At 45.6% G+C, this 72,089-nt stretch overlaps 1 long non-coding RNA gene across 1 annotated transcript; it reads right to left on the bottom strand.

The window, feature by feature from the left end:
- Positions 1-19,181: 19,181 nt before the first annotated feature.
- On the bottom strand, positions 19,182-61,826 carry LOC137570527 (uncharacterized). The gene is made up of 3 exons (XR_011031074.1): positions 61,781-61,826; positions 42,040-42,101; positions 19,182-19,279 (listed from the first exon to the last, which is right to left on the bottom strand). It is a non-coding gene; the product is annotated as an uncharacterized lncRNA (long non-coding RNA).
- Between the last annotated feature and the right edge of the window lie 10,263 nt (positions 61,827-72,089).

The raw sequence follows: 72,089 nt of genomic DNA, 5'->3' as shown, positions 1-72,089 counted from the left end.
TAATAATATTTTGTCAAAATGTTCAAGATGTATACCTGTGAATCCAGATGTTAAGACTCTTTAAACCTGTAAACTAAATAATTACTTTCAAGATGAAGATAAACCATTAAAGATAAATAAAAAAGATACAGCAGTCATTAAAGTGTACACAAAGCGACATGTGACATGATGAGATAAACGTGTATGTACAGTACAAAACATATTAATAACCAGGCTGTTTTACTTGTTTTGTTTTGCTACCTGAATTAGTTCATTTCTAGACTGGAAGTGACAGCTTATGTCTTGTCGATACCTTGTCGGGAACATAGTAAACATCACTGATAAGTAAATTATAGCCATAAAGGCTTTCCTGGAAGAATACAATTTCCGAGGAGCAGGCAAAGGAGAGATAGAAAAAGGTCAATAGCTTATGTATTTTAACTCTGGGACACTTACTAGACTGCTATTCATCAGAGACAATAAAACATGTTTTTTCCTGGCAGAATGAAACTTCTGAGTGCAGAGGGAGATAGGAAAAGGTTAATAGTTCAACATTTTCATGTAGGGACACTTAATAGGCTGCCACTGAGCAGAGACAACAAAACGTTCAATCTACTTCATAACTGTTTAAATATAAAATAAAACCACGAGATATCTAAAAAAAAATGTAATTTTTAGGAGTAGGAGCATAAATACAATTGCTTATCTCATCAGTTAATTTTCACCTCGGGTTCACTTTAAGCATCACACAGAAAACCTGGTTCCTGTGGTATCTATCGTATGTGTAGTTATGATACTGTGTGATAATTAATCCTCCTGATATTTCATCCTTTACAGTTTTAATACATTAACTCCATTACTATTTTACAATGTTCTCATCCACTTCAAAAATAAAGCATTTTGCTTTAATTTCACAAGAAATCATTGCATTTACATAAAGACATTGCTGTTTAAGGAAAATGGGCCAATTTTGATCAACACTACAGAAGACCTTAATTACAGTTTTATACAACAGCAGCATAGCATTTCCTTAGAAACTAACACGTTTCCAGGGTAATATTAAATTGAATATGTTACATTACATATCTGGTTTCTTTGAAAATGCTGCCTCCTTTTTAATTTAGCTCACTTTTATAGATGGAATTGTCATTAAACAGCATTTCCCAGGCATCAGTGTATATATAAGGCCAACTATGTTGAGTCAACTGATCTTAAAAAGCCTATTGCATGTGTTAAATGTATTATTATTCAGTAATTATATAGCACTGACATCTTCTGCAGCACAGTACAGAGTATAAAGTCATGTCACTAAACTGTTCCTCAGAGCAGCTCACAATCTTATCCCTTCCATGTCCATCAGACTCTAGGAACAATTTTTTAAGGGGAAGACAACTAACTTAAATCTGTACGTTTTTGGGGTGTGGGAGAAATCCAGAGTGCCCAGAGGAAACCCACACAAAAACAGGGTGAACCAATTTTAAAGGGATACTTAAAGGGGACCTTAACTGTGGGGGAAAAAAGAAACTCACTTACCTGGGGCTTTGCCAAGCCTCCTTCAGCCGTCCTGTTCCCGCGCCGGTCCTTCGGTGCCCTCCGGTCTCCCTCCGCGGCTAAGTTTAGTTTTCGGCTGACTGGCAGTCGTCCTCTGGCAAAGCGTCCTCTTCTTCCGCATTCCCTGACGTAAAGCGCCGTAAAGCGCGTCCATGGCTTTACGGCGCTTTACGTCAGGGAATGCGGAAGAAGAGGACGCTTTCCCGGAGGACGACTGGCAGTCGGCCGAAAACGAAACTTAGCCGCGGAGGGAGACCGGGGGGCACCGAAGGACCGGCACGGGCACAGGACGGCTGCAGGAGGCTTGGCAAAGCCCCAGGTAAGTGAGTTTTTGTTTTCCCCACAGTTAAGGTTCCCTTTAAGTGTACCAAAAAAAGGCCTGTTTTACTTACCTGGGGCTTCTACCAGCTTCCTGCAGACGCTCTGTGCCCGCACCAATACTCTACGATCCTCTGGTCTCCCGCAGTGGTTCAGTTTTGGCGAGTCTGTCGCCGGCCACAGCGCCTACGTGGCACTGGCCATGCACGTACTTGTTTGCATCCTGCGCAGGCGCAGTACAGAAAAATATCTACTGCCCCTGCACAGGACACTCCCGGTGCCGCAAGCGCAAACGAGGACGTGCGTCGCCAGGGCCAGACAGGCTCAGTCGACAAAACCAAAACTGAGCTGCGGCAGTTCACAGAGGATCGTAGAGTACTGGGGCAGGCACAGGTCGACTACAGGGGGCCAGTAGAAGCCACAGATAAGTAAAACTGTTTTTTTTTTTTGGGGGGGGGGGGGTACACTTAAAGGGAACCTAAACTGAGAAGGATATGGATTTTTCCTTTTTGAATAATACCAGTTGCCTGACTCTCCTGCTTATCCTGTGTCTATAATACTTTTAGCCACAGCCCCTGAACAAGCATACAGATCAGATGCACTGACTGAAGTCAGTGTGGATTAGCTGCATGCTTGTTTCGGGTGTGTGATTCAGCCACTACTGCAGCCAAAGAGATCAGCAGGACTGCCAGGCAACCGGTATTGTTTAAAAAGAAACATCCATGTCCCTCTCAGTTTAGGTTCCCTTTAAGTATCCCTTTGAGCCAATCCCAAGACTCAAGAAAACTTGGTAGTATCTGAGTCCTGTGATCCTGAGTCTAAAATTACCACCGTAATCCAATTTCTGCATTCTCTGATTGGCCCAATGCTTCTAAGTTCTATGATTGGTCTAACATTACCGAATTGCCACAATGCGGCATTCTGATGAATTTTCTTTTTCCAAAAGGCGATTTTCAATTACTGCTGCGGAAAGCCAATTTCTGATCTCCATGTATAGAGCAGCTCTATGCTACTGTGCAGGCATGGACTGTATTTCGTGCCTGCACAATGCAGCCATCTTCGTACATAGAGGGGAGCACGGCAACAAGCAATCCTTAACTTTACTGTAATTGACTCAAAGATTATTTAGAGGGCCCCAGTGCAATACACGAGGGGCATAGGAACATTGGGAAATATTCTGGACTATCCAGTGGTTTCCCACTATTGAGGTAAATATCTCTCTTTCTAAGCTGGATACAGGTACCCTTTAAAACCAGGAGATGCAAATGACAACAAAGTCTATGTCAGTTACCAGCCTGTCCATCTTTGCATATTATTTTGGCTAGTAATTTACACAGCTGTATGTAGCTCTCACAGCCCGTAGATATTCCTTTAACTTGCAGATGCTCTGCCATGGTGGTCATTTGAAGGTCAAGGTGTAATATATCAGAAAATAACAGAGCGGTAATACAGAAAAGCTCAGCTTCTGAAATGGCTGAATATTCTTTCCTACACACATAGTTATTACCACAGTTTGCTACTATTATCAGCAATCGGAACATGTATATTTATTTTCACTGGTGAATCATGCCCTACAGGCCACCTATTACTAGACTGCTTTCTCATCTGACATTTGCTGGTGTCTGGAGGCAGCAGAAAAATGTAACTTTATAGTTACGTACACTGTTAAAAGTCTAAAATCATATATGTGACGGTTTCACATATAAGAATAAGGATATAAGAACAGAAGCTATTCTAAGAAAATTGCTTTTTGGTGCCGGGTCTTATGAACATCCCTGTGGTACTTTATTCATAATAGATTATTGGAATGAAATCAAGTTACTGTTCATCCTGTTGGAAAATGCACTTTAAATGTTATAGATTATTTTACATGAAGTGACACTTTTCATAAAGGAACAGCATGGAGATGACTACCTGCTGTATATGGGTGGCCTCTGTAATAGACAAAAGACAAGTAAAAGTTTAAAATATCAGGCTTTGGGTGTGGGATATGTAATACCTCATAATTTAAATAGACAAACTTTGGTCATTGTGGTTGTTCAGCCCTGTCTGGGCCAAAAATCTAGCATGTGTAGAGCTACTCTCCAAAGATGAAAGAATGCCAGATTTGTTACTTTTGCCTTACAAGGCCAACTATCCCCAGGTGCCCCTGGACCGACAGCATCCTAAACATCCCCCCAACACGGCAGGGGATTAGATTGTAGACTCCTCTGAGTAAATTTAGTGGCATGAGTGCAGGGATTAGAGTGTATGCACCTTGGCGAGCAGCACATTTGGTGAGTGACAGGCAGCTCAGAGATTACTGTAAGGGCCTGTTCATTACCCCTTCATACCCCGAGTGCCAGATCTGGCTGTTGGTAGCCACTCAACGTTATGTGCAAATTCCATGTAGCAGGAGGAATGTTCGGCAGGTTAACTGCTACTGCCATCCTGCTGCCTACAACACGCCCTTTGCTTTCAGGGTGCCCTAGGCCATGGCCTTTGTGGCCTTTCCTGAAATCCGGCCATGAGGGCATGGTTCTTCTACTTACCCCACCCACCAGCCTGTGTAACCCTATGCATAATTTGTGGGAGAGTAGGCAGGCACTCGGGGACAGCTGCGAATTACTGACAGACAAAAAATATACATCCAGTGGAACTATGTGCTCAGGACAGCAGGTATAAGATATACAAAACTTGAAAAGACAGGAAATGTCCGGCACTATGGTTCATGGTTTATTCATGCAGCAAAACAAAGGAGACGTGCTGTGGCAGTGACAACATAAAGTGCGGTAACATGTGAGATGCTTGACATCACAAGGCATGAACGTCACTAAACCGTCTATGCTGTACCTGGATGTGTTGGAGGTGGCTGGTGTGGGCGCCAGAGGGTGCACGGTCCCTACGACCGTTTCGCAAGGCGGTTGCCGAGCTTCTTCTGAGGTGTGCACTAAGTGTGTGGAACAAAGGCGGAACTAGATATACGTCTGTGCAGGACGTACTTCCGTGCCGCTAAAAGGATCCGCCCTCTCTCATTTGATTGGTCCAATGCTCCAGCTCCAATAGAGATGGAGCTGAGATGCAGCCAGCTGTAAGGGGCTGGCCATGCGCGCACGTCAGAGTGACGCCGCGGGCAGCGGCCAATAGCCGTTCAGCATGGCACTAGGGCCTTACATGTTGGCCACAGTTGCCTAGTAACAAGATCGGCTGCTACGGCGAATCAAGCCAACCCGCCCATGTAAACAAAAAGGCAGGGTAAGCGTGGCGAACCGCAGCTGAACCATATCAAGTGTAGGACAACAGATGGTCAAACCAGCGGCCACAGCCGAGAACGAATGGGCAGCTTTGATGGCCGTAGAGAGTGGGAGTAATTCTCACACTCTGAGGCTTATTAGCTTATTAACAGCGGTATGGCGAAAAGTGAGCATGGAGCAAAAACTGGGGAGGGGGTAGATAGGATGGGGGTGAGGTGTACCAAGAGGGTGGTGAGGGGCAAAGTGGGTGAAAGGAGGATGCCAGTGAAAGAGAGGAAAGAGGGAGAAAAGAGGAGGTGCTTGGTACACTAGAAGGTTGGTAAAAGAGAGGGGTAGGATAATAAGTCCCAGACAGACATGGCACCGATATCGGAGGGGGCAGATTACATCATGGCGTCATGACATTATGTTGAAAAACAAGGGACGCCATGATGCAAACGCTAGGGCAACAAAAGGGTGGCCATGGGGGCCTATATGTACAGGTGGAGGAGAAGAGGAACCTAACGACCCAGGGACCTAAGGATCCAAGAAGCATGCAAGGTCCACATAATCATTTAGACCAAGCGCACCCATTGCATCTGTGCGCAGGATCCAGTGTGCTTCTTGCCTAAGCAGTAATTTCTTTTTGTCGCCACCTCTGCGAGGGGTGTTGCAGACATCAATGCATGCAAACGACAAAAGGTTTGGATTATTTTGGTGAACAGCCGACATGTGTTCGACTATCCTTGGGCAACCTTTGCCCTTCGGTAGTAAACGCACATGCTCCAAGATTCGTTCCTTCACCATCCTGGTTGTCTTGCCGATGTAAAAACGTTGGCATGGACACCAAAGCGCATAGACCACATATTTGGTCCTGCAGGTGGCAAAAAATGGAACATTACAACAGACGGGACCTAGCTGATAAGATCTGCCCGTTTTCATAAAGTGGCAAGCTTTACAGAAGCCACAACGATGGTTACCTGTGGATGTAAAATCATTCAGCCAGGTGCGCTGTGGCTTCTTGTGAAAGTCACTGTGGACCAGAACATCACCGATAGTGGGTGCTCTTTTGAAAGCTAACAGTGGTTGAGGAGGTAAGCTGTTTTTTAGGACCGGGTCCTCAAGTAACAGTGACCAGTTTTTGCTGAATGCCCACTTGATTTGTTTGGCCATAGGGGAAAATTCAAAAGAGAATACTCCAGAATTATTGGCAGGTCTGTTCTGTTTCTTCCTCTTAATGAGCTCTGATCTATCTCTCATGGTGGCTCTTCTGATGGCTCTGTCAAGGGCTACCTCATTGTACCCTCTGACCAAGAGCCTTTGTTTCAGGTCCTCAGCCTGGTCCAGAAAGTCCTCCAAATTGGTGTTATTCCTGCGTAAACGCAGGAATTGGCCAAAGGGGAGACTCTCTGTAACATGCCGTGGGTGATAGCTACTAGCATGTAGGATGGTATTAGAGGCCGTAGGTTTCCGGTAGCCTCTAGTTAGGACGCCTTCAGGTGTAATGGTCAGTTCCAAATCGAGAAAGCAAATGTTTTCATCTGACCATTCCATGGTGAAGTGCATATTAATGTCATTCTGATTTAAGTACTCCAGAAACTGTTTCAGGAGAGGTACATCTCCTGACCAGAAGGTCAGGACATCGTCCACATACCTGGACCACATCCTCAGATTGGGTCTAAAAGGATTGTTGGCGGAGTGGATGTAAATTTCCTCCCAAGCACCCAAGAATAGGTTGGCGTAAGTACATGCGACAGGGGTCCCCATCGCAGTGCCCGAGATCTGCTGGTACCATGACTCACCAAACATGAAGGCGTTATGTGTGAGAACAAACTGCAAGCATTCGCACACAAACGCATTAAAGGAAGCATCCTTTTTGTCTCTATCCAGATACATCCTGACAGCACTGACACCGTCGAGGTGTGGGATCCTGCTATAAAGACTGGTGACATCAATGGTCACCAGCAGATCCCCCGTGCACCACGATGAGGACCCAATGCCACCAAGGACATCAATGGTGTCACCAAGGTGTGAGGGGAGATGCAACAGGAGTGGTCGGAGGATGTGGTCCAGATATCTGGAGAGTCTTTCCGTGACCGATCCCAGGCCCGACACAATGGGTCGTCCCGGGGGATCGGTCATGGATTTGTGGATCTTCGGTAAGCAGTACCACACAGGTTTAACCGGGAAGGAAGGCAGAAGGTTGTTAGCCAAAACAGGGGTGAGGAAACCATTCTCTACCCCTCTGCGAAGGAGTGACCTCAGGGCAGACTGATAGCTCGCCGTGGGGTCTCCTTTGAGGGGTCTGTAGGTTGAGGCATCGGAGAGTTGTCTTAGGGCTTCCGCCTCATAGCTCTCTGTGGAAAGAAGAACAACTGCTCCCCCCTTATCTGCCTTACGGATGGTAAGATCGGGGCGGCTTCTTAGCCAGCAAAGAGCTCTGCTTTCAACAGGGGTCAAGTTCCGTGTTGTAGTGGGATAAACTAATGCTTTGATCTCGCTATCGACTTGTTTTTCAAAAAGGTCAATGCAGGAACCAGCTTGTGTGGGAAAGGGCATTGTTGATCTACATGGCTTGAAGCTAGTGATATCAGACGGTGGTACTTCAACCAGAGCTGAGTCAACCAGAAGTTCATTCAAAGCTGAGATTTCCCCAAGTTCTTTATTATTCCATGATCCCTGCGGGCTAAACCCTAAGGGACCAACGATTGTCTGTTCAATTTTTTGGGGGCCCATCAAGGAAGAAGTTTCCTCCATTTTCATTTTCCCAAAGTGATGCTGGATGTTAAGTTTCCTGACTCCCTTATAAAGGTCCACTTTGAATTGTGCATAATCAAATTGCTGGGTCAAAGAGAAGTTCAGTCCCTTATTAAGGAGGCTTTCTACCCCTTCTGGTAGTTCCACGGTGGTTAGGTTCACTAAACTCGTTTTAGCGTTGGATGGCATCCTAGTTACTGGATTGTTTTCCTCTTCTTGCCTCTCCCTCTCGGTTTGTCTTCCCAGGTGACTTTTCTGTTTCTTCCTGCTCCCTCTTCCCCGCCTGATGCGCCTCCTAAAGGGACGTCTGTGGGGTTAGGGGCTGGTTTTTTAGGTTTTTGTTTCGGATGGGGTTTTGGGGTATCCTCCCCACTAGATTCAGAGTCCGTGGTCCAATATCCCCTTGGTTTAATAGGGGTGTGGGGTGTTCCTCTAGGTTTAGAGCCAGGGACTTGTACCCAGGAAAAGATTCTTCCAAACTTGTAGTCTTCTCTATCCCGGAGGAATTTATGTAGTTTACGAGCCTTAATGTTGTCTTGAACTGATGCTAGTTTTTTATCGATTTTGTCAATGCTCTTCTTGAAATGTTCTTCACTGACCAGTTTTCTATATTCGGCTTTGCTTTCAGAAATGGCAGTTGTTAGAAGGTCCAGTTCTATTTTGCTTCTGTTAAGTACAATATCTTGTAGACGGGCTGAATGCTCCAGGAATTCCTGCTTCCAGGTTTCCACAAACTTTGGGTCTTGTCTGTACTCAGACGGTTCCTGATATCTCCTAAATCCCCTGGCCACCAATTGCTCTCCCTTGTACCTCTCCAGAGCAGTGACTGTCCAGAACACTCCCACTTCTCTCTCACACAACCTCCCCAGGTTCTGTTCCAACACCTTGGCGCCCACAGAGATATTAGAGCTGCTGGATCCACCAGTTATAGTGAAGAAACTGGTTAGATCGGACCTCCCTGCGGTGACGTGGTCACCATGTACATTAGCCAGTTGATCAGCGATGTCTAGGTCCTCAATAGGATTGTCCTCTTCGGAAATAGACATATCCGGTGCTCAATGCCAAAGAAGCAAAAAACTGGTACAAAATTTGTGGGAGAGTAGGCAGGCACTCGGGGACAGCTGCGAATTACTGACAGACAAAAAATATACATCCAGTGGAACTATGTGCTCAGGACAGCAGGTATAAGATATACAAAACTTGAAAAGACAGGAAATGTCCGGCACTATGGTTCATGGTTTATTCATGCAGCAAAACAAAGGAGACGTGCTGTGGCAGTGACAACATAAAGTGCGGTAACATGTGAGATGCTTGACATCACAAGGCATGAACGTCACTAAACCGTCTATGCTGTACCTGGATGTGTTGGAGGTGGCTGGTGTGGGCGCCAGAGGGTGCACGGTCCCTACGACCGTTTCGCAAGGCGGTTGCCGAGCTTCTTCTGAGGTGTGCACTAAGTGTGTGGAACAAAGGCGGAACTAGATATACGTCTGTGCAGGACGTACTTCCGTGCCGCTAAAAGGATCCGCCCTCTCTCATTTGATTGGTCCAATGCTCCAGCTCCAATAGAGATGGAGCTGAGATGCAGCCAGCTGTAAGGGGCTGGCCATGCGCGCACGTCAGAGTGACGCCGCGGGCAGCGGCCAATAGCCGTTCAGCATGGCACTAGGGCCTTACATGTTGGCCACAGTTGCCTAGTAACAAGATCGGCTGCTACGGCGAATCAAGCCAACCCGCCCATGTAAACAAAAAGGCAGGGTAAGCGTGGCGAACCGCAGCTGAACCATATCAAGTGTAGGACAACAGATGGTCAAACCAGCGGCCACAGCCGAGAACGAATGGGCAGCTTTGATGGCCGTAGAGAGTGGGAGTAATTCTCACACTCTGAGGCTTATTAGCTTATTAACAGCGGTATGGCGAAAAGTGAGCATGGAGCAAAAACTGGGGAGGGGGTAGATAGGATGGGGGTGAGGTGTACCAAGAGGGTGGTGAGGGGCAAAGTGGGTGAAAGGAGGATGCCAGTGAAAGAGAGGAAAGAGGGAGAAAAGAGGAGGTGCTTGGTACACTAGAAGGTTGGTAAAAGAGAGGGGTAGGATAATAAGTCCCAGACAGACATGGCACCGATATCGGAGGGGGCAGATTACATCATGGCGTCATGACATTATGTTGAAAAACAAGGGACGCCATGATGCAAACGCTAGGGCAACAAAAGGGTGGCCATGGGGGCCTATATGTACAGGTGGAGGAGAAGAGGAACCTAACGACCCAGGGACCTAAGGATCCAAGAAGCATGCAAGGTCCACATAATCATTTAGACCAAGCGCACCCATTGCATCTGTGCGCAGGATCCAGTGTGCTTCTTGCCTAAGCAGTAATTTCTTTTTGTCGCCACCTCTGCGAGGGGTGTTGCAGACATCAATGCATGCAAACGACAAAAGGTTTGGATTATTTTGGTGAACAGCCGACATGTGTTCGACTATCCTTGGGCAACCTTTGCCCTTCGGTAGTAAACGCACATGCTCCAAGATTCGTTCCTTCACCATCCTGGTTGTCTTGCCGATGTAAAAACGTTGGCATGGACACCAAAGCGCATAGACCACATATTTGGTCCTGCAGGTGGCAAAAAATGGAACATTACAACAGACGGGACCTAGCTGATAAGATCTGCCCGTTTTCATAAAGTGGCAAGCTTTACAGAAGCCACAACGATGGTTACCTGTGGATGTAAAATCATTCAGCCAGGTGCGCTGTGGCTTCTTGTGAAAGTCACTGTGGACCAGAACATCACCGATAGTGGGTGCTCTTTTGAAAGCTAACAGTGGTTGAGGAGGTAAGCTGTTTTTTAGGACCGGGTCCTCAAGTAACAGTGACCAGTTTTTGCTGAATGCCCACTTGATTTGTTTGGCCATAGGGGAAAATTCAAAAGAGAATACTCCAGAATTATTGGCAGGTCTGTTCTGTTTCTTCCTCTTAATGAGCTCTGATCTATCTCTCATGGTGGCTCTTCTGATGGCTCTGTCAAGGGCTACCTCATTGTACCCTCTGACCAAGAGCCTTTGTTTCAGGTCCTCAGCCTGGTCCAGAAAGTCCTCCAAATTGGTGTTATTCCTGCGTAAACGCAGGAATTGGCCAAAGGGGAGACTCTCTGTAACATGCCGTGGGTGATAGCTACTAGCATGTAGGATGGTATTAGAGGCCGTAGGTTTCCGGTAGCCTCTAGTTAGGACGCCTTCAGGTGTAATGGTCAGTTCCAAATCGAGAAAGCAAATGTTTTCATCTGACCATTCCATGGTGAAGTGCATATTAATGTCATTCTGATTTAAGTACTCCAGAAACTGTTTCAGGAGAGGTACATCTCCTGACCAGAAGGTCAGGACATCGTCCACATACCTGGACCACATCCTCAGATTGGGTCTAAAAGGATTGTTGGCGGAGTGGATGTAAATTTCCTCCCAAGCACCCAAGAATAGGTTGGCGTAAGTACATGCGACAGGGGTCCCCATCGCAGTGCCCGAGATCTGCTGGTACCATGACTCACCAAACATGAAGGCGTTATGTGTGAGAACAAACTGCAAGCATTCGCACACAAACGCATTAAAGGAAGCATCCTTTTTGTCTCTATCCAGATACATCCTGACAGCACTGACACCGTCGAGGTGTGGGATCCTGCTATAAAGACTGGTGACATCAATGGTCACCAGCAGATCCCCCGTGCACCACGATGAGGACCCAATGCCACCAAGGACATCAATGGTGTCACCAAGGTGTGAGGGGAGATGCAACAGGAGTGGTCGGAGGATGTGGTCCAGATATCTGGAGAGTCTTTCCGTGACCGATCCCAGGCCCGACACAATGGGTCGTCCCGGGGGATCGGTCATGGATTTGTGGATCTTCGGTAAGCAGTACCACACAGGTTTAACCGGGAAGGAAGGCAGAAGGTTGTTAGCCAAAACAGGGGTGAGGAAACCATTCTCTACCCCTCTGCGAAGGAGTGACCTCAGGGCAGACTGATAGCTCACCGTGGGGTCTCCTTTGAGGGGTCTGTAGGTTGAGGCATCGGAGAGTTGTCTTAGGGCTTCCGCCTCATAGCTCTCTGTGGAAAGAAGAACAACTGCTCCCCCCTTATCTGCCTTACGGATGGTAAGATCGGGGCGGCTTCTTAGCCAGCAAAGAGCTCTGCTTTCAACAGGGGTCAAGTTCCGTGTTGTAGTGGGATAAACTAATGCTTTGATCTCGCTATCGACTTGTTTTTCAAAAAGGTCAATGCAGGAACCAGCTTGTGTGGGAAAGGGCATTGTTGATCTACATGGCTTGAAGCTAGTGATATCAGACGGTGGTACTTCAACCAGAGCTGAGTCAACCAGAAGTTCATTCAAAGCTGAGATTTCCCCAAGTTCTTTATTATTCCATGATCCCTGCGGGCTAAACCCTAAGGGACCAACGATTGTCTGTTCAATTTTTTGGGGGCCCATCAAGGAAGAAGTTTCCTCCATTTTCATTTTCCCAAAGTGATGCTGGATGTTAAGTTTCCTGACTCCCTTATAAAGGTCCACTTTGAATTGTGCATAATCAAATTGCTGGGTCAAAGAGAAGTTCAGTCCCTTATTAAGGAGGCTTTCTACCCCTTCTGGTAGTTCCACGGTGGTTAGGTTCACTAAACTCGTTTTAGCGTTGGATGGCATCCTAGTTACTGGATTGTTTTCCTCTTCTTGCCTCTCCCTCTCGGTTTGTCTTCCCAGGTGACTTTTCTGTTTCTTCCTGCTCCCTCTTCCCCGCCTGATGCGCCTCCTAAAGGGACGTCTGTGGGGTTAGGGGCTGGTTTTTTAGGTTTTTGTTTCGGATGGGGTTTTGGGGTATCCTCCCCACTAGATTCAGAGTCCGTGGTCCAATATCCCCTTGGTTTAATAGGGGTGTGGGGTGTTCCTCTAGGTTTAGAGCCAGGGACTTGTACCCAGGAAAAGATTCTTCCAAACTTGTAGTCTTCTCTATCCCGGAGGAATTTATGTAGTTTACGAGCCTTAATGTTGTCTTGAACTGATGCTAGTTTTTTATCGATTTTGTCAATGCTCTTCTTGAAATGTTCTTCACTGACCAGTTTTCTATATTCGGCTTTGCTTTCAGAAATGGCAGTTGTTAGAAGGTCCAGTTCTATTTTGCTTCTGTTAAGTACAATATCTTGTAGACGGGCTGAATGCTCCAGGAATTCCTGCTTCCAGGTTTCCACAAACTTTGGGTCTTGTCTGTACTCAGACGGTTCCTGATATCTCCTAAATCCCCTGGCCACCAATTGCTCTCCCTTGTACCTCTCCAGAGCAGTGACTGTCCAGAACACTCCCACTTCTCTCTCACACAACCTCCCCAGGTTCTGTTCCAACACCTTGGCGCCCACAGAGATATTAGAGCTGCTGGATCCACCAGTTATAGTGAAGAAACTGGTTAGATCGGACCTCCCTGCGGTGACGTGGTCACCATGTACATTAGCCAGTTGATCAGCGATGTCTAGGTCCTCAATAGGATTGTCCTCTTCGGAAATAGACATATCCGGTGCTCAATGCCAAAGAAGCAAAAAACTGGTACAAAATTTGTGGGAGAGTAGGCAGGCACTCGGGGACAGCTGCGAATTACTGACAGACAAAAAATATACATCCAGTGGAACTATGTGCTCAGGACAGCAGGTATAAGATATACAAAACTTGAAAAGACAGGAAATGTCCGGCACTATGGTTCATGGTTTATTCATGCAGCAAAACAAAGGAGACGTGCTGTGGCAGTGACAACATAAAGTGCGGTAACATGTGAGATGCTTGACATCACAAGGCATGAACGTCACTAAACCGTCTATGCTGTACCTGGATGTGTTGGAGGTGGCTGGTGTGGGCGCCAGAGGGTGCACGGTCCCTACGACCGTTTCGCAAGGCGGTTGCCGAGCTTCTTCTGAGGTGTGCACTAAGTGTGTGGAACAAAGGCGGAACTAGATATACGTCTGTGCAGGACGTACTTCCGTGCCGCTAAAAGGATCCGCCCTCTCTCATTTGATTGGTCCAATGCTCCAGCTCCAATAGAGATGGAGCTGAGATGCAGCCAGCTGTAAGGGGCTGGCCATGCGCGCACGTCAGAGTGACGCCGCGGGCAGCGGCCAATAGCCGTTCAGCATGGCACTAGGGCCTTACATGTTGGCCACAGTTGCCTAGTAACAAGATCGGCTGCTACGGCGAATCAAGCCAACCCGCCCATGTAAACAAAAAGGCAGGGTAAGCGTGGCGAACCGCAGCTGAACCATATCAAGTGTAGGACAACAGATGGTCAAACCAGCGGCCACAGCCGAGAACGAATGGGCAGCTTTGATGGCCGTAGAGAGTGGGAGTAATTCTCACACTCTGAGGCTTATTAGCTTATTAACAGCGGTATGGCGAAAAGTGAGCATGGAGCAAAAACTGGGGAGGGGGTAGATAGGATGGGGGTGAGGTGTACCAAGAGGGTGGTGAGGGGCAAAGTGGGTGAAAGGAGGATGCCAGTGAAAGAGAGGAAAGAGGGAGAAAAGAGGAGGTGCTTGGTACACTAGAAGGTTGGTAAAAGAGAGGGGTAGGATAATAAGTCCCAGACAGACATGGCACCGATATCGGAGGGGGCAGATTACATCATGGCGTCATGACATTATGTTGAAACTGGCTTGACAGAGCCATCAGAAGAGCCACCATGAGAGATAGATCAGAGCTCATTAAGAGGAAGAAACAGAACAGACCTGCCAATAATTCTGGAGTATTCTCTTTTGAATTTTCCCCTATGGCCAAACAAATCAAGTGGGCATTCAGCAAAAACTGGTCACTGTTACTTGAGGACCCGGTCCTAAAAAACAGCTTACCTCCTCAACCACTGTTAGCTTTCAAAAGAGCACCCACTATCGGTGATGTTCTGGTCCACAGTGACTTTCACAAGAAGCCACAGCGCACCTGGCTGAATGATTTTACATCCACAGGTAACCATCGTTGTGGCTTCTGTAAAGCTTGCCACTTTATGAAAACGGGCAGATCTTATCAGCTAGGTCCCGTCTGTTGTAATGTTCCATTTTTTGCCACCTGCAGGACCAAATATGTGGTCTATGCGCTTTGGTGTCCATGCCAACGTTTTTACATCGGCAAGACAACCAGGATGGTGAAGGAACGAATCTTGGAGCATGTGCGTTTACTACCGAAGGGCAAAGGTTGCCCAAGGATAGTCGAACACATGTCGGCTGTTCACCAAAATAATCCAAACCTTTTGTCGTTTGCATGCATTGATGTCTGCAACACCCCTCGCAGAGGTGGCGACAAAAAGAAATTACTGCTTAGGCAAGAAGCACACTGGATCCTGCGCACAGATGCAATGGGTGCGCTTGGTCTAAATGATTATGTGGACCTTGCATGCTTCTTGGATCCTTAGGTCCCTGGGTCGTTAGGTTCCTCTTCTCCTCCACCTGTACATATAGGCCCCCATGGCCACCCTTTTGTTGCCCTAGCGTTTGCATCATGGCGTCCCTTGTTTTTCAACATAATGTCATGACGCCATGATGTAATCTGCCCCCTCCGATATCGGTGCCATGTCTGTCTGGGACTTATTATCCTACCCCTCTCTTTTACCAACCTTCTAGTGTACCAAGCACCTCCTCTTTTCTCCCTCTTTCCTCTCTTTCACTGGCATCCTCCTTTCACCCACTTTGCCCCTCACCACCCTCTTGGTACACCTCACCCCCATCCTATCTACCCCCTCCCCAGTTTTTGCTCCATGCTCACTTTTCGCCATACCGCTGTTAATAAGCTAATAAGCCTCAGAGTGTGAGAATTACTCCCACTCTCTACGGCCATCAAAGCTGCCCATTCGTTCTCGGCTGTGGCCGCTGGTTTGACCATCTGTTGTCCTACACTTGATATGGTTCAGCTGCGGTTCGCCACGCTTACCCTGCCTTTTTGTTTACATGGGCGGGTTGGCTTGATTCGCCGTAGCAGCCGATCTTGTTACTAGGCAACTGTGGCCAACATGTAAGGCCCTAGTGCCATGCTGAACGGCTATTGGCCGCTGCCCGCGGCGTCACTCTGACGTGCGCGCATGGCCAGCCCCTTACAGCTGGCTGCATCTCAGCTCCATCTCTATTGGAGCTGGAGCATTGGACCAATCAAATGAGAGAGGGCGGATCCTTTTAGCGGCACGGAAGTACGTCCTGCACAGACGTATATCTAGTTCCGCCTTTGTTCCACACACTTAGTGCACACCTCAGAAGAAGCTCGGCAACCGCCTTGCGAAACGGTCGTAGGGACCGTGCACCCTCTGGCGCCCACACCAGCCACCTCCAACACATCCAGGTACAGCATAGACGGTTTAGTGACGTTCATGCCTTGTGATGTCAAGCATCTCACATGTTACCGCACTTTATGTTGTCACTGCCACAGCACGTCTCCTTTGTTTTGCTGCATGAATAAACCATGAACCATAGTGCCGGACATTTCCTGTCTTTTCAAGTTTTGTAACCCTATGCATGTCAGCATTTGGCACAGTGAGGTTACCGTGCAGCAAATAACTGCCTCATGCAGGGGTGTTACAAGAAATCACGGGGCCCCCTGCAAAAATTTGGATGGGCCCCCAACCCCCTGAACCCACTCAGGTCTGTTTTTGGGGGAAGAAGGGGTCGCAGCATGAGGGGTGAGCATGGCCACCTACATCGGCGGGGAGGAGGGCCACTCCTCCCCCTCACCTCGGGCTCTCCCCTCAGTGCTCCCCCTCCAGCATAAATTATTGGCAGCAGCGGTGGGCAGGAACACAGGCATACCTCCATGTGTCCCACTGCGGAGGTCCGATTTCTAAGTGCCTAACGCTACTTCCTAATAAACAGGAAGTAGCGTCAGACACTTAGAGAGTGGAACCTTCACCGCATTGTACGCATGGAGGTATGTGTTCCTGCTCGCTGCGGCTGCCAATGATTTATGCTGGAGGGGGAGCACTGAGAGGAGAGCCTGAGGTGAGGGGGAGGAGTGGCCCCCCTCCCCGCCGATGTAAGTGGCCATGCTCTCCCCTCATGCTGCAATCCCTTCTGCCCCCCAAAAGGCCCTGGCGTGTCCCTGAGGGTCCCCAGCCCCCCATGTGTGCAGGGGCTGCAGCCCCCATTGTTATGTCACTGGCCACATGGCATGTCTGAATGTGACTGTAAGTGCTAAGATGTGCTTCCTCTAAACTACCCATTGGCATTGCACCAGAGACCACCTGACAGACAGCGCATTTAGCGCCTTGATAATTCTGATACCCTGCTCTGTGGCCTGCATATTTGGCTCCCTCACTGGCTTTACTATTTGCCTGAAACTTCGTTTTGATGTTCACACACATTAAAGTGTACCTGAGGCGACATGTGACATATTTTGCTGCCTGAAACAGTTTATTTTCAGACCTGCAAGTGACAGCTTCTTTTTTGTTGGTACCTTTTGGGGAGTATAGTAAACCTCACTGATAAGCAAATTACAGCCATAAAAGGCTTCCTAGAAGAATACAATTTCTAAGGGGCGGGCAAGGGAGAGATAGAAAAAGGTTAATAGCTTTTGTATTTTAACTCTGGAACATTTACTAGACTGACATCAGAGACAATAAAACATTCAATCTACTTTGTAGATGTTTAAATATAAAATAATAATAACGGGAAATAATGACTGTTTCCAACTGCCAAGCAAACAGTATCTCCCTCTGTCCATAGAACTCTCAGCAAACGAACATTACACAAAGATCAACTGTCAGCACTAAACATGTGGCCACCTGTAATAAATTTCAGAATGTAAATCGGATTGAGGTAAGTTTTTACAATGGGCAAACAATGAGCAAATTATTTATAACTGATACTGTAAAATATAAGCAATTTTATTCATTATATTATTTTCCCACTACAGTTTCTCTTTAACCTCCGTGGCGGTATGATATTTGCGGCTGCGTGGCCGCGGGAGGGTTTTTTTCTATTTTTTTTTTATCATGTAGCTAGCCTAGCGCTAGCTACATGCTTCCCCCCTCCCTGCGGCGTCCCCCGTACTCGCCGATCGCCGCCGGCGCCGCTTGCCCATAAGGAAATCCCGTTCTGAACGGGATTTCCTTGAGGGCTTCCCCCGTCGCCATGGCGACGAACGGAGTGATGTCATCGACGTCGCCGACGTCGTGACGTCACAGGGAATCCTGATCCACCCCATAGCGCAGCCTGGCGGCGATTGGCCAGGCTGCGCAAGGGGTATGCGGGGGGATGCGGCGCATCGGTGGCGGCGATGAGACCAAACACGCAGCTAGCAAAGTGCTAGCTGCGTGTTTGAAAAAAAAAATTATGTAAATCGGCCAGGCAGGGCCTGAGCGGCACCCTCCGGCGGCTTACCCCGTGTCACACATGGGGTTACCGCCAAGGAGGTTAATGAGTACCTAAATTAAAACTGACAGAGCCTGTCATGACAGGTTCATTCTTAATGATGGTAGATGGGGGGGGGGGGGATTAATTACTTACCTGTTCTAGCGCCCACCTTTCAGGTAGGTCATTGCTCAGCTTCCTTCACAGATTGGGCCCTGGTGATTTCTATTAAATTGCCATGTAGGCTCTGGCCACGACCATCTGCATTGCCACAGCCTGCCCCCAGCTCAGCAGGCACTGTCTAATTGGTGACTGCCAAGCTGGGGAGGGGCCAGAGCGGCACAGGCAAAGGTTTTCGAAGATCTTCAGCTGTCTTCAGAAACATGGCCGCACCTGCACTGCTGAGGGGGACAGAGCGTCGCTTGTGACCTATAGGTGTCAGGACAGGTGAGTATTTAACCCCGCTAGTCCACTCATCCATCCTAATTAAGACAGAGCCTGTTATTGACAGCCTCTGTCATTACCTTAGGTACTCTTTAAGGCAATATAGTTATAACGGAACTAAGACAAACTCTTGCTACATTCATGTCTTCAGTTATTCAAATCCTTTAAGGAAAGTAGAAGATAAAAAGTCAGTGAAACAGTACATTTCTAAAGGTTAAGCTGAAAATAAACACCTTGAAGCAGAGCAAGCACAATGGCTGGAGATTTTACTGGAACAATTGGTTGAAATAAAAATATTCTTTTATTTCTGTGCACCTAAAAAACCCTTTTTACTGTCTCCAAAAGCAATATTCTCAGTTTTATTCACGATAGTCTCATTCAACTTGTACTTTTACCAAAGATTTTGTGACGGCTGCAATATATTATTAAATATTTAACAATGAATTTGAGGAACTTATTTACAGTTTTTTTTACTATTTTTTCACCAGCAGATTAATCTCTTCGCTGAAAGATTTTACTGCAGAGCAAGCCAGAAAATAAAATGATCTTATTTCCCATTGAAAGTAATTACATACCTGAAAAGACTACTCTGGCTCAGATGAGTTTAACATTGCAATGATCGGCTCTTTGAAGTGGCGGCTCAGCCATTGTTAATGAGAGCTGCAGTGAACAGGTTCATCTGAAAAAATGGTTTGCATCATGATTTAGGTTTATACAGTATATATATATATATATATATATATATATATATATATATATATATATATATATAGCCAAAATTGTTGACACTCAACAAATCATTCCAGAAAATCAAGTATTTCTCACAAAAGAAAATATTGCAGTAAGTTAACACATGTTTATTCCTTTTGTGTGTATTGGAACAAAACAAAAAAAAGGAGGAAAAAAAAAAGCAAATTGGACATAACATCACAAAAAAATACTGGCATCCTCATAAATATATATTAATATTTAATATTTGGTTGCACACACTTTGGAAAAAATAAGTGATATCAGTCACTTCCTATAACCATAAATAAGCTCCTTACACCTCTCTCCTGGAATTTTGGACCATATATATATATATATATATATATATATATATATATATATATATATATATATATATATATATATATATATATATATATATATATATATATATATATACAGTGGTGTGAAAAACTATTTGCCCCCTCCCTGGTTTCTTATTCTTTTGCATGTTTGTCACACTTAAATGTTTCTGCTCATCAAAAACCGTTAACTATTACTCACAGATAACATAATTGAACGCCAAATGCAGTTTTAAATGATGGTTTTTATTATTTAGTGAGAAAAAAAACTCCAGATCTACATGACCCTGTGTGAAAAAGTGATTGCCCCGCTTGTTAAAAAATAACTTAACTGGTTTATCACACCTGAGTTCAATTTCTGTAGTCACCCCCAGGCCTGATTACTGCCACACCTGTTTCAATCAAGAAATCACTTAAATAGGAGCTATCTGACACAGAGAAGTAGACCAAAAGCACCTCAAAAGCTAGACATTATACCAAGATCCAAAAAAATTCAGGAACAAATGAGAACAAAAGTACTGTAATTGAGATCTATCAGTCTGGTAAAGGTTATAAAGCCATTTCTAAAGCTTTGGGACTCCAGCGAACCACAGTGAGAGCCATTATCCACAAATGGCAAAAACATGGAACAGTGATGAACCTTCCCAGGAGTGGCCGGCTGACCAAAATTACCCCAAGAGCACAGAGAACACTCATCTGAGAGGCCACAAAAGACCCCAGGACAACATCTAAAGAACTGCAGGCCTCACTTGCCTCAATTAAGGTCAGTGTTTACAACTCCACCATAAGAAAGAGACTGGGCAAAAACGGCCTGCATGGCAGATATCCAAGGCACAAACCACTTTTAAGCAAAAAGAACATTAAGGCTCGTCTCAATTTTGCTAAAAAACATCTCAATGTTTGCCAAGACTTTTGGGAAAATACCTTGTGGACCGACGAGACAAAAGTTGAACTTCTTGGAAGGTGCGTGTCCCGTTACATCTGGCGTAGAAGTAACACAGCATTTCAGCAAAAGAAGACAAAGACAAGACAAATAACATTTATATTGCGCTTTTCTCCTTGCGGACTCAAAGCGCCAGAGCAGAGCAGCAGCCACTAGGGCGCGCTCTATTGGCAGTAGCAGTGTAAGGGAGACTTGCCAAAGGTCTCCTACTGAATTAGTGCTGGCTTACTGAACAGGCAGAGCCGAGATTCGAACCCTGGTCTCCTGTGTAAGAGGCAGAGCCCTTAACCATTACACCATCAGCCAAAAGAACATCATACCAACAGTAAAATATGGTGGTGGTAGTGTGATAGTCTGGGGTTGTTTTGCTGCTTCAGTACCTGGAAGGCTTGCTGTGATAGATGGAACCATGAATTCTACTGTCTACCAAAAAATCCTGAAGGAGAATGTCCGGCCATCTGTTCGTCAACTCAAGCTGAATCGATCTTGGGTGCTGCAGTAGGAAAATGACCCAAAACACAGCAGCAAATCCACCTCTGAATGGCTGAACAAAAAACAAAATGAAGACTTTTGAGTGGCCTAGTCAAAGTCCTAACCTGAATCCTATTGAGATGTTGTGGCATGACCTTAAAAAGGCGGTTCATGCTAGAAAAACCCTCAAATAAAGCTGAATTACAACAATTCTGCAAAGATGAGTGGGCCAAAATTCCTCCAGAGTGCTGTAAAAGACTCGTTGCAAGTTATCGCAAACGCTTAATTGCAGTTATTGCTGCTAAGGGTGGCCAAACCAGTTATTAGGTTCAGGGGGCAATTTCTTTTTCACACAGGGCCATGTAGGTTTTAAGTTTGTTTTCTCACTAAATAATAAAAACCATCATTTAAAACTGCATTTTGTGTTCAATTATGTTATCTTTGACTAATAGTTAATGGTTTTTGATGAGCAGAAACATTTAAGTGTGACAAACATGCAAAAGAATAAGAAATCAGGAAGGGGGCAAATAGTTTTTCACACCAAACTCTTGATTAATGTTCTCTACCCTTGTTTGGTACCTGCTACCATGTTGTTTTTAGCCACTTTTTCTACCATTACCACTTCATCTAAGCCGCAAGGACGTACTGTAGATATACGTCTTGTAACATAAGCACAGCTGGGCACGATTGGGCTTGCTTGAAAGGGAATATACGTTCCCTAAACCAATAAGATTAATTTTTACCATTAAAAATACTTTTATTTTCTCAGTTCATAGTGAAAAATACACACTGTAACATTATTTCAGAATCAAATATGATCACCATAAATTGTGATAGGAACATAATTTAAGTTTTGTGATGAACAATAGCAATAGCCAAACAATGTTTGTGATTTTTATCTACAATAGCGCTCTTTATGTTTAAACTTGAATTGGTAAAACTGAGAAATAATGTGTTTTTTCTATTTTTTCCTCTCTTTCTTATTAAAGTGCATAGAAAACAAAATTGTTTGAGGAAAAAAATGCCAGGTATTGAAAGCCTAGTTAGTCTTGAAAAAAACAATATATATTTCATTTAGGTGTCATAAGTAGGGATAAAGTTATTGACGATTAAATAGGGTTATAGCTAAAATGTCAAAACTGCTCTGGTCCATAAGGGAGAAACAAGGTCTGGAAACGAAGTGGTTAAAGAGCAAGGTCAGAAAAATGCACTTCTGGGAGTTACCCCTTTTCTAAACAACTTCCTCTGCCTCTATCGTGCCCATGATAAGTTTGTATATGTTATTTGCTGTTTAAAAAAAGATAGTCAAAAAGGAAGCAACCTCAGACTCTGCGGAGATCAGGACATTTTTGTTCACCCAAAGAAAAGTAAGAGCAACTTTTTTGCTCTATAGGGAGGGGAATAGAAGCAGTCGTTATATAAGCACCCCAAAAGATGCTGGTGCTATATAAATCCAAAATAACTTAACATGAATGGCGCTTACTTCTGTGTGCTATACTATACTACTAACACATTTTCATCTAAAGAAATAAGGCTGGGTTTCAATGTGGATATTTATTTTTCACATTAGTGTTTCCATTCGTTTTTCTGGATGTGAATTTTCACGCTATTTTATGCAACTTTTTGTCCTTGCAAGCTTACAATCTAAATATAACTAATTTCTTACCTAAAATCAGGTTTCAATAATCTAATACATTTGCAAGAGTCCGTCTCCATAAGAAATTGATTACTTAAAATAAAAATAAAATCTATTCATCTAGTAATTTGAATTGAATGATTATTTGATATTAGGACATTTTCTTTAAAAAGTTATCCAAACAGGTACTGGGAAAAGGTGACTATCACAATAGAGATTTGTTTTAATATAATAAAACTAGTTTTCAGTAATATCTACTTTATAATGTACCATGACTCTGGGAAGTTTGCTTTCAAAAAGCAAAAGCTGAATAGTAATAATATATGTCAGGAAGATATATAGGCACAGGTAACAATCACTAAGGCTGCGTTCACATTACAAACGCGGACAGGCACACATGCGGAACGCAACACGTACGAACGCACCCCATCCGCGTTTGTATGCGTTGCGTGGCTGATCCCATCACTGAAAAGTGAATGGGACAGCCACGCGTTTTGGCAAAAAATACGTGCAGCATGCGTTCCCGGACCGCACAGGTCTGGAACGCATGCAGTGTGAACATCAGACAGTGCACTCTATGCAATGTCTGATGTCGTGCGTGTCGGCCACCTGCACGCGTTTCCAAAACGCGTCTGGAAACGCGTGCAGTGTGAACGGGGCCTTAGATTTATTTTCAGTAATTTATACTGTACTACAAAAGAATGAAACACAAGGACCTTTTCATTCACAAAACATGGAATAGTATGGATATGCATTTGGTAAAATATGTAGGCATATGGATAAAAAAAATTTCATAGAACAGTTTTCAGTTTATAAAATGTGTTACTAAAATAAATTTGCATAGGTGCTAGTAAAAGTATATAATTTCACATAGAATGATTTAATAACAACTTTCTTTAAATTAAAATCACATTAAATATTTACATTTTCAAGCATTTGTGCAGAGAATAATGTATTTATTTTTGTGAAATACTTGTTAGGAAAAATGTTTATCAGTAGCATTTACATATGAATCCTATAGGGCTCGATTCACAAAGCGGTGATAACCCAGTTAAAGACTTTAGGCGTGATAACCATTTTTATCATGCCTAAACTCAGTTTAGGCATGATAAGTTTAGGCATGATAAGTTTAGGCATGATAAGTTTAGATAAGTTTAGATTGCGCGCAAAGTCCCGCACGCAAAGCAGCGCCATTAAACTCTATGCAAAGTGCACCAGACTTTGCTAGCGCAAAACTTTTGATCAGCTGTGCACTGCGGTGCTAGCCCAGTTGGTGCTTAAACTTATCACACCTAAAAACTTATCACACCTAAACTTATCACACCTAAACTTATCATGCCTAAACGGAGTTTAGGCGTGATAAAGGGCTTTTCACCACGGTGCTAACTGTTAGCACCGCTTTGTGAATCAGGCCCTTTAGGCGTGATAACCATTTTATCATGCCTAAACTCAGTTTAGGCATGATAAGTTTAGGCATGATAAGTTTAGGCATGATAAGTTTAGGTGTGATAAGTTTAGGCATGATAAGTTTAGATAAGTTTAGATCGCGCGCAAAGTCCCGCACGCAAAGCAGCGCCATTAAACTCTATGCGAAGTGCACCAGACTTTGCTAGCGCAAAACTTTTGATCAGCTGTGCACTGCAGTGCTAACCCAGTTGGTGCTTAAACTTATCACGCCTAAAAACTTATCACGCCTAAACTTATCATGCCTAAACTTATCACACCTAAACTTATCACACCTAAACGTATCATGCCTAAACAGAGTTTACGCGTGATAAAGGGCTTTTCACTAGCGTGCTAAATGTTAGCACCGCTTTGTGAATCAGGCCCTATATGTTTACATAAAAGAATACCAGTTATGCATGCAGCTAAAATGACTCGTATGGCCTGATCCAATTCACTTTTTTTCCCTAAGTTTTCTCCTAGGAGATAATTTGTTATCTTCTTTTTAAAATAACTTTTTAGCACTCTGCAATTGAAAAAGTACCAAAATGTAGGTGAAAAGGTACTGTCAAAATTATTCTGAGTATTTCCTTGCAGGCATTTTATTGATAATATATGAAAATATCAACTAGGAAAAAAACTTAAGAGAAAAGTGAATTGGAAAAGGCACATAGAGGTTTGCAGAAAATAGTATGGTAATAATATGTTCTGAACCTTCTCAATGAACATTTTCAAATAAATAGTAAGTTTTCATAAATTCTGAAGACGAAATTAGTAAGACCATAGGAAGTGTATTGGAAGAGAGAAGGAAAGGAAACAATAGATAACAGTTTTATAACGATACTAAAGTAAGTTTTCTTTACATTTTCTTTGTTAAGAAATAAGGTGGAAGGTGGAGGCGAGGGGTGGTATTATGGTGTTAAAAGTTGCAGCAGATTTGTGAGTTTGTGCTAATGTAAGTAGGACACTACTGTAGTATCGTCAACAAACACTTTATAGGGCTCGATTCACAAAGCGGTGATAACTCAGTTATCACGCCTAAAAGACTTTAGGCGTGATAAGCCGTGCAAAGCTGAGTTAGCAACGCTTTTGCTCTTTATCGCGCGCAAAGTCCCGCGCGCAATCGCGCAATTCTGCACGCAGCGCCCATAGGCTTTAATAGGCACATCGCACGAACTGCACTGTGCGCCGGGCGATTGCGCGCGCAAAACTTTGCGCGCGGAACTTCACGCGAGTTTCATTTTATCACGCCTAAACTGAGTTTAGGCGTGATACAGGGGTTTTCACAGGCGTGCAAACACTTTGCACCGCTTTGTGAATCAGGCCCTTAGTATTAGTCTCTAGTAAAGAATAAAAATAAAATGGTGTACTTGCCAGTTTGGTATTAAATAGAATCCGATGTGGGCATTTTTGTAAAACAAAATGCTACCTGATCTGGGGGCTAGACAGATCAGGTAGCCTCCATTTCTGTCGCTCTCCTCCAATCCTGTTGCCAGATATCAAGTACTTTCATGTTCAGTGACCGCTACAAGTTCTATTCTGTGTGTCTTATCACAGAGCAGTGAGGCTCGGGGAGGGGGGCAGAGCTCTACTTTCCAGAGAGCGATCACCAGGTCGAACGGGAGCAGGATTCTCGTGTATGCAGAAAAAGTAGTTGTAAAGGGTGAGTACTATCCCTTGCCCTCTATTTATAAGGTGTAGTTTGCACTATTGGCTCATGGTATTTTGGCTTTTGTATGTTTTTAGTTTCCTGGATTTCCAGGGTCTATCCCTCAATCCAATTTGACCACACTACTTGCTAGACCGGGATCAAAATAACTGAATTAAATTTATACAGCATTCCTATCTCTTTCAATATAACTTCAGTATTGATACACAAACATTTCCTGCATGTGGGTTAAAAAGCCTTGGTCAACTTATGGTAGAGTAAAAAAAAAGACCTGACTATTGCATTTTAGTACATGGTAAGGTCTCTTTGATTGCATGCGAGTTAAAGAGTACCACCACTTGTCAGACAATACTTGGCGGTTACCAATATGGAAGGAACATGTTTGACCTTCTCATAGAGTCTGATCCAGCAAGTTTCTCCAAGGCTGGATATCATCAGAAAAAAATAGATAATCCTGAAGACTTAGCCCAAATTTACAAAAAATCTTTCGGTTACAAGGTAGAAAAAAAAATCCACCTTTGTCTCAGTCACATTGAATCATTTTTTTCAAAGCTAGTGAATTAACAGTCATGTAAATGCAGTTACCACATAACATGGTCATATGGTGGGTAGAGCAGTAGCTCCACAAATACCTTGGTATAAAGCTGGCCATACACTGTACACATTTTTGCTCAGTTAGACATTTGTTTAGACAAAAATGTCAAATTGGGTAAAAATTGTGTTTCTCCATAGGCATTGTGATCAACCCAAGAACAACATTACGTGATCTACAATAGCTGTTCTTAGTGATGTTGATTATGGGCCAATCATAGTATCAATCACAGGACATTCAGGAATAGATTGTGAGCACCTCTGAGCTTAGTGATATGACTATATACCCGTGGAAAGATGTCAGCTCTATGTATATTATTTTAAATAAATGAATCCACTATAGAATACATTTATTAACAAAGTGTTCTTGTTGCAGTTGCATGCATTTGACTTATACAACCACTAATTCACTAATCATTCAGCAATATTTACTGTGATCCAATATTACCCAGGCTAAGGTTATCTCTTGCAATTACATAACATAACATTTACAATAAATCCAGACTACATTTGCAGAATCTTATACCACATCTTCTTAAATGACCTCAAGCAGTAGACTACCTTAGACTACCTTAGCAAATGACTTTTGTAGAACTTTGAACTTTTTTTTTTATTGCTAAATGCTATAATAAATACAGTCATGGCCGAAATTGTTGGTCAAATGGTAAAAAGAGTAGCACTTCACTTTGACAAGGGGAAAAAGATGGGTGCCTAAGCCTCAACGAGTCCTCACACCTTTGGATCCCAGTAGCAGCAAACACGATGGAGGCTGGCACTTCCAAAAGTATAAAGCTCCTTTATTGAAACATCAATAAAAATCAATAAAAATGGCCAAGCGGCGACAGCCCGCTGTTTCAGTGTTGTAACGGCTTGAGAAAGGGCTAAACACCTGAAACAGCAGGCTGTCGCCGCTTGGCCATTTTTATTGATTTTTATTGATGTTTCAATAAAGGAGCTTTATACTTTTGGAAGTGCCAGCGTCCATCGTGTTTGATGGCCGAAATTGTTGGCACCCCAGACATTTTTCCAGAAAATCAAGTATTTTTCACAGAAACGCATTGCAGTAACACATGTTTTGGTATACACACATATGTTTATTTCCTTTGTGTGTATTGGAACAAAAAGGGAGGAAAAAAAGAAAATTTAACATAATGTCCATAATGAGTCCTTTGTCCTTAAACCTGGTAAAGGGTGCTCTGTGGAGGGGTGCTTCTGCAGGGTACTCCCCAGTCTTATGGACCATGTGGGCTGGTATCACTCAGGTGTGAAGCCTGACACTGGTGGGTTCTGTATTCCCTGAGGAATACCAGGAAACAAATCATTTATATAGTTTACTGTGGCTTTTATTTAAACATTTAAAGCAAATCTGAAGCAAAAAATAAATGTACAATATAATGAATTGTATGTGTAGCACAGCTAAGAAATAGAACATTAGTAGCAAAGAAAAGAGTCTCATATTGTTTTCCAGTTCAGAAAGAGTAGAAAAAAATTCAGTTGTTATCGATGCAAAAGAGTTTCTCTGAGTTCTTTAACCCACTGAGTCGAATACAGTCCTGTTTTCTGAAGCACTTCAACAGCAGAAACATTGAGAGACAGTTTAAGATAAGGTTTTACTGATGGAAAGTTTAAAAGGACATTATTCTTGCTTTGCCGTATTCTTTTAAAGACAGATGCAACTGTGACAGTATGATGCAATGTTATATATATATATATACAGTATATAAAAAAAAGCTAGACAGCTTAAAATCAAAATTTGAGACTCTTTTCTTTGTTACTAATGTTCGATTCCTTATCCATACTAAACATACAATTCATTACATCATGTTTTTTTGCTTCAGGTTTGCTTTAACAAAGAACAGAATGCCTGATTAAGTTTTTCTTTGTTTTGTTTTGTTTTGTTTTGTTGTGGGATCTGTTGTCTATCTATGCTATCTATGTTATGTGGAGGACATGTAGCTTGCTGATTTCTAGTCATGGTTGTGGGGAGACAGACACTGCTGTTGGGAAGATTGTTTACCTACAAAAACAAAATGCTGTAGGTTGTTTTAAGTGTTAGATGATGTTTTAAAATGTTAAATGGAGTTTCAAAAGTCATTACTATACCGTAAAAAGTGGAAACAGTAATGGTTGGTCAATTCACTCTGGGTAATATCTACTCATTTACTTTCATTTGAGTTAACTCAGTTGTGTCTGAATCTGTCAGTCAAGCAATATGTTTCTGCAGATAGCTCTCTAGACTAATTCCTAGCTCAGTGGACAGAAAGAAAATAGTGAAAAAGTTTTAGGAATATTGAAAACATTTCAGGTCATAAGTCTAAAGATAAAAGTGAATTAGGAATATGTATTGTAATCAGTACCTAGTCCAATGAAACTTGATAAAAAAATATGTCACCTCTGCAGATGACTAGCCCTGTGAGAGTTGAGGTGAGTGAGAGTAATATGGAAGATACCATATTTATTTCCCTTTGCCTGGGTTTACTTTAAACTGACTGACCTTTTTTATATATCCCATGATTTTCCTTTAAATTTAAACATTTACAAAGTAGATTGAATGTTTTGTTGCCTCTGCTCAGTGCCAGCCTATAAAGTGTCCCAGGGTTAGAAAAGGTCAATAGTTCATGTATTTTATCTCCCTCTGCTCTCAGAAGCAAGATGGCGCCGTAAGAGGCTGCTGCGGACACATGGCTCCCAGTAACTTTTTAGTTTTTAGCTCGAAATAGCTACTTTTGGCAACTTTCTTTTTACTTTTGTACTTGACTTAGGTACACAGGTAGTGTGTGTACTCACAGACAGCTGTAATTAGCTGTAGTCGTAGAGTCTGAAGACTGCTAACTGCACGGCATAACTCCAGAGACCCGACTCTGCTGCCCTCCCAGCCGGCTCCGGGCCGGACACAGATGACTCCTGCCGCCGCCAGCATCACCGCCACACCGAGCGGGTCCCCCGCCGCCAGCATCACCGCCACACCGAGCGGGTCCCCCGCCGCTGCTGCGGAGACCACAGCCGGAGCCGCTCCACAACCGAGGCTGGCTTGATCTCATCACATCCGGGCGACCTTGTTCCGAGCCTCTGCCCATGCTCCTCGGAAGCGGCGTAACTAGGAACGCCGGGACAGCCGACAGCGGAGTTCTGGCCGACCCAGCCCACCGGGCCATTACTGCTGATCTTCTGCCACCTGGATCTTCCGTGGCAGACCATCCGCTGCTGCATACTGCCGGCGCACAGTAGACGGCGGAGCTCCGGCCACCCAGCCTCAGCTGAGCCGCCACCCCAGACCTTCGCTGCAGAATCCCTAGACGCGGCAGATCTTCAGTCTGCGACAGCGAGCTCCGGCCGCCCAGCCTCAGCCGGGTTGACACTGCGGATCTCCCGCAGCTGGCTCCCACCTGTCAGCCAGCATCAGCCCCCACGGAATCCCACGGAATCCCGCCACATCTCCGGAGACCCGACTCTGCTGCCCTCCCAGCCAGCTCCGGGCCAACACAGCAGGCTCCTGACGCCGACAGTATCACCGCCACTTCGAACGTGACCCTTGCCGCTGCCTGCAGAGACCAGCGCAGCAGCACCCGCGGCTCTGTCCTCTAAGGCGTATATTCCACGCAGCCGCCACGAACTATCCAGGGACGAGCACCTCCATTCCTGCTGGCTGCTTCATCCACGTGGTGTGCGGCCTACCAACACAAGCTGAACCTCTGCCCTGCTCCAGCTAGTGTTGGGCGAACATCTAGATGTTCGGGTTCGGGCCGAACAGGCCGAACATGGCCGCGATGTTCGGGTGTTCGACCCGAACTCCGAACATAATGGAAGTCAATGGGGACCCGAACTTTTGTGCTTTGTAAAGCCTCCTTACATGCTACATACCCCAAATTTACAGGGTATGTGCACCTTGGGAGTGGGTACAAGAGGAAAAAAAAATTTAGCAAAAAGAGCTTATAGTTTTTGAGAAAATCGATTTTAAAGTTTCAAAGGGAAAACTGTCTTTTAAATGCGGGAAATGTCTGTTTTCTTTGCACAGGTAACATGCTTTTTGTCGGCATGCAGTCATAAATGTAATACATATAAGAGGTTCCAGGAAAAGGGACCGGTAACGCTAACCCAGCAGCAGCACACGTGATGGAACAGGAGGAGGGTGGCGCAGGAGGAGAAGAAGGCCACGCTTTGTGAGACACAACAACCCCGGCCTTGCATGAGGGCAAGAAGCGTGCGGATAGCAGGCTTTGTACCGCCATGCAGTCATAAATGTAATAAAGATAAGTGGTTCAATAAACAGGGACCACGCGGCAACGCTAACCCAGCAGCAGCAGACGTGATGGAACAGGAGGAGGCGCAGGAGGAGAAGGCCACGCTTTGTGAGACACAACAACCCAGGCCTTGCATGAGGGCAAGAAGCGTGCGGATAGCATGCTTTGTACCGCCATGCAGTCATAAATGTAATAAAGATAAGTGGTTCAATAAACAGGGACCACGCGGCAACGCTAACCCAGCAGCAGCACACGTGATGGAACAGGAGGAGGGTGGCGCAGGAGGAGAAGAAGGCCACGCTTTGTGAGACACAACAACCCCGGCCTTGCATGAGGGCAAGAAGCGTGCGGATAGCAGGCTTTGTACCGCCATGCAGTCATAAATGTAATAAAGATAAGTGGTTCAATAAACAGGGACCACGCGGCAACGCTAACCCAGCAGCAGCAGACGTGATGGAACAGGAGGAGGCGCAGGAGGAGAAGGCCACGCTTTGTGAGACACAACAACCCAGGCCTTGCATGAGGGCAAGAAGCGTGCGGATAGCATGCTTTGTACCGCCATGCAGTCATAAATGTAATAAAGATAAGTGGTTCAATAAACAGGGACCACGCGGCAACGCTAACCCAGCAGCAGCAGACGTGATGGAACAGGAGCAGGCGCAGGAGGAGAAGGCCACGCTTTGTGAGACACAACAACCCAGGCCTTGCATGAGGGCAAGAAGCGTGCGGATAGCATGCTTTGTACCGCCATGCAGTCATAAATGTAATAAAGATAAGTGGTTCAATAAACAGGGACCACGCGGCAACGCTAACCCAGCAGCAGCAGACGTGATGGAACAGGAGCAGGCGCAGGAGGAGAAGGCCACGCTTTGTGAGACACAACAACCCAGGCCTTGCATGTGGACAAAAAGCGTGCGGATATAGCAGCAATGCTTTTTGCCGCCATGCAGTCATAAATGTAATACAGATGAGAGGTTCAATAAACAGGGCCCGGAAACGCAACACCATCCCAGATGTTCATTGGTCATGTTACTTGGTTGGGGTCCTGGAGTGTTGCGTAGTCATTTCCAATCCAGGATTGATTCATTTTAATTTGAGTCAGACGGTCTGCATTTTCTGTAGAGAGGCGGATACGCCGATCTGTGACGATGCCTCCGGCAGCACTGAAACAGCGTTCCGACATAACGCTGGCTGCCGGGCAAGCCAGCACCTCTATTGCGTACATTGCCAGTTCGTGCCAGGTGTCTAGCTTCGATACCCAATAGTTGAAGGGTGCAGATGGATGGTTCGACACAGCTACGCCATCTGACATGTAGTCCTTGACCATCTTCTCCAGGCGATCGGTGTTGGAGGTGGATCTGCACGCTTGCTGTTCAGTGGGCTGCGGCTGCATGGGTGTCAGAAAATTTTCCCACTCCAAGGACACTGCCGATACCATTCCCTTTTGGGTACTAGCTGCGGCTTGCGTTGTTTGCTGCCCTCCTGGTCGTCCTGGGTTTGCGGAAGTCAGTCTGTCTGCGTACAACTGGCTAGAGGAGGGGGAGGATGTCAATCTCCTCTCTAAAGTCTCCACAAGGGCCTGCTGGTATTCTTCCATTTTGACCTGTCTGACTCTTTCTTCAAGCAGTTTTGGAACATTGTGTTTGTACCGTGGATCCAGAAGGGTATAAACCCAGTAATTGGTGTTGTCCAGAATGCGCACAATGCGTGGGTCACGTTCAATGCAGTCTAGCATGAATTGAGCCATGTGTGCCAGAGTCCTACCAGAATCCTCATCATCCTCTTGTGAGCGTTGTGATAGTTGTTGTGATGCATCATAGTCGTCACCTTCCTCCTGGTCTGCTTCTGCTGACCATTCGCGTTGAATTGTGGAAGTCCAACGTGCACCGCTCTGGCCCTCGTCAGTGGTGGCATGAAATTCCTGCTCCAACTCCAGCTGTTCCTCCTCCTCTTCTTCGTCATAGCTGCTGGGGCCAGCGTTCCCTGAGGCGGATGGCCTGATGTTGGTACCATCACGCTGATCGTTTTCTCCTTCAGATTCCCCCAGTTGCATCATGACAGCTGTTTCCTTGATTTTTAACATCGACCTCTTCAGTAAACACAGCAGTGGTATGGTAATGCTGACTGAAGAGTTGTCACTGCTCACAAGCAACGTGGATTGCTCAAAATTTTGGAGGACTTGGCAGAGGTCCAACATGTTGGCCCAATCGGATCCACAGAAGCTTGGCAGCTGGCCGGATGCGCCTCGGTACTGCGCCGTCATGTACTGGACCACTGCACTCTTCTGCTCGCAAAAGCGGGCTAGCATGTGCAGCGTAGAATTCCAGCGCGTAGGGACATCACACAGCAAGCGATGGTGGGGGAGATTGAAGCGCTCCTGCATCTTGGCGAGTGCCCCCGAAGCAGTACTGGAATTTCTACAATGTTTGGACACTCGACGCACCTTCAACAGCAGATCGGGCACGCCTGGGTATGTCCTCAGGAACCGCTGAACTACTAGGTTCATCACGTGCGCCAGGCAAGGGATGTGTGTCAGCTTAGCCAACCTTAAAGCGCGAATGAGATTACTCCCATTATCACACACAACCATGCCCGGTTTCAGGTCCAGCGGTGCCAGCCACAAATCCGTCTGTTCCTTTATTCCCCTCCAAATTTCCTCCCCTGTGTGCTGCTTATCCCCAAGGCAGATTAGCTTCAGCAACGCTTGCTGACGCATGCCAACAGCTGTGCTGCACTGCTTCCACGATCCTACTGCTGCTGGGTTAGCGTTTCCGGATGAGGTACAGCTTTGAGATGCGTTGGAGGAGAAGGAGTCAGAGAGGTAGGTGCTGCTGTTGTTATCCAGTGGGAGGGACGGCGGTGCAGCTGTTTGTGGCGTGGGCAACACCCGTGCCGTAGCAGGTGAGGAATCGCTGCCAGGCTCCACAAGGTTCACCCAGTGCGCGGTAAGGGAGATGTATCGACCCTGGCCGAACGCACTCGTCCAGGTGTCAGTGGTGAGGTGAACCTTGCAGGCAACGGCATTCTTCAAGCTTCGGGTTATTTTGCTGACCACGTGCTCATGCAACTCAGGCACTGCAGAGCGTGCAAAGTGGTAGCGGCTGGGAACCACGTAACGTGGGATGGCCACTGACATCATGCCCTTGAAGCTGTTTGTCTCCACCAATCGATATGGCAGCATTTCGCAGGCCAGAAGCTTGGCTATGCTGGCTGTTACTGCCACGGCCCGGGGGTCATTTGCTGGCAATTTCCTCTTGCGCTCAAACATCTCCGACACAGACAACTGAACCGTAGCGCTGCACACGGAAGGGCTGTTGGTTGTTGTGTTTGATGAACACTGGGAGACCTCAAGAGCACTACTCCGGAAAGTGACAGTGTCAGCGTCGTCTGATGTTTGTGAATGTTGTGAACCACGCAATGGCTGGGCTACTGCTGCTGCTGAGGCGGGTCTGGTGAACCCAAGGGAGGCAGTGTTGTTTCTGGTACCCTGTCCTGACGCGTTTGCCCAAAGAGTGGGATGTTTGGATAGCATGTGACGGCTCATGCTGGTGGTGGAGAGGTTGTTAATATTTTTCCCCCTGCTCAGGCGGGTCTTGCACACCTTGCAAATCGCCATGGTAACATCCTCAGTGCAGTCTTCAAAGAAAGCCCAGACTTTGGAGCACCTGCCTCCTTGCTGGCGATTTCTGTTTGCTCCTCTTTTGCCTCTCACTTGAACTTCCACGCTTGTGGTGCCTGAAATTGCGCGCCGCCTACCTTGTGGCACAAGGCGAACTCGTGCAGCAGTGTGTTCTTCAACAGACTCATCTGTGCTGCTGCTACGACGGCGATGTTCTCGTTCACAAACAAAATCTGGGTCTCTGTCCACATTGTCCATACCCTCCTCTTCCATCTCCTCAAACTCGTCATATGTCATTGTGGGCCACCGCCGTGGAGTAGAGCTCCCCACAACAACCTCTGCGCAGCACACTCCAACGTCGTCTTCCAGATCTTGTCGGCCGACCTCCTGCAATTGCAACCCCTCCTGCCCAAATTGCTCTGGGATTTGGGTTTCCGAGTCCTCTTCGGACTCGCCTTGTATTTCAGTGCGCGGTGCATTTCCCACAGTTAACGGTTGTGAATCCAGGCACAACATTTCTGGCTGTTCCTCCATTGACCTTTGAAAGGTGGAAGTTTGTTGGGCTGGGAATAGCTCCTGCGAATACCCCATTGTGTCCTGAGGTAATTCATCGGACTGGTTATCTGGCAGTTGTGTGCGTGGTGTCGCTGCCGGTTGTGTCAGCTTTGTGCCCACTGGCTCCTTGTAACTGGCTGAGGACTCGGACCTCGTGCGTGATGTGCTGGTGCTGCTTAACCCACTGCTGGACGCTTGAGAGGTCATCCAAGTAATTATCTGGTCCTGTTCTTTTGGATTTGTGAGGGTTGTTGTCCTGGACAACATGGGCGGTATTGAGTGGGTTTTCTTGGGTGCTCCCCTGTGGCCTGTACGTGAACCGTCAGGGGAAACACCTCTTCCCTTGCCCCTCCCTCTTTCACCGGATTTCTTCCTCATTTCACTTATCCTTACAGTACACGCTGACTGGCAGCAGTACAGTGGCAGTACAGAAATGCTATACAGTACCACTATTCCCAGCAGCGACACAGAGCACAATGCTATACAGTGACGGGTGAGCGGTGTACCACTATTCCCAGCAGACACAGAACAGTACACAGAATGCTATATAGTGTGGCTGAACGAGCGGTGTACCACTATTCCCAGCAGACACAGAACAGTACACAGAATGCTATATAGTGTGGCTGAACGAGCGGTGTACTACTGTTCCCAGCAGACACAGAACAGTACACAGAATGCTATATAGTGTGGCTGAACGAGCGGTGTACTACTGTTCCCAGCAGACACAGAACAGTACACAGAATGCTATATAGTGTGGCTGAACGAGCGGTGTACCACTATTCCCAGCAGACACAGAACAGTACACAGAATGCTATATAGTGTGGCTGAACGAGCGGTGTACTACTGTTCCCAGCAGACACAGAACAGTACACAGAATGCTATATAGTGTGGCTGAACGAGCGGTGTACTACTGTTCCCAGCAGACACAGAACAGTACACAGAATGCTATATAGTGTGGCTGGACGAGCGGTGTACTACTGTTCCCAGCAGACACAGAACAGTACACAGAATGCTATATAGTGTGGCTGAACGAGCGGTGTACTACTGTTCCCAGCAGACACAGAACAGTACACAGAATGCTATATAGTGTGGCTGAACGAGCGGTGTACCACTATTCCCAGCAGACACAGAACAGTACACAGAATGCTATATAGTGTGGCTGAACGAGCGGTGTACTACTGTTCCCAGCAGACACAGAACAGTACACAGAATGCTATATAGTGTGGCTGAACGAGCGGTGTACCACTATTCCCAGCAGACACAGAACAGTACACAGAATGCTATATAGTGTGGCTGAACGAGCGGTGTACTACTGTTCCCAGCAGACACAGAACAGTACACAGAATGCTATATAGTGTGGCTGAACGAGCGGTGTACCACTGTTCCCAGCAGACACAGAACAGTACACAGAATGCTATATAGTGTGGCTGAACGAGCGGTGTATTACTGTTCCCAGCAGACACAGAACAGTACACAGAATGCTATATAGTGTGGCTGAACGAGCGGTGTACTACTGTTCCCAGCAGACACAGAACAGTACACAGAATGCTATATAGTGTGGCTGAACGAGCGGTGTACTACTGTTCCCAGCAGACACAGAACAGTACACAGAATGCTATATAGTGTGGCTGAACGAGCGGTGTACTACTGTTCCCAGCAGAATCAGAGTGGCAGTAAACAATGGTATATAGTCTGGCTGAGCGGTGTACACAGAGTGTCAGTAAACAATGGTATATAGTCTGGCTGAGCGGTGTACACACAATGCTATATAGTCTGCTATATAGTGTCAGTAAACAATGGTATATAGTCTGGCTGAACGAGCGGTGTACTACTGTTCCCAGCAGACACAGAACAGTACACAGAATGCTATATAGTGTGGCTGAACGAGCGGTGTACCACTGTTCCCAGCAGACACAGAACAGTACACAGAATGCTATATAGTGTGGCTGAACGAGCGGTGTACCACTGTTCCCAGCAGACACAGAACAGTACACAGAATGCTATATAGTGTGGCTGAACGAGCGGTGTACTACTGTTCCCAGCAGACACAGAACAGTACACAGAATGCTATATAGTGTGGCTGAACGAGCGGTGTACTACTGTTCCCAGCAGACACAGAACAGTACACAGAATGCTATATAGTGTGGCTGAACGAGCGGTGTACTACTGTTCCCAGCAGACACAGAACAGTACACAGAATGCTATATAGTGTGGCTGAACGAGCGGTGTACTACTGTTCCCAGCAGACACAGAACAGTACACAGAATGCTATATAGTGTGGCTGAACGAGCGGTGTACTACTGTTCCCAGCAGACACAGAACAGTACACAGAATGCTATATAGTGTGGCTGAACGAGCGGTGTACTACTGTTCCCAGCAGACACAGAACAGTACACAGAATGCTATATAGTGTGGCTGAACGAGCGGTGTACTACTGTTCCCAGCAGCGACACACAATGACTGGGGGGGACCCTGGCTAGCGTGGCTGGAGCGCGAACTACCCTGCCTGCCTACCCAAAGCTAAACCCACAGACAAATGGCGGAGATATGACGTGGTTCGGGTATTTATTTACCCGAACCACGTGACAGTTCGGCCAATCAGAGCGCGTTCGGGTCCGAACCACGTGACCCGTTCGGCCAATCACAGCGCTAGCCGAACGTTCGGGGAACGTTCGGTCATGCGCTCTTAGTTCGGCCATATGGCCGAACGGTTTGGCCGAGCACCGTCAGGTGTTCGGCCGAACTCGAACATCACCCGAACAGGGTGATGTTCTGCAGAACCCGAACAGTGGCGAACACTGTTCGCCCAACACTAGCTCCAGCCACGTGTTGTGTGGCCGATCAATACAAGCTCGGCAACCAGAACACCCCGCAGAACCCTTGCCCGCTCCTCTACCTGCCCATGTGTGAGTATCTTTCCTGCACAAGTCCTGATTGATTGCTGCCATGCATAGACCGCCTCACATGTACCTTTATCTGACTGTGATCTTTAGCTGCTAAGCTTGGACTGCTTCATATAGACTGCAATTAGCCTGTGATACTAGCCGCTTCGCACGGACTGTTTCATATGGACTTCTATTAGCCTGTGATATTGCCTGCCACTGCCCCCCACACGGACTGCTACATTGCGGCGGACCGCCACGAGCCTGCCGCGGCCCCCCCCCCCATATGGACTTTACAGATGAACTGTTATTATAACTGCTGTGCACAATCTCTAATATTCACTTGCACGACAAACCTACTGTCGCTGTCTTTCTGCACTGCTCACACATGCCCCACTCCTGTATGATACCCACTGTAATCTGCTATAACCCATGCAATAGGCACTGTAAATGAGGGGGTTACAATCTTCTCATGAATGCCACTGATACGCTGCGGGCGCAGTGTCGGAACCGCAATATCTCCAATGGACCCCCTCCCATCTCAGCGCACCATCACCTACACCAGAGCTGAGCTCCTGGTATGGGAGTCCAAGGCCCAGGGACTTCCCCTGCGGGATACAGTCCAGGCTCACCTTGACCAGTGGACCCGCAGGCTCAGATACCGGCCTAGGGGGAGGAGAGCGGGCGCACAAGTAAGGCTGAAAAAGAAAGGTCTGAAATCACCGATCCCAGCCATTCTGCTAGCGAACGTCCGCTCTCTCCCGAACAAGCTAGACGAGCTGCTTCTATTGCTTGGCAGCAAACCCACGCTTGGTAGCAACTCCCCGGTACTCTGCTTCACAGAGACCTGGCTGAACGACAACATCCCGGACAACTCCCTTCATCTTCCGGGCTTTGACCTCTTTCGTGCGGATCGCAACCAGGCACTCTCGGGGAAAAAGAAAGGCGGAGGTGTCTGTTTTTACATCAACTCCACCTGGTGCTCCAACACGACCGTCCTGCAGAAAGGCTGCTCCCCAGACATCGAACTCTTACTGATTAACTGCAGGCCTCAGTACTCTCCCAGGGAATTCAACTCCTATGTCCTGGCGGGTGTCTACATCCCCCCGGATGCCGACACCAGTAATGCACTGGGCACACTCAGCGACGCCATCTCAAGGTGGGAGACACACCTCCCAGACTCCCTCTTCATCATTCTGGGGGATTTCAACAGGGCAAACCTACGCCAAGAGCTGCCCCGTTACAAACAACATATCACCTGCCCCACCAGGAACCAGAACACCCTGGACCACTGTTACACGGTCCTCAAAGACGCGTACAAGGCCATTAGCCGAGCTGCCTTGGGCAGCTCTGATCACTACTTAATCCACATGATCCCCACCTACAGAAGACACCTTGAAACCACAAAGCCGCTAGTCAAGCCTGTGAAAAAGTGGACAGACGAGGCGAAGGAGCAACTCCAGGCCTGCTTCGACAGCACCGACTGGTCAGTCCTGGAAGCTCCCTGCCTGGAGGAATGGACAGAGAATGTCACCTCCTACATCAGATTCTGCGAGGAGTCATGCATACCAGCGACAACCATCAAGGTCTTTCCGAACAACAAGCCCTGGTTCAACGGAAGGCTACGCAGGCTCCGGAGGCAAAAAGAGGAAGCCCACAAATCTGGTACACCAGAGGGTTTCAGGGAAGCCAGGAACACCTTGAAAAGAGAGTTGAAGGTGGCAAAGAGAGACTACTCCAACAAGCTGAGTCGCAACCTACAGTCCAACAATGTCCGGGAGGTCTGGAAAGGCCTAAGGGCAGCCACCAACTTCAAACCTCCTTCTCAACACATTTCTCCGAGCACTGCACTAGCTGAGGATCTCAACAAATTCTATTGCAGGTTCGAGGCCCAGCCCACCCTCCCGGCGGATCAAACGTCCACATCCTCACCCGAGAATCCACCACCCCCCTCCTCTCCTCCACACGCTGGTCATTCCCCCTCAACACAGCTAACAGTCCAGGAGACCGATGTGCTGCGGCACCTCCGGAAGCTAAACACTAGGAAGGCCTCAGGCCCAGACGGCATATCCCCATCCTGTCTAAAAACATGTGCGGGACAGTTAGCCCCGGTCCTCACTTCCATCTTCAACAGATCCCTGGAGCTGGGAAAAGTTCCCTCCTGCTTCAAAAAAGCCGACATCATCCCGGTCCCCAAGAAGCCAGGAGTCACGGACCTAAACAACTTCAGACCCGTCGCCCTAACCCCGATTATCATGAAGACCTTCGAGAGACTGGTCCTCTCCTACCTGAAGCTTCACACTGCTACCCTATTGGATCCTCTACAATTTGCATACAGGGCAAACCGGTCTGTGGAAGACGCCATTAACATCTGCCTTGCACATATCACTGAACACCTGGATAAACCAAAGACCTATGCAAGGATCCTCCTCCTGGACTTCAGTTCTGCGTTCAATACCATCTGCCCAAACATTCTGCATGACGATCTGGAACGGCTCGGTGTCGACCCAACCCTTTGCACCTGGATCAAGGACTTCCTTACGAACAGGACACAGCTAGTGAGACTCGGAGACTGCTCCTCCAGTGTAAGAACCACAAACACAGGCGCCCCGCAAGGATGTGTACTGTCTCCGATGCTCTTCTCCCTGTATACAAACAGCTGCACCTCCTCCACGGATACCGTCAAGGTCATTAAGTTTGCGGATGACACCACCATCGTAGGACTCCTGGGCGATAAAGCGGAGCTGGAATATCACAGCGAGATCGAGCGGATTCTCAGATGGTGCTCTGACAACAAACTCGTACTAAACACAGCAAAAACAGTGGAACTGATAGTGAACTTCAGAAGGTACGCGCCACCACCCAGCCCGGTCATCATTGATGGCACCAAAGTCTCCAGGGTACACAGCGCGCGGTTCCTAGGCACCACCATCACGGAGAACTTGAGATGGGACGTAAACACCTCTACCACCCAAAAGAAGGCCCAGCAGAGACTGTTCTTCCTGAGGCAACTAAAGAAGTTTGGCATGCCCAGGGAGCTACTGACCAGTTTTTATACGGCGACCATCGAATCTGTCCTTTGCTCCTCCATCATTGTCTGGTACGCGGGTGCAAATGCGAAGGACAGGCTCAAACTCCAGAGAGTCATCAACGTGGCTGAGAAGATCATTGGGTCGCCCCTGCCACCCCTGGACCTTCTCCACACATCCAGAATGAGGTCCAGGGCAAATAGAATCACACTCGATCCCTCCCACCCGGGCAATCACTTCTTCAGTCCCCTTCGCTCGGGACGTCGCTTCAGGTCCATCTACACCAAGACCACCAGGCGTAGGAACACATTCTTCCCTCAAGCGATCACTCTCCTAAACTCAGACTCTATCCCCAATGCCATCTCCTAATCCCCTTCTGCACCTCGGGGCACTTAGAGGACGAACGCGCGCCCATGGGCGGGCACTCATGTCCATCTCGGCTTAATACAGCGACAACCGCTTTATGTGTCTTTTGCTATGTGAAATGTTTCTTTTTAAATTGTACTGTGTGTAATGTTATTTGCACTGTTTGCACTTGACAATATGCCTTGTGTCCACAAACAATTCCGGGTGCGGCGCCTGTCGCACTTGGCGAATAAAGTGATTCTGATTCTGATTCTGATTCTGCCAGGAAAACTTCTATGGCTGTAATTAGCTTATCAGTGATGTTTACTGTATTCCTGACAAGGTCCTGACAAGACAGAAGCTGTCACTTCCATGCCTAGGAATAAACTATTTCAGGCAGCAATATAAAACAAGTGAAACAGCCTGTTTATTAATGTGTTTTGCACTCTACATACACATGTTTATCTCATCATGTCACATGTCGCCTTTACACTTTAAAGGGACTCCGAGCACCTCTCATGGGCATGCCTTTAAGACAAATGACTTCCAACAAAGTCAAGCTATGACCCCTCTGGAGGAGCCTCTTGTAATAGCCATGCATGTCACTTCCGCTTCCTGCTTTATTCAGTGATGAACTCCTCTAACAGAGAAGACAGGGGTGACCCGGAAGTTATAATATAGCCTAGATGGCAGCCGCGATTTTTAAATTGAAATCGAACTAAAACTATTTGGTGTAGAACGGCAATGCAGGCATCAAATGAAAGAGGAGAGCACAAGCTACAGAAAGGTATGCATCTTATAGTACTTTGCAGTACTGGTCGGAGTCTTAAAGGCATGCCCCTGAGAGGTGCTCGGAGTCCCTTTAAGGACATTGGTTTATCCCTTATTTTTCTGTCCTTTGTCTTTTTCAGTTGCACAGGCAGGAACTCCAGCTGTTTCACTCACCCACTCTAGACAGTTGCCAGGACTGAGCGTGGGCTTCCTCGATATACACTAGTAAAAAAAAACTGAAAAAACAGACAAAACAATTAATAAATGCTGGTGGATCAGATTGCACAGTCTAAGCATCCAGATTGCCAGCTCAAAAGATGTTTGCAAATCAGCTCATCTCTTATATTAATGACAGAAAACATATCCTTGAGTTGTAGGTCAGGCTCAAAAGCAGTTTCTGATAAAACGATGATATGAAAGCCATACACAAGAGACACGGAGGAGGAAATGTAAAACCATGCATGCTATGCTTACTGTAAGGGATTTCATATTCACTTTTTCTTAAATGATTTTGGTGCGATCCCAAAGTCTCTGATAGTGACCAGCAATAGAACATTCCTCCAGCTGTTATGCATCACTGCTATGTCATTCATATCTAATGTGCCCTAAAATCTCCTGTTTTTTCCAGTAAGACACAACACAGATGTTGGATGTGAGCTATTTCCCAATACACAATTCCAATTATGTTATCATAATATTTCTCATGTTGTGCCCCGCAGCGCATTGATCATATATGTATGTGTGTAAAATACTAATACTACATTGACGTCCTTGGCTCTTACTATAAACAATACAATTTTTATGACAATACCACACTATCACACTAGCATGCTTAAATGAGCACAGGGCCTTTTTTTCTACTTAAAGGGATACTGTAGGGGGGTCGGGGGAAAATGAGCTGAACTTACCCGGGGCTTCTAATGGTCCCCCGCAGACATCCTGTGTTGGCGCAGCCACTCCCCAATGCTCCGGCCCCGCCTCCGGTTCACTTCTGGAATTTCTGACTTTAAAGTCAGAAAACCACTGCGCCTGCGTTGCCGTGTCTTCGCTCCCGCTGATGTCACCAGGAGTGTACTGTGCAGACACAGACCATACTGGGCCTGCGCTGTGCGCTCTTGATGACGTCAGCGGGATCGAGGACACGGCAATGCAGGCGCAGTGGTTTTCTGACTTTAAAGTCAGAAATTTAAGAAGTGAACCGGAGGCGGGGCCGGAGCATCGGTGAGCGGCTGCGCGGGCACAGGATGTCTGCAGGGGACCATTAGAAGCCCCGGGTAAGTTCAGCTCATTTTCCCCCGACCCCCCTACAGTATCCCTTTAACCACCGCCGATGGCGGCTCGCAGGCTAAATGTAAACACAAGCGGAAATAATCCGCTTTGTTTACATTGTACGGCGCTGCTGCGCAGCAGCGCCATAAGGCAGATCGGCGATCCCCGGCCAATCAGCGGCCGGGGATCGCCGCCATGTGACAGGGGACGTCCTGTCACTGGCTGCACAGGACGGATAGCGCCCTGTGCAGCCCGGAACACCAGGGGGGCCAGGTAGGAGAGGGAGGGGGGGGGATTTCGCCGCGGAGGGGGGCTTTGAGGTGCCCCCCCCCCCCCCCCGCAACACCGGCAGGCAGGAGCGATCAGACCCCCCCAGCACATCATCCCCATAGTGGGGGAAAAAGGGGGGCGATCTGATCGCTCTGGATGCACCCTGATCTGTGCTGGGGGCTGTAGAGCCCACCCAGCACAGATCACAAATAACAGCGCTGGTCCTTAAGGGGGGGTAAAGGGTGGGTCCTCAAGTGGTTAAAGGGATTGGAATCATTTGCAGGTGAACATATTGCTAGTGCAGAAAAAATATAAATAACATCTTCATCTCTGTCACAGATGTCTTGGAAGCACAAAAGGAGAAAGACTACCTTTCTCTTATGTTCACAGCAAACAGATGTTCTGTATTTAAAGGACCACTATAGTGAAAATGTGTACAATTTAAAATGCATGTTTATGCCTATGTATACAATGTACATTTGTTTCAGATTAAAATGCACTACAACTGTATTTTTCCTATGTCACTGTCACTTACAAAGGTTGTAAAAATCTGAAAGGTTTTGGACTAGTCCATCTCCTCACCTTCTAAGACTTAGTTTTTTTTGTTTTTCTCTTTTGTTTTTAAAAAATTACTAAATGATAGTTGCTCAGTCTGACTGCCAAAATAGTGTTCAAGCAAAAAGGGAGGCTGCCTGATATCGTTGTACAGGTCCTTTCCACTGAGTGCTTTTATAAAGAAGAGAGGAGATTGTCATGATCTCCCCTCCAGTGTGTCCTGTTTGTTGCTGCAGGGCTGCAGCCTGGCAGTTCTGATATCTCTGCATGCATTTGGTTGCATAAGTTTGCTAGCATTTGTGATCCGTGTCATTGCTGTCAGTGATTGCCCTGCAGTTCTGGGCAGCACAGGATACCGTCATGAACCCACCTGTGGGGCAGCTCTGATTTCCCTGCACACATGTAGCTGCATAAGTTTGCTAGCATTTGTGATCCGTGTCATTGCTCTCAGTGATTGCCCTGCAGTTCTGGGCAGCACAGGACACCGTCATGAACCCACCTGTGGGGCAGCTCTGATTTCCCTGCACACATTTGGCTGCATAAGTTTGCTAGCATTTGTGATCCGTGTCATTGCTCTCAGTGATTGCCCTGCAGTTCTGGGCAGCACAGGACACCGTCATGAATCTGGTAACAGTAAAAAAGGGCGCAGGAGGCTAGTGGACAAATCGGGCGCCGCCATTCACTCTCATAATAAATATCGTTTAATGGGCGCCCAATAGGAAAAAAGGGCGCCGGAGAAAAATAACGTTTTAAAAGCGGCGCCCGGAGACTTAATGTTTTATTACTGCTTCTCATGATTACACATTATTTAATGATTTATAATTCTTTTAATATTATTTTTAAACGAAAAACAGTACAATATTTTTTCAAACATTATTTTTAAACCAAAAACAGTACAATTTTTTTTTTACATTATTTTTAAACGAAAAAACCGCACAATATGTTTTTCAAACGTTATTAATGCTTATCACAGGGGGGTCTTAGGTTTAGGCACCACCAGGGGGTCTTAGGTTTAGGCACCAACAGGGGAGTCTTAGGTTTAGGCACCAACAGGGGGGTCTTAGGTTTAGGCACCAACAGGGGGGTCTTAGGTTTAGGCACCAACAGGGGGGTCTTAGGTTTAGGCACCAACAGGGGGGTCTTAGGTTTAGGCACCAACAGGGGGTCTTAGGTTTAGGCACCAACAGGGGGGTCTTAGGTTTAGGCACCAACAGGGGGGTCTTAGGTTTAGGCACCAACAGGGGGTCTTAGGTTTAGGCACCAACAGGGGGGTCTTAGGTTTAGGCACCAACAGGGGGTCTTAGGTTTAGGCACCAACAGGGGGGTCTTAGGTTTAGGCATCAACAGGGGGGTCTAGGGGTTAGGGGTAGGTACAGGGAGGGTTACTTAGTAATTTTTTTTTAAACGTTATTATACGTTTCACTATTTAAACGAAAGATTAACGTTTTTACAATTGCCAATTTAATGCACATTATTTAATGATTTATAACTTTATAAAACATTAATTTTAAACGAAATACAGTACAATACATTTTTAAACGTTATCCATGCTTATCGTTTAAAACCCTGCGCCCTTTTTTCCCAGCGCCCCTTTTTAACGTACGCCATGAATCTACCTGTGGGGCAGATCTGATTTCCCTGCACACATGTAGCTGCATAAGTCTGCTGGCATTTGTGATCAGTGTCATTGCTCTCAGTGATTGCCCTGCAGTTCTGGGCAGTACAGGACACCGTCATGAACCCACCTGTGGGGCAGCTCTGATTTCCCTGCACACATGTAGCTGCATAAGTTTGCTGCAAAAATCTATTAACCCTTCGCACACTCACATGCAAATGTTCACACAATAGCATTCACAGATTCACTCATCCAGGCACAACTGTTATCCCTACAGCTAAATTAAAAGCCAGGGTTTTAGTTCACAGAAGAATGCATTCTTATGCTTAATCACCTATACTGCGCAGAAGTACCCAGGTAAACATAGGTGTCCTAACTCTGGCCCTGTAACATGCATAGTGCAGACATGCAAACACATTCATTGCATCAAACCTATCAATGGATTGGGAGCACACATCCTAACTTCCTCTCCTGGGAAAGACAGTGCATCTTACCAATCGCACAAGGGAGCTAATGTTATGTGTCCATGTGCACAATGCGCATACACCAGCATAAGCTGTCTGCATGCTGACAAACATACAGGGGAAGGGGGAGTGCACCGAATTGGACCCTAGCCACAGGGGTCAATGATAAGAATAAACATACATATATCCAGGCACATCGCCTCTAGTTAGGACATTAAATAAATTATTAGGGAAAGGGAGGTGCTGAAGGGGGTGTGGCTAGAAAACAGCAAAAATCTATTAACCCTTCGCACACTCACATGCAAATGTTGATGAGTGAATCTGTGAATGCAATTGTGTGAACATTTGCATGTGAGTGTGCGAAGGGTTAATAGATTTTTGCTGTTTTCTAGCCACACCCCCTTCAGCACCTCCCTTTCCCTAATAATTTATTTAATGTCCTAACTAGAGGCGATGTGCCTGGATATATGGCTGCATAAGTTTGCTGGCATTTGTGATGCGTGTCATTGCTGTCTGTAATTGCCCTGCAGTTCCAAGCAGCACAGGATGCTGTTTTGAATCCATCTGTGGGTTGCTGTGGCTGAGCTGCAGCATGGCAACTCGGATTTCCCTGCATACATGAAACTGTACAAATTTGCTAGTATTTGCAATGCATGTATTTGCCACTTGCAATTACCCTTCAGTTCTGATCAGCGCTATGGTGAAATTTCTGGCTGGTGGTAGTGTTGGGCGAACAGTGTTCGCCACTGTTCGGGTTCTGCAGAACATCACCCTGTTCGGGTGATGTTCGAGTTCGGCCGAACACCTGACGGTGCTCGGCCAAACCGTTCGGCCATATGGCCGAACTAAGAGCGCATGGCCGAACGTTCCCCGAACGTTCGGCTAGCGCTGTGATTGGCCGAACGGGTCACGTGGTTCGGACCCGAACGCGCTCTGATTGGCCGAACTGTCACGTGGTTCGGGTAAATAAATACCCGAACCACGTCATATCTCCGCCATTTGTCTGTGGGTTTAGCTTTGGGTAGGCAGGCAGGGTAGTTCGCGCTCCAGCCACGCTAGCCAGGGTCCCCCCCAGTCATTGTGTGTCGCTGCTGGGAATAGTAGTACACCGCTCGCTCAGCATTCTGTTTACTGCCACTCTGTGTACCTCGCTCAGCCACACTATATAGCATTCTGTTTACTGCCACTCTGTGTCTGCTGGGAATAGTAGTACACCGCTTGCACAGCCACACTATATAGCATTCTGTTTACTGCCACTCTGTGTACCTCGCTCAGCCACACTATATAGCATTCTGTTTACTGCCACTCTGTGTCTGCTGGGAATAGTGGTACACCGCTCGCTCAGCCACACTATATAGCATTCTGTTCACTGTTCTGTGTCTGCTTGGAATAGTGGTACACCGCTCGTTCAGCCACACTATATAGCATTCTGTGTACTGTTCTGTGTCTGCTGGGAACAGTAGTACACCGCTCGTTCAGCCACACTATATAGCATTCTGTGTACTGTTCTGTGTCTGCTGGGAACAGTAGTACACCGCTCGCTCAGCCACACTATATAGCATTCTGTTCACTGTTCTGTGTCTGCTGGGAATAGTGGTACACCGCTCGCTCAGCCACACTATATAGCATTCTGTTCACTGTTCTGTGTCTGCTGGGAATAGTGGTACACCGCTCGCTCAGCCACACTATATAGCATTCTGTTTACTGTTCTGTGTCTGCTGGGAACAGTAGTACACCGCTCGCTCAGCCAGAGTATATAGCATTGTGTTTACTGCCACTCTGTGTACACCGCTCAGCCAGACTATATACCATTGTTTACTGACACTCTGTGTACACCACTCAGCCACACTATATACCATTGTTTACTGACACTCTGTGTACACCGCTCAGCCAGACTATATACCATTGTTTACTGCCACTCTGATTCTGCTGGGAACAGTAGTACACCGCTCGCTCAGCCAGACTATATACCATTGTTTACTGACACTCTGTGTACACCGCTCAGCCAGACTATATACCATTGTTTACTGACACTCTGTGTACACCACTCAGCCACACTATATACCATTGTTTACTGACACTCTGTGTACACCGCTCAGCCAGACTATATACCATTGTTTACTGCCACTCTGATTCTGCTGGGAACAGTAGTACACCGCTCGCTCAGCCAGACTATATACCATTGTTTACTGACACTCTATGTACACCGCTCAGCCAGACTATATACCATTGTTTACTGCCACTCTGATTCTGCTGGGAACAGTAGTACACCGCTCGCTCAGCCAGACTATATAGCATTGTGTTTACTGCCACTCTGTGTACACCGCTCAGCCACACTATATAGCATTGCGTACTCTGCCAGTCAGTGTGTATATTGCTGGGATCAGTAATACTCCACTCACCGTCAACCACTATATGAGCTCAACATGAGTTCCCCAGAGACCTCCGCTGTGAGCAGCACTCCCAACAACAGCAACAGCCAACGCCCCACGCAAGCTATAACATCCACCCCAGCAGCCAGTGGTCAGCAGCAGCCCTCCCCGGAGGAGAACGTTGTGTCCATCAGTCCGTCGCCAGAGCGATTAATGAGGGCTGCCATTGAGGAGATGATGGGGCCTGATGTGGAGGAGGAGGTCTGGCTCAGGCCAGCATCCCAAGTTAATGTTGAGGACGATGAGGGGTCTGTGTCTGGGGATGTTGGGGTGGCAGAGGTGGTGGGTGGGTCAGACTCAGGAGAAGAGTTGTATGATGAGGATGATGATCGGGACCATCTGTATGTGCCTCAGAGTCCGACCCCGGAAAACATGTTGTATCGTGTGTTTAGGTACTAAAATCTGCGTTCCCTCCCAGTAGTGTTGGGCGAACAGTGTTTGCCACTGTTCGGGTTCTGCAGAACATCACCCTGTTCGGGGTGACTATATAGCAGACTATATAGCATTGTGTTTAATGCCACTCTGTGTACACGGCTCAGCCACACTATATAGCATTGTGTTTACTTCCACTCTGTGTCTGCTGGGAACAGTAGTACACCGCTCACCCGCCACTGTATAGCATTGTGCTCTGTGTCACTGCTGACAATAGTGGTACACCGCTCACCCACCACTGTATAGCATTTCTGTACTGCCACTGTACTGCTGCCAGTCAGCGTGTACTTTAAGGATAAGTGAAATGAGGAAGAAATCCGGTGAAAGAGGGAGGGGCAAGGGAAGAGGTGTTTCCCCTGACGGTTCACGTACAGGCCACAGGGGAGCACCCAAGAAAACCCACTCAATACTGCCCATGTTGTCCAGGACAACAACCCTCACAGATCCAAAAGAACAGGACCAGATAATTACTTGGATGACCTCTCAAGCGTCCAGCAGTGGGTTAAGCAGCACCAGCACATCACGCACGAGGTCCGAGTCCTCAGCCAGTTAAAGTCTGGGCTTTCTTTGAAGACTGCACTGAGGATGTTACCATGGCGATTTGCAAGGTGTGCAAGACCCGCCTGAGCAGGGGGAAAAGTATTAACAACCTCTCCACCACCAGCATGAGCCGCCACATTCTATCCAAACATCCCACTCTGTGGGCAAACGCGGCAGGACAGGGTACCACCAGCAACACTGCCTCCCTTGGGTTCACCAGACTCACCACCAGACCCGCCTCAGCAGCAGCAGTAGCCCAGCCATTGCGTGGTTCACAACATTCACAAACATCAGACGATGCTGACACTGTCACTTTCCGGACTAGTGCTCTTGAGGTCTCCCAGTGTTCATCAAACACAACAACCAACAGCCCTTCGGTGTGCAGCGCTACGGTTGAGTTGTCTGTTTCTGAGATGTTTGAGCACAAGAGGAAATTGCCAGCAAATGACCCCCGGGCCGTGGCAGTAACAGCCAGCCAGCATAGCCAAGCTTCTGGCCTGCGAAATGCTGCCATATCGAGTGGTGGAGACAAACAGCTTCAAGGGCATGATGTCAGTGGCCATCCCACGTTACGTGGTTCCCAGCCGCTACCACTTTGCGCGCTCTGCAGTGCCTGAGTTGCATGAGCACGTGGTCAGCTAAATAACCCGAAGCTTGAAGAATGCCGTTGCCTGCAAGGTTCACCTCACCACTGACACCTGGACGAGTGCGTTCGGCCAGGGTCGATACATCTCCCTTACCGCGCACTGGGTGAACCTTGTGGAGCCTGGCAGCGATTCCTCACCTGCTACGGCGCGGGTGTTGCCCACGCCGCAAACAGCTGGATAACAACAGCAGCACCTACCTCTCTGACTCCTTCTCCTCCAACGCATCTCAAAGCTGTACCTCATCCGGAAATGCTAACCCAGCACCAGCAGCAGTAGGATCGTGGAAGCAGTGCAGCACAGCTGTTGGCATGCGTCAGCAAGCGTTGCTGAAGCTGATCTGCCTTGGGGATAAGCAGCACACAGGGGAGGAAATTTGGAGGGGAATAAAGGAACAGACGGATTTGTGGCTGGCACCGCTGGACCTGAAACCGGGCATGAAGCTAGACACCTGGCACGAACTGGCAATGTACGCAATAGAGGTGCTGGCTTGCCCGGCAGCCAGCGTTATGTCGGAACGCTGTTTCAGTGCTGCCGGAGGCATCATCACAGATCGGCGTATCCGCCTCTCCACAGAAAATGCAGACCGTCTGACTCAAATTAAAATGAATCAATCCTGGATTGGAAACGACTACGCAACACTCCTGGACCCCAACCAAGTAACATGACCGATGAACATCTGGGATGGTTTAGCGTTTCCGGTCCCTGTTTATTGAACCTCTCATCTGTATTACATTTATGACTGCATGGCGGCAAAAAGCATTGCTGCTATATCCGCACGCTTTTTGTCCTCATGCAAGGCCTGGGTTGTTGTGTCTCACAAAGCGTGGCCTTCTCCTCCTGCGCCTCCTCCTGTTCCATCACGTGTGCTGCTGCTGCTGCTGGGTTACCGTTGCCGCGTGGTCCCTGTTTATTGAACCTCTTATCTTTATTACATTTATGACTACATGGCGGTACAAAGCATGCTATCCGCACGCTTTTTGTCCTCAGGCAAGGCCTGGGTTGTTGTGTCTCACAAAGCGTGGCCTTCTCCTCCTGCGCCTCCTCCTGTTCCATCACGTGTGCTGCTGCTGCTGCTGCTGGGTTACCGTTGCCGCGTGGTCCCTGTTTATTGAACCTCTTATCTTTATTACATTTATGACTACATGGCGGTACAAAGCATCCTATCCGCACGCTTTTTGTCCTCATGCAAGGCCTGGGTTGTTGTGTCTCACAAAGCGTGGCCTTCTCCTCCTGCGCCTCCTCCTGTTCCATCACGTGTGCTGCTGCTGCTGCTGCTGCTGGGTTAGCGTTGCCGCGTGGTCCCTGTTTATTGAACCTCTTATCTTTATTACATTTATGACTACATGGCGGTACAAAGCATGCTATCCGCACGCTTTTTGTCCTCATGCAAGGCCTGGGTTGTTGTGTCTCACAAAGCGTGGCCTTCTCCTCCTGCGCCTCCTCCTGTTCCATCACGTGTGCTGCTGCTGCTGCTGCTGCTGGGTTAGCGTTGCCGCGTGGTCCCTGTTTATTGAACCTCTTATCTTTATTACATTTATGACTACATGGCGGTACAAAGCATGCTATCCGCACGCTTTTTGTCCTCATGCAAGGCCTGGGTTGTTGTGTCTCACAAAGCGTGGCCTTCTCCTCCTGCGCCTCCTCCTGTTCCATCACGTGTGCTGCTGCTGGGTTAGCGTTGCCGCGTGGTCCCTGTTTATTGAACCACTTATCTTTATTACATTTATGACTGCATGGTGGTACAAAGCATGCTATCCGCACGCTTCTTGTCCTCATGCAAGGCCTGGGTTGTTGTGTCTCAAAGCGTGGCCTTCTCCTCCTGCGCCACCCTCCTCCTGTTCCATCACGTGTGCTGCTGCTGGGTTAGCATTACCGGTCCCTTTTCCTGGAACCTCTTATATGTATTACATTTATGACTGCATGCCGACAAAAAGCATGTTACCTGTGCAAAGAAAACAGACATTTCCCGCATTTAAAAGACAGTTTTCCCTTTGAAACTTTAAAATCGATTTTCTCAAAAACTATAAGCTCTTTTTGCTAAATTTTTTTTTCCTCTTGTACCCACTCCCAAGGTGCACATACCCTGTAAATTTGGGGTATGTAGCATATAAGGAGGCTTTACAAAGCACAAAAGTTCGGGTCCCCATTGACTTCCATTATGTTCGGAGTTCGGGTCGAACACCCGAACATCGCGGCCATGTTCGGCCTGTTCGGCCCGAACCCGAACATCTAGATGTTCGCCCAACACTAGCTGGTGGCTGCAGCCAATCAGGGCTCCGCTGTCCAGCATGTTGGGGAAAGTTCTGGCTGGACACTATTGTCAATCAGGGCTCATCTGTCTAGCATGTTGGGGAAGGTTCTGGTTGGAGCCTGCAGCCAATCAGGGCTCAAGCTGTCCAGCCAGTCTGTAGCCACACCTCTCCCCTAGCAGTACTTAAAGAGGAACTCCAGTGAAAATAATGTAATAAAAAACTGCTTAATTTTTACAATAATTATGTATAAATGATTCAGTCAGTGTTTTCCCATTGTAAAATCTTTCCTCTCCCTGATATACATTCTGACATTTATCACATGGTGACATTTTACTGCTGGCAGGTGATGTCAGTGGAAGGAGAAGTTGCTTACTTTTTTGGCAGTTGGAAACAGCTGTTCCACAATGCAACAAGGTTCCCATAGTGTGATGTCAGAACCATGGTCCTGACATCACACTGTGGGAGGGGTTTCACCACAATATCAGCCATACAGAGATCCCTGATGATCGTTTGTGAAAAGGAAAAGATTTCTCATGGGAAAGGGAGTGTCAGCTACTGATTGGGATGAAATTCAATTCTTGGTTACGGTTTCTCGTAAAGCCTTGCTCCTGCAGTGTTCCCTTGACTGTTATAGTGTTTAGCTGCCTTGGAGAAGCGCTGGTTGCTTGTACTCTGATTGGATCTGCCGTTTGCGACTCTTGCCTGTGTTTTGGGATTACGCTTGATCGCCGCCTGGACTGACTCTTGCCTCATTACTGGATTACATCTTGCCTAGCTTCTCATTCTCCATGTATGACCTTTGGATTGTTTCTGGACCTGTCTTTGCCTAGCGTTCTGGTACTGTGAAACTTTCTGATACCCGTTGCTGACTCGGACTGTTTTGACCTTGCTTATTCTCTAGTGTTGTTTTGGTGTTTTTTCTTCCTGCATTCCCTTACACACTTAAGGCCTGAGTGTAACTGAAGCCAGTTAGGTGCTGTCTTGGCTCCTCCCATTCAAGCGGGGATGCGCCACATAGGGTAAAGACTGCGGTGATAGATTGGGGCATTGGTGCTCAACCGTAGGTGGGAACTCAACCAAGCCTCACAGAGATACTAAGAATACTCCATATGGAGATGGACTAATGCAAAACCTGTCAGATCTATGCCTACTGCAAGCGATAGCAACATGAGAAAAAAAGTAATTTACGGTGTATTTATAAGTGTGTGTACACATGTATTTTAACTCTCATTACAGCCTATGGCAGCGCCCAAATCAGCTCTGCACAAAAATGTATCTGTCTCAATTTTTATGGTGTAGTATTCTTTTGTTTCATAAATAACTTATTATTTTAAATGCTTTACACAAATGATGTGGGAAACTGCAAACATAAACACTTTTCTACAATTCTTCCTAACGTCTTAAATAATTAGTGCAAGCATTGTAAGATAGCAGCATATTAATCATTTAGTTCTCCGGAGTATAGAGATATCATATATACTGTACTGTATATATACACATTCCATTCTATGTAGAGAGTGAGGAAAGGTATGGCTTGAAAATTATAATACAAATATATATTTGTATTTCACAACAGAGATTGCTTATTTAAATCAAACCGTGTGACTTGTATGTAGTCAACACAAAGAGCAATAATAAGAATAACCTGCCACACCAAATGAGATTCTGGTAATGGCTATAAAAATCTGTGAAAGTGGAATTCTGAGTATTACCGTACCTTTGGTTTATTTTACTGTGATGTTTCCCTTACTAAAGAATAGAGATGGCCATAACCTCAGATTTTCGGTGAATTTCCGCGAAAGGTTCGGTTCGCGCAAACTTTTGCGAACCGCAATAGACTTCAATGGGGAGGCGAACTTTGAAAAATAGAAACACTTATGCTGGCCACAAAAGTGATGGAAAAGATGTTTCAAGGAGTGTAACATCTGAGTTTTTGCATGGATGAGCGGGATAGACGCGAAAAGTCCCGGGGAAAAAAATCTGGATTTGACGCAAAGCAGCATTTTAAGGGCAGAAATCACATTGAATGCTAAATTGCAGGCCTAAAGTGCTTTAAAACATCTTGCATGTGTATGAATCAATCAGGGAGTATAATTAGAGTACTGCTTCACATTGACACACCAAACGCACTGTGTAACGCACCCATATAGTCGCCGAGCTGTGGTAGCTCAATGATAGAACAACAGTGACTGTCCAGCTGATCAAATTTGGTCTGTCCACAATGAAGCAACGACCTTATTATCTTCTTGTATGTAGGTAGGCATAGGTAGGTGTCCCAGTATAGGTAGATAGGCATAGGTAGGTGCCCCAGTAGTTAGCTAGGCATAGGAAGGAGTCCCAGTATAGGTAGGTAGGCATAGGTAGGTGTCCCAATATAGGTAGATAGGCATAGGTAGGTGCCCCAGTAGTTAGCTAGGCATAGGTAGGATACCCAGTATAGGTAGGTAGGCATAGGTAGGTGCCTTAGTATAGGTAGGTAGGTAGACATAGGTAGGTGTCCCCGTATAGGTGAGTAGGTGCCCCAGTAGTTAGGTAGGCATAGGTAGGTGTCCCAGTATAGATAGTTAGGCAGGGCCTGGCTGGCACAGTAATAGCAATTACCAAGGTCCACCTGCAACAGATAGGGCTGTATAATGCAGTGTCAGTGGGCAACACAAAAAAAAAACACATCAGGAGAACATTAGCTCTCAAAAGAGCTGTTGAGGGGTGCTATTTTAGCAATAGCAATCAGCCAGGAGCAAGCTAACAAGCCTACAAGAGCCTAACTAATCTTTCCCTATGAGAGTCTGCCAGCAGCTGTCCCTTCACTAATTAATGCAGGCACACGAGTGAGTGTAAAGGCCAGCGCTTCCTGCCTTTTATAAGGGGGGGGGGGGAGTGGCTCGAGGAAAGAGTGAAGCCTAATTGGCTACAATGTGCCTACTGAATGTGATGTAGAGGGTCAAAGTTGACCCTAATGGCGCACTATGGGGGCGAACCGAACGTCCGGAAAAGTTTGCGTTACATGGCGACCGCGAACCACCGGAAGTTCGCCTGGAACCGTTCGCCAGCGAACCGTTCGGGCCATCTCTACTGAAGAGGTGTTCTCAGCACTTCTTAGTGCACTCAGTGCATCTACAGTGGTCATGCACTTTAGTCCTAATGCTTATCTAGATATGCAAAAAGTATTTTATTCTCATTTCAGTTGCTGAGAGCATATTATAGGTCAGTTCAAAGTGTTAAAATCAGTGGGTTATATGGCAGCCAGCAATTTCAAAATGAAGGCAGCAATAACATACCTTCATGGTACTCTTAAAACCAACCTGAACTTAGAGCTTACTCTCTGCTATAAAAATAAGCAACAGCATAAGGACCTTTAAAGAAAAACATTACAGAACCCTTGCAATAAATGTGCAGTGTGTCAACTTCCTGCTTTCATTGAAGCAGACAAAGGTTTAATATCCTTTGTTTACAAATTAGCTGAGGCTGCCCAGGCTGCTGGGATTCCTGTGCTGACACAGCTGAGAGCTCAACTTACAATTGTGATTACTTGCAGCTGAGTGGGAATTATACAGGCTCTCCGCTCTAAACACAAACATGGTGGATTAATATGTGTTTTCTTGTGTCCCATGCGTGAGTTCAGGTCCACTTTAAGCAGAGATGATTAAGGGAAAATGTAGCCTTAAAGGGAACCTGAAGTGAGTAAGATTATTTAAAATAAACACATGACATAGCTGCAAATGAATATTACATACTAACCTCACCGTCATTTCCTCTCAGAGGCTCACCATTTTCTTCTTACTGTGATCCCTTTCACTTCTGACAATATTTTGTCAGAACTGAAATATACCAGTTGCTGTCAGTTATATATCAGCAGCTGTCAGTTATAACTGAATGTGCAAGGTAATGTCCATGTTTCCCTATGGTTCAAGTGGATGATGTTACAGTTTAACAGTGTGCTGACCAGGAAGCTGCTATGGGGTAATGGCCATTTTTAAAATGGAGGACGGAGAATTCCATTGATCACAGTAGACAAACGGGTCGCAGGAGAGGAGAAAGAGATTGAGAAGTAGACTACACAAGAGGTAAGTATGACCTGTGTATGGTTATTTTGACTTTTTATTTTCAGTTCAGGTTCTCTTTAAGGAAGGTCACATCTTGGGCTCATACTGATTGTCACCTTTTCTTTTTCAAAGGAGATAGCACCATTAGGAAAATATAAAATGAATATGAAATGAGATTGGCCTTGTTGCATATCGTATGTATTGATAATGTGGAAGCAACAATCTCTCTCTCTCTCTCGCTCTCTCTCTCTCTCTCTGTTGTCTATAAAGGTGTTGCTTGTACTATTACCTGTCACCTTCTCTATTGTCTAAACCGGGTGTACCACAAACAGGGTGTAACTTCTGTCGGCCTCTGCGATAAAGTTGATTCTGATTCTGATTTTTGGGAGTTCTGATTATATTAAAACATACTCAAAATGACACTCTCCCTCACTTTTATTATGACTAGTGATGGGCAAACTTTACATAGTGCAGTTTGCCAGGAATAAGCAAACACAGATGGAAGTGATACCAAACCTGAGCAATCACAAATGCTTAAGTCCCCATGCAAATGTACGTTCGTGAACATGGCCACTTGGATAAACGCTATCGCTATTGGTCATTCCAACCCAGCTGACTTTAAATTTAAAGGTCATGCTGATGATTATTAGACACTATTTCACCACTGGTAAGTACAAGCAATAGTTTGTGAAAACCAGCAATCGTGAACACGCAAATATCAATGCAAACACATGTCTGCAAATGTGTTCGACGGGACAAAACCCATCCCTAATTACCTCTAATTATGCCCCACTTTCCAGAAAAATGCATGCTGCAGGATTCATTTCCAGCAGACAAAAACAGATTAGATAACTATGAACTGGCCATGACCAACAGAAAATCACTGCGGTTTTTTAATTTTCTGTCTAGTCCATCAAAATGCAAGGCAGTGAATACATGAATACAGCCTGAATGGGGCCTAACAAGTAAAATGCCTATATTGTTTCTGGATCATTGTCAACTAAGGCAGTAAGGAACATAAACACCAAAGGTGTTGCTGTCAGGATTCATTGAATTATTTGCAGAAGTTGAATAATAATAATAATAGTAGTAGTAGTAGTAGTAATAGAGTGGACTGCTGTCAGGTCACACAGAGGGAAACACAGATTTCTAACATACTACTTTGTGGTCTACCAGCTAACAAACTGGCACCACTTGAATCTGTGCTGCACTCGGCTGCTCGTCTCATTCATCTTTCTTCCTGCTCTTCCTTTTCTGCTCCTCTCTGTCAAGCTCTTCATTGGCTGCCAATTAAGGAGACACTGAAGTGAAAAAAAAAATATGATCTAATGATTTGTATGTGTAGTACAGCTAAGAAAAAAACATTAGCAGCAGAGACACAAGTCTAATATTGTTTTCAGTAAAGGAAGAGCTAAGAAACTCCAGTTGTTATCTATGCAAATTAGCCATTGAGCTCCACGACTTTCAAAGTTGCAGAGAACTCTGCCAGACACTTGAGATAATATAAGCTTTAACCTCAATTCACTAACCTTAACTCCTGTCTTTAATAACTCTTCTGAGCTGTTTTACAGTTATCACCATGGTGATATAATTGTGATAACTGTAAAACAGCTCAGAAGAGTTATTAAAGACAGGAGTTAAACTTAGTGAATTGCTTTATAGTATCTTTTTTTCCCTCTGCAGGTAAGAGTTTAGAGAGCAGGCTAGTGAACTTTTGAACCCATTTAGAATGCTGAGTACTGTCTAAACTGCAAATATTAGAGAATGATGCAATGTTATAAAAAAACACTATATAACTGAAAATAAAAATGTTAGAATATTTTCTATGTTACTAAAATTCTAGTAATTATCCATATTACACAACCAATTCATTATATCATCATTTTTTTTTTTTGCTTCAGTGTCTCTTTAACTCTAACGTATAAAGCTCTCCACAATCTCTCTCCTGTATACGTCTCCTGACTAGTTTACAGATACCAAACCAACCACAATCTCAGATCTGTACATGTCCTTCTATTATCCTCCTCTAGAATCACCTCCTCACATTCACGTAGACAAGATTTCTCATGTGCTTCACCCCTCCTCTGTTATCCTCTGCCACAACACGTCCGTCACTCTCTAACCTTTGATATCTTTAAACGCTCCCTTAAACTCACTTTTTTCCTCACGCATACGGTCTATCTTAGGCCAGTTCACCTGTTTACCCCTGCCTCTAGGTATGAATATTATATACTACCCCACCTCTTGTTTTCGCCCTATTCCTTTAGATTGTAAGCTTGCAAGGCAGGGCTCTCTCACCCTTTTGTGTTTTGGATTTTGTTACACATTTAATCATATTACAATATATTGTAAAGTGCATATCCAGTATTTTTATTTACATAGGCCATCCAGTTATAAAAGGGGGTCCATAATTTATTTAGTGTCTGACTTGTCACAACAAATTAGTGTCATCATTTGTGAAAATAGGAAAATAATTAAAGAACCCAACTTATTCCACAATTAACTTGAGACAGGTCAAAATATATGCAGAGCAATCGTTAAAGGCCTGTCATGGGGTACCTTTAAAAAAAAAAAAGATGTTATGCATGAAACTGATGTAGTAGAAACCATCTGATAGAAACAGTTGGGTACAGTAGCCATATGTTATAAAGTATGTTCCATGTATGGTTTCCAAGAAAATAATTTGACATAACATATTACACTCCTTATTGAGTGCAATATCTCAAACTGAGATGAACATCTGGATGTTTATTGCTCAGTAATGCAATTTCTGTCAAATGTAATTGTATGAAATAAACATTGATATTAACCAAACCTTGTCATAGTAAATAACACATTGAATAAGATGTTAGTTTTAAGTAACTTTATTTCAGTTGTCTGTTACTTTTGCCCTATTTGTGTGTTGGAAGGAAAAAAATATAAGAGAGGAAAATCGTATGCCCACCTACTGAATGCCTACTCCTAACACTAGCCCCTCCTGCCTAGCCAAACAGTATGGGTAGCGATGTGCAGTGTGTTGGATAGAGTGGCGGGATAGTGTACTGATTAAGGGCTCTGCTTCTGACCCAGGAGACCTGGGCTTAAATTTTGGCTCTTCCTGTTCAGCAAGCTAGCACCTATTCAGTAGGAGACCTTGGGCAAGACTCCCTAAAACTGCTTCTGCCTATAGAGCACATCCTAGTGGCTGCAGCTGTGGCACTTTGAGTCCGCTAGGAGAAAAGCACCATATAAATTGTATTTGTCTTGTCTGTTACGGTACTTACCCTCACCACTATCTGTTGCTCTGCATCCTTCTGCCACTATTTTTCATTTTACTGTGTCTGGCTTTTCCTGTGCCTCTGGCACCCAAATTATACGGTAGACACTGCTATACTTGCATTTCACATTGTTCTTTATGGGGCACCTAAATTACCAGGCACATGGATGCACCCCAATTGACCGCTTTGGGCTCTATCACCCTTTTTTTAAACAGTATTTGTCACTGCACCAATTGTCTTTGAAACCTATTTTTTTTTCTTTGTTCATCAGCTGTTTAGATTAAGTCAGAATCAGAATCAGAATCAGAATTTATTTCGCCAAGTACAACGGTGGATTGTACCCGGAATTGGTTTTGGCGCATACAGGGTCGTTGGTGAAAAACAAGAAAATAGCATGGTTAAGCATGGTACATACGTAGACGTGGGACAAGCATACATAGGACAACATTACAGTTTGTGCGTACATTTAAGCAGAGCGTCGTATACAGGTAAGCATGGTACATACGTATAAACAAAAGCAAAATCAATGCAAAAACAGAGAGCATTACAGCATACACGTACAGTTGACATAATACAAACAGAGCATTACAGCATACACGTACAATTAACGTAATACAAACATAGCAAGACATACACTGATAGCAGGAACAGAAAAAGAGTGGGACTGGAGGAGCAGCCTGAGAGCTGATATGAGCGCTGCCATTTTCAGCAATGGACGCTACACAGCGACACGCTCCCAACAAGACAGGTGCTACCGATTGTCCACGAAAAGTAGAGAGGATGCTGGGGGGGATCATGATGGGGGCGGACAGCAGGGATCACTTGAGCCAGGTTGCTCGAGGAGAATCGCTCCTACTTTCAGAGTCCACACGGCTGGTAGATGAGGGTGCAGACACAGTGGGGCTCTGTGGTGCCAGGGGGCACCTTTGCTGGGCAGCAGTGGTGGAAGTGGGGCCTGGGGCCACCCAGGCTGAGCAGCAGTGGTGGACATGAGGCCGGGGGGCACCTCGGCTGGGGGAGGGGGGGGTTGGGGGGGTGTGGCACCCTGGCTGGGCAGCAGTGGTGGACAGGCCAGGGGCAGCATACCTTCTCTGTGGCTGCGAGGAGCAGCAACAGGCCCTCCATTTGCACGGTGGCAGCGTGGTCGTGGTCGTTCCCATGGTGACTGGGGAAGCTGCTGCAGTCAGGCCTCCTCTGCACATGGAGGGTGGCCCATGTGCCCTTGCTGGTCCCTAGGCCCCTGGGCGACCCGTGGTGGAGGGGGACTGGCAACTCCAGCAGTCCTGGGCTGCAGACGTCCGGTGATGGGGAGTTCTCTGGGGGAGGTCTCCGGCGGCGGCCCTGGTCGGCTGGTGGTGGCGGCGGGAGCACGTGGCGGCTTCTTCCCAGGCGGCAGCTTTCAAGAGCGACCGAGGGCAGTGTGGAGCCGCCGCTGCACCTCTCCGTGTGGTCCCCGGCAGGAGAGGCGGAACCTATGCCGCGTGAAGGCAGCGTGGTTCGGCGCGGCACTGCGTGGTGCGTATGGCGTCCCCTGGCTCCAGAGCGACGTCCCGGCTCCCGGCAGCAGTGATCCCTGGGCATGCGATCCTCACCCCGCAGCACGCTACCTCCCGATCCCCCAGCAGCCCGCGAGGCACCTTCGTGACCCCTGCATCATCCCCAGGTGGGTGGAGGTGGTCGGGAGGTCGCCAGAGGGGGAGTTAGGAGAAGGGGAGAAAAAAAGACCGGAGCCCTGTTGCTGTGGCGTCCTCACCTGGCGCCATATTGATTACATGTAATATATATATTTGTATATATATATATATATATATATATATATATATATATATATATATATATATGTATATGTATATTTGTAAATATACAAATATATCTAATAAATTGTTTTCCTTTAATGCTCATACTGCGCAGTTTCTTTTTAACACATTTCTTCTACACAAGCTTCAGACATTTCAATCCCTGTACTTTCACCCTTCTTTCAATAGATTAATAGACATAACCAGTTAAGCTAATCTCACAGCAAATGAAAAAAATAAAAAGACTCCAAGCGTTAAATCCAGTATTCCCAGTCTAAGTAACTGTAGCTTCTATGTGCATGACCCGGGTATTGTTAGCAAATAACCTTAGTAGATGAATTACCTGTAAAGGAAGCAGCAGGGTAGCTGTTATGCACTGCCATTAAATGTTCAGTACAACTTATTAACAGGTGTAACTGTGCTGCTAATTAAACTGAGCACTACAAAACTAGTGCTGACCTCAGGCAAACTTTCTCTTAGCCAGCAAAAGCACTGAAGCCAAACCAATTAATAAAATAGCCTATTTACTGCAGTCAAAACAATGGCTATTGTGCAAATGTTATTTCCTTCATATTTACTCCTACCTATAAAACACAATAATTCCATGATTCTACAGTAAAGGCCGAGCAAAATAACATACTTAAAATACTTATAACTTTTACAGTTAGTGGCTTTCATGGCTTTCTATTAGAATTGTAATTGTCGTATTCTTTTTGAATTAAATGACACCCAACATGAGAAGAATATGGAGGCTGTCAATTTTTTTTCCGCTTAAAAAATACACATTGGACAAGGAGTTTTACTGATCAAAATATAGTGCATGCATTAACCCCTGAGGTTACCGCTGTTTTGAAACTACCCTTTAGGCCTCTTTCACAGTAGGACGTTACATTTGATGCGACATTAAAGTCGCACACCGTGCCCCTAACGCAGTGCATGACATTGGACGTTATTTTGCACTGCGTTATGTGTCTCTTGGTGCGCTGTTTTCATCGTGTACTGATGGAACGAAAACAGCGCATGCGTTTTTTAAAAAACCTTACTGAGCATGAGCAGCACACATAACGCAGCAAATGTATTGCTAAACGCACAGCAAGCAGCACTTTCTAAATGTTGCTACACGTTACACACAACGCAACATGTGCACTGTGAATGTCACACAGACTTTGTATTGCTGTGCATTAGTGTGCATTATAATTTTTTGCAACGTGCGACTTTAACATCCCACTGTGAAAGAGGTCTTACGGCTGAAGAGCTGAAAACTGCATTTGGCAAGCTTAAAAGGCCCTGGGCCAGATCTTCTATTGTCAGCATATTACAAAAATACCGTACAAAATTGCTCCCATTTGTGTAAAGTTCTATAACAGTATTCTTAAAGGTAACCCCCCTCCTCCTGAGTTCCTTTCCTCTACCATTGTGGTCATTTTTAAACCTTAAAGAGACCCTTTAATGCCCCAAATTTTTCAGTCTATATCCCTTCTGGGGTGGATTATAAATGTCTAACTTCCATGTTGGCTGCCAGATTAAATGAGTCTTCAAAGATCAGGTGCGGCTCATTCTCCTAAAACAAGCTTCTGACAATATACCCAAAACTGTTAGCATACAACATCACTTTAAATGAACCAAGCAAAAGTTAGCGATTCTGGCACCCAACGTGGAAAAATAATTCAACCCTATTTAATGGCCCAATATGATTAACATTTTTCATAAATATAGGTTTTCAGGCAGAATTTATGCCAACCATAAGGGTATTATAGTCAACTCTAACAGCTACCTTGAAACTTCCCTTTATTATACGACATCATTTCAACATTCAGCGGAGGATCTGACAAAGATGCCCTCTTTCCCTGGGGATCTTTGCACTGATTATTGAGCCCCTCACATATTGCATTCGGACCTCGCCATATATTTCTGGGTTACCCGTCGCTCCTATCATTTTAAGGCAAGTTTATTCGCCGATGATATTTTGCTCATGCTATCTGATCCGTATACCTTGATTGCTAATCTATTAGCATTAATACAAAAGTTTTCTACGTTTTCTGGTTTTAGAATTAACCTGGACAAATCGGAATTGATTTTCGTCTAATGTATTACGAACTGATGCTCAGAATGTGGCGAATATTGTTGGCTTAAAATTTCAGTCACAATACTTTATATACTGGGGTTTTAATTTGTCCAACGACCCCTCCCAACTGTATGAGCCCTGCCATGTATCATAAATTAAAGAATGACTTACTAACTTGGTCCTCACACCCTATCTCACTATTGGAGAGAGTACATGTTGTCAAGATGATGCTGCTACAACCCAGAATTCTCTATTTATTCAGAGTATTGCCAGTTGCCATTAGGCCTGATACTCTACAAGATTTACAGAAATCTATATTTCAGTGCCTATGGTTTAAGAAGAAAGACAGTATTAGTGATAAAATCCTTACAGTTCTCAAGACTCATGGAGGTCTAAATGTGGCTTGTTTAGTAAGCTATTTTAAGGCTGCTTCACTAACTCAACTGATACCCACTAATGGTGGCAAGCAGGCCAGTATGGGTAACCTTAGAATCTCATACGGTATAGCTTCTGACTCTTAAAGGCCTCCTGTAGGCAAATCAACTTAATCACTCACAAATTAGAAAACATACGCCTGCCACTTCCCACTCTTTATCTATCTGGAAAGCATGTAGATTTACAAAATGCAGCCACCCTCCAGTCTTATTGTCAAGTTTGGCTGGTATAAGACTCTGGTACAAACTGTATGCGGATGCGGCTGACTCGCTAACACTTCCAAAGAGTAACCTAACACACACACTGGCTCCTTGTAAGCAGATTCAGCATACAGAGTGAGATGCAGAGGATACACCAGCAAACTTTTGTAGGGAAGACAACAGGGCACAAAGAAGCATCTAGGTATAGAAGCAAGGTATAGTCACCTGAGTCCCAGCAGCACCAGCAATCCAGATGAAAGGGCAGATGATGCTTAATAGGAGGTAGGTAGTCCGATGAAGACTTGCTTTAGGGCATACAGAGTCCGGGGACGGCTGATATAGCAGAGTCCAGGAGACAAGCCTGGTCATACACAAGAGACAAAGTTCCAACATGATTCAGATAAGGATTAGCCAGGGACGAAGTCGATAGTCAAGCCGGGGTCATACATATAAATCCAGCAGAGTCCAAACATGGTACAGACAAGGATGAGACGGAGACGAAGTAGATATACAAGCCAGGGTCATACACATAAATACAACAGAGTCCAAACGTGGTACAGACACGGATAAGACTGAGCCGTGGTTATTTAACAAGCCGAGGTAAGCAGAAGAAATCCATCAGGTTTCCAAAGAAAGGTACAGGAGAGGGCTAGGCAAAAATGTAGTTAGTGGACAAGCAGATATGGCAACAAGAATCTATCAGGAACTAGTCAAAACAGACAAGTGGTGAGCGCTACCCAGTAACAGGTTTAAAGGAGTTATTGGGCAAAAAAATGGCAATGTAAAAGGGCTACCTGCTGATGTTCACAAGCCTAATCTGAGCAGGACTACATGCTTTATTTTCCCCTCGAAGCTTTACCGGCTCCGCAATTCAGGCCGTTTGTATTTCCTGCCCCGGGAAGTACTATATCCATCCCAGTATCTAAACTTCCCTGTTCCTTTACGTGGAACGCAGGGGGAAGTGATTTTACAATGCGTGCTGCCATACATTGAAGTATGGCTGCGCACGCGTACTGAGCCGCCAAAGGAGGGTTTGAGCTTGCTTCGTCACTCGCAAGCCAAACCCTCCGCTTCAGCCGGCACCCAAAAACACGCCCACTCCCTTCAGCCCACTCCCTTCAGCCACAGCCTTGCCTCGTGCGTGCATCAGGCTAGGCGGTGGCTGAAGGGAGTGGCCGTGTTTTTGGGCAGCGGCTGAAGCGGAGGGTTTGGCTTGTGAGTGACGAAGCAAGCTCAAACCTTCCTTCGATGGCTCAGTACGAGTGCGCAGCCGTACGTGAACGTACGGATGCACTCTGTGCCAGCGTCCGCACAGCTAAATTAGTTATACTGCGGCTGCGTATCCTAAGCAGTTCCGGGTCGCAGAGGAGCCCGGTTTCGAGGTCGGGTCCCCGACCGGAGCTTACCATGACAAATGGATACATTTTTCAGGGGAACGGAGGGCGCAATCTATCTAAAAAAAGGTTAGTTACACGCAGACATACATGTTTCAAATAGATACATTGCCTGATAACTCCTTTAAGCAGTTACTATCCTGGGCACTGACTGAGAGCACTAACCTGGCATTTAAACAAGAGACAGCCAATCAGCATAACACAGGATCAGAACACACCAATGAGTAAGCAGCGCTAATCCACGCTGCGGAGAACGCCTGTCACTGTTTCCCTCGGCGCAGGGCATACTGAGAGCGCATCCTCCGCCTATTCAATCCCCTGTCAGTCACCTCCTGTACTCCAGTGACCTCATCAAACTGCCGAGATGCGGAAGTACGAGTTCCAGCTCGCATCTTGGCGCCTCCTGAAGCTGCAAACCTTACACTTATGTACAAGCTATTTGGTAATCCAGATTTCCCACAACAAAGCTTCCTTTTCTTGGTGGTCTGACTGTGGATTTACTATTGTGGGAAATTTTCTGAAAGCCTTTAGATTGATTTCTGGCAACCATTTTTTGACCCATTCCCAGTGGGACATTATAAGGGCAGAAAACATTTACGTACAGAATACTCATGGCAAAATCCATACTTATCAAAACCTATCTCTATCTATGTAGCTCTGGGCCTACCTTGTTATGGTCCAAAACTTAACTAAACCTTATGGATAAGGCAATGCGACATAGAACTCATTGATGTATATGAGAACATTCACAAAAAACATCAGCACCCTTGACAAATTGGAGTCTGTGGTTGGATGTTTAGGAAGCACAGTCACATGACTTCTATTTCTACAATTCAATAAAGATATTGGGAGCAATTTCCATCATTACTATGTTCCAAACTATTCTGTGTGGGTTTCTCTGGGCAGGGGTGTTTTTCCCAGAGCCTCACTCTAAATATTAAGTCAAAGTAAGAAATCTTGTAATAGCATTATTGTTTTAAAGATGAAAAGCTCAGGTAATGCATATGGAGTGTTGCTGATGTAGAATCTGATACATCCATACCTTACTTCAATAACTGGTTCACCCAGAGGTCTTCCCCAAAGCATTTCTTCCTGGCCACAGTAAGTGCTCCGAGTTGTATAACCGACAATTCTCCATACATTTCTATGGGGAAATCTTCTCATTGACATGAAGAGGCACTACTGAGGAACTTGAATGAGGGCGCATGGCACATAAATTTTTTGATGAATAATTTGTTTGAACTCAACAGTAGACTAATTTGTTTGAACTCAACAGTAGACGCTCTATATTTGCACCTCTGACTTTAAACACGAATCCAAAATTATTAATGAACTCTCTTTTCACTTTATCATATGTTTACGTCATTTTAGTAAAAGTTGTTCCTTAATATCCGCTCTTATTGCGTGCCTAGGCATTAATCATAGCCATCCCTTAACCTGTCAGGCTGCTCAGAGACAATATTGTTGCTTGAAGGCTGTGATACATCTCTAGAGACCTGTGAACATCATTTCAAAGGAGAGCTCTGACAATTATTACAAGTTTGAGCAAAGCGCAGCAAAGGCTGGGAATGCCGTGAACATTTATCATTTTTTAATATAGAGCAGATTAAAAAAAAAATTGCTTTTTAACAGAATTTACAACACATTTAAGATAGAGTTTCACGACTGTTCAAGTTTAGTATTGTTTTACCATAAAGATATATCTTTTCATCTGCTTTTAGCCACATTTTACTGTTAGATTTCTTTCAAGAAGTTTTCATTCTTCAGGTATTACGCTCTCATCATCTTTGGCAGGTAGTGCGATCACATGAGAGCGATCTGATGATCCTGAACAGCAGCCAGGGCCATTAAGTAACTAAAGATAGTTTTTTTTCTGCTCACTCTTACTGGTGCCCACAAACATTTAAGGATTTGTGGTCACATTTATTAAATAGTGATGGCGCAGGAAGATGATCTCACTCACCTACAGATCCTATGTAATTGACTAATTTATGGAGAAAAAATTGGCAAGGGTTTTTATTTGCACTTGATAAATCTCATGAGTTCTATATTTCCTACTGTAAGAAAGGAAGAATCCTCTGTACAGGAAATTCTCGCTGACTGAAACATTATTTTTGGAACATTTTATATTCTCTGTGATTTGACATATTAACAAATTGTGTTAATCAAGAATCTAGACACAGTTAAAAGTTCGACAATCCTTTTTTTTTTTTGAATCGAAGATTTAAAGTAGAAAAACACGGCTAATAGCCCATGCTAGAATGTGGCCATTATATATGATATATATGGCTCTTTTTTCAGATTCATAGGATTTTTTTCCCCTGCTACTAGTTTACTACTTATCCATACCTGCTTATTTAATATGCACAAGAGCAACATTTTAGTAATTTATGGCAATTCATCATGATTCATCTTTCACTAGTTTGACCGCAGCAAATCAGACTGTACTCTTAATGCCTAGGTTAATATTTCTTGTGCTTTATAATTATTCTTAGCAGTTTTATTTTTTATTACACATGAATTCTAAGAAAATATAACTCACCATTTAATGGAATCATGCATTGATAGTCCAGTGAAATATCATTTACATTTGCGGATATTATTGTCAGTGTAGTTTAACGTTTGACTTAACTATAACTCACATAGGGATGCCCAATACATTCACCGGTGACCAATTCCTGGACACTACTCATGCATGCACTCGCAAGTAACATGAACTATACAGGCCATTCACACCCCCATACTTACCCATAGTGCCATTTTTGACCCTTCATCCTGAAGTCATATGGAACAGGATGGCCAATCAGACATGGTCGCCACCTGGGTCATAAAAGACATGGTCCCGGTGGCCATTTTTATTCCCATTAGTCATTGTAGAAAGAGGTGATAGAGGGAAAGTATGAGATAGGCTGTTGTTTGACATTGTGCAGTGTATCTGCTTCCTAGGTGCTCTTCTACTTGCAGTTCACCAGCTAGGGATCTACAATAGTCCTCTTGAGCACTCATCTTGACCACATAAGTCCTCTTGTGGACTGACAGTGACATTGACTCTGCTGTACTTATTTGTTGCTTTTTTATGTTGTGGTGTGTTGTAGCAACACAACACCCCCATACACAGTGTAATGTATGGCTGCTTCACAGTTATAGCCCATCATCACTGTGCAAAAGTGATGTAGTGTTACCCTACACAGCATCACAGCAACAACTGAGTGACCAACTGTACTGTGTTGTCGGTGATATCAGTGTGGCAAAAAAAAAAACAGTGTGACACAGACATTTGTGACAATACCTCTTTGCTGGTCACTGCATGCTGTGTGATCAACATGTACTGTTACCATTTCACAGAAACATCCGTGTGACCATATTGGGTGGTTGCATCACTTATAGCCCACCGTTACTGTGCAAAAGTGATTTAGTGTCTGACATTTGTGTTACCGATAAACAGCATCACAGAAACACTTGTGTGACCAACCATACTGTGTTATAGATGATCTCAGTATGCCATAAAAATTTAAACAGTGTGACACAGACATTTTGAATGTAACAATACCTCTTTACTGGTCACTGTGTGCTGTGTGATCAACATGTACTGTTACGATGTCACAGCAACATCCGTGTAACCGTACTGTGTGTCATAGGTGATCTTAGGGTGCCCCCCAAAAAATTAAAAGTGTGACACAGACATTTGTGAATGCGAAAAATATCCATTTAAAATATATTTAAAAAAAAACTCCTGCGCCAAAGCAAACAATTATGCTAGAATTTATTTTCATAGAAAGCACATCAATAAAATCTCAATAAAACCTCTAATTGTTATCAAAATAGACCCAGTTCTCAATTTAAACTTGATAGATCAGTTCTGAAACATGCCTGAAAAAGAAACTAAAAGTTTTGAAAGCTTGCAGAGAAGTCTTGGACAGTTAGTCATTAAAGGTGCTGTCACTGAGTGAGTGCTTGTACTGTGCAGTCTTATCTGTCCAATGAGCAGGCTTCTCCAGAGCTGTATTTCTCAGCTATAGGATGAAGAGAAAAGAATTACACAGAGCAGAGCATATACAGTATGCTATAGGCAGGGCCGCTTTTAGGCATAGGCAGTACAGGCCATTGCCTGAAGTGCCATTGGTCCTGGGGGCGCCATGTTGCTGGATTAAGCCCTGCCCCCTGAACAAAGCCCCACCACTGACTAAGCCCCGCCCTGTGGGTGTTCTATTACTTGTCTCTGCTGCATCTGCTTAGTGTAAGTTGCAGGCAGCTGCCACTGTGTCACTCTGTGCCTTGTGCATCCTTTCCCCCCCCCCTTTGTGTCTCCTTCTGTCCTCCTGTGCCTCCTTCTGTCTCTCTTTGTGCCTCATTCTGTCTCCATGTGCTTCTTCAGTCCCCATGTGCCACCTCTGTCTCCTGCACCTTCTTCTGCCCCCCTGTGCCTTTTTTTGCCTTCTTCTGTCTCCCTGTGGCTCTGTCTGTCCCCCTCTGCCTCCTTCTGTCTACCTGTGCCTCCTTACATCACCCTCTGCCTTCTTCTGTCACCCTTTGTGCATCCTTCTGTTCCCATTTGTGCCTCCTACTGTCTTCCTGTGCCTCCTTTTGCCCCCTTTCTGCTTTTTTCTGTCCACCATTGTGCCTCCTTCTGTGCCCTATTTTGCCTTCTTCTGCCCCCCTTTGTGCCTCCTTCTGCCCCACATTGTGCCTCCTTCTTTCCCCCTGTGTGCCTCCTTCTGTCCACTTTTATGCCTCCTTCTGGCCCTCATGCCTTCTTCTGTCATCCTGTACCTCCCGCTTCCCCTCCTTTTTGCCTCCTGTGCCTCCTTCTGTCCTCCTTTGTGTCTCATTCTGTCCCCCATTGTGCCTCAATTTGTCCCCCATTGCGCCTCCTTCTGTCCCCCTGTGTGCCTCCTTCTATCACCTCGTGCCTCCTTCTGTCCCCCTGTGCCTTCCTATGTCCCCCTGTGTGCCTTGGCTGCTGCATTACAATTATTTTCTAGTAAAATGCTTCTGCAATACATGTATTTTCTGGTGAAACGCTGCCGCATTATGCTTTTTGGTGAAATGCTGCTGCACTATGATTATTTTCATGTGGGGGGGGGGGGGGCTATATGTATGGATATACAGTATACTATACAGTGGCTATTCTGCATTTATGGGCTGTCTGATTCACAGAACTGTTTCAGGGGAATTGCAAACCATTTAGCAGGCAAGGCCTCTGCAGCTAGCTGCCTACAAAGAGTTCAGCTTTACATAATCCTAACAGAACCTAATATATCATGTACAAAATTCAGAACAATAAATAATGTATCCACTAATCCTAATTGCCTGGGGGCCTCTGCCATGGAAATGCTGGCCCACGTGATAGCAGAAATACACAGAATCAAGAACAAACAGTTTTCTTTTATGTATTCATTTTACATTTGAGAGAGTATCAACAAGTAAATGCAAAATACCCTTTAATACTCGTAGCTTTGAGCACATGGACATGCTGGTCATATCACTCCTCCACATTGGCCCCTGCAGGCTGATGTGCTTCATGATTTGTTCAACCAGCTTCGTCATTCCTTAGGAGAAAAAGCTTTCCAGCTGCTCCTAAATCCAGGTTTTCCCAGCCTATTCAGCCTCATTGTTAGGAGTGAACCTGAGACCATGCAGTGCCGCTTTAAGTGGACTGAAGATGTGATAATCACAAGGCGCCAGATCTGGGCTGTGAGGGGATATGGGAAAAGTTTATCCCGCAGCTGTTGTATTATCTCCATTGTAGTTGTTACATGGCCATGTGCATTGTCATGGTGCAGCAGTTGCTATGAAGTTCAGGTTTTAGTTTGTCTCTTGGCATAGCACAGTCTGTTGCACATAAACACAATGCAAGAAGCCTCCCGATAGCAGGTTGTTTAACAATAGTGAAATCCTGCAGCTTAGCATCCACGTTTGTCTAAACTACCTATAATCTGTGAATGTGGTGTATTGTGTTAGCTTCTTCTCCTTGTTGTGACTATAAGTACTTTTCATATTTCCTTTGATTTTTCATATACACTGAATGGCCCAAAATTGGATGGTGGTGTTTCTTTGGACTTCGTCCCACAGATGCTCACTAGGATTGAGGTTAGGGCTGGATTGATCTTCCTCAAACCAATTTGAGACCAATCAACCACAGTTGCAAGGGTCCACAACAAGAGTCTTTTTCTATTTGTCTATGCTAACAAAGGCAATCTTGATGGTCTACTGCTGCTAAAGCCTCTCCTTTGCAAAGTCCATCCTGTTTTACATTGGGATATGCTTTATGATGCACCTACATTGAATTCAGCTTCAATTTGTTGTAATGTTGCCCTTCCGTTGCTGCACACTATGCGTGCTACTTGCCATTCATCTATCTTGTTCTCCAGACTTTTTCGACCAGAATAGTCTTTATCACTTTAAAAAATTGTTTTTCTTAACTGCCACTCTCTGAGATACTTTTAGACAAGAAAATCCTGAAAGAGTCATTGTTTCAGAGATGCTAGCACAAGCTAGTCACTTAAATCTTTTGTCTTACACATTTTCACATTAGTTACATGATAACGATGTCGCCCA

Source organism: Hyperolius riggenbachi, chromosome 4 (genome assembly GCF_040937935.1).
Source record: "Hyperolius riggenbachi isolate aHypRig1 chromosome 4, aHypRig1.pri, whole genome shotgun sequence".
NCBI classification, from domain to species: domain Eukaryota; kingdom Metazoa; phylum Chordata; class Amphibia; order Anura; family Hyperoliidae; genus Hyperolius; species Hyperolius riggenbachi.
Note: the sequence above shows the minus strand (reverse complement) of the source record. Positions and strands in the feature narration are given on the sequence as shown.